This window comes from Felis catus, chromosome A2, assembly GCF_018350175.1.
Source record: "Felis catus isolate Fca126 chromosome A2, F.catus_Fca126_mat1.0, whole genome shotgun sequence".
Lineage (NCBI taxonomy): Eukaryota > Metazoa > Chordata > Mammalia > Carnivora > Felidae > Felis > Felis catus.
In genome coordinates this window covers 71,980,216-72,052,304 of record NC_058369.1, presented here as the reverse complement: position 1 = coordinate 72,052,304, position 72,089 = coordinate 71,980,216, and the positions used below count along the sequence as shown (strand labels likewise).

Genomic DNA, 72,089 nt, shown 5'->3' with positions numbered 1-72,089 from the left:
TCTAGGAGGGTTAAGACTTGAAGAGAGAAAATCAATCAACTGTATTTTATGTAATTCCTCCAACCCTTAGAAAATACACTTTGTTTTTTATCACTAGAAAATGGTGAGTGGGAGTATTAGGAACCAAGGTGACCTTCCAATCACTTTTACAGGTTAAATATATTTGAGAGAAAGGTGTTGGCATTTTCATAACAACTAGAGGCTCAGTGTTTTTCTTTTTTATGCTAACCTTTGGCTTTAAAAAATAGCTAGAAGTTTCTCCATATTTACTACTTAGATGACAAAATGCCCTTTGCCCTGAAATGAGGCTGAAATCTGGCTAACATGCTTTGAACAGGAAGGTTTCTTGGACTTTCAGGAAGATGAAAAGCAAACATAGGAACAAAAAGAGAAGACAGTGGTTGGAGCTGTGGCCACTTGACAAAGGAAACGTGTTGCATGGTTTAGCTTCATATGTTTTTATTTTTAAATTAGCATTGAATTCATCAGGTGTTGGGTTTCTAACATCAACCCTGAGATCCTGGGCCTGTCATCGTTAGTGTTCACCTCACTGAGACCAGACGTAAGAATAGATGAATAGGTGGCCGATATCATATAAGGACAACATCAGAAAAATGGTACGTGAAAAATAACTACAAAATTAAAAAAAAAGTGAAGGGATCTTCATTGTAAGGAAGTGATGAATCGCTGAATTCTACCCCTGAAAACAATACTGCACTGTGTGCTAATCAACATTTAAATAAGTAAATAGATAGATAAAATAAAGGCAAAGAAAAAAACAAAGCGAGAGGATCCTCAGAATGCAAATTTGATGAGCACCAAAACACTGATTTTGTGGAGTCTGGGAAGAATAGCTGGGGATTTGAACAGTTCCATTTACTGGCTTTGCTTTTAATTAAGATCTAACTTCATAGCTTTTGAATGCTGAGGGTGGGGGGATGGGAATCTGAGATATAAAGTTTCCTAAAGAAAATGAGAACAATGGTAAAGAAGAGGGAATGCGGCTGCGTCACAAACATGGCGTACAGGAAATGCCTTGAATGGAGATAAAGTGGAAGTAACTTCTGCTTCTTATGTGCTATTTACTTGAAGCATGTTTTATCTTAAACATATCCTTCTGTGTGCTGTTTTCATTATCCTCATTAGGAGATTATGAGAACACTTACTTAGTCTAAAATTCTTGTCTTTCATTCCCTCAAGACTCATCAAGGGCTGGATTAATGTAGAAGGGGAAAGACTATTGGAAAAGAATCTGTTCTTTACTGAATCACAAGGCACATTACTTTTAAAAAATATTCGTAAGAGAGAAAAGGTCTTTTCACAGTGGTAACGCTTCCTATTTTAGTTGAAAATGTGCATCTAATTAAAATTCCATATGACAATCAGAGTATATTATTTAGATACCAAATGATTATTAAAATCATATTTAATTGTGGCCTAATAAATATAACAGATATGTACCCTGGAAACAGCTGTTAAGCATCACCAAACTTTCCTTGATCAGCTTTGTTTTCCTCAAGCATTCCCCAGTTACAATCAGCCCGGTTTGAACAACTGTTTCTTGCACACACGCGTGCCTGTGCAGGCACACACACAGAGGCACCACTGATGTGAAGACAAGAGATTTTGTGTAAGTGAATGCCAATTTTGTGAGGGTTCTGAATGATTCAAAAATAACAACCACCACCAACCAAGCCTGGATTTTCCATTTTTACTATGGTGCACCATGTAGAACCAAAGACCATCTAGAGGAGATCAGGTTTGGGTTCCGTTGCAGATGGAAAAGAGGAGAGGTCTGCAGAGTTGGGATGGCTGTCCAAAGACAAGGGAACTACAGCTGCATGGTTTAGCGTGCCCGGCAGTGCTTGGAGGCCCTAGCTTTTCCTCTACATAACTATGGCTGTACTCGGTCAAATCTCTGTGTTACTTTGAAAGCCATCCACTGCTCATTTTCCAAATAGCCAACTAAATTAAACGCTCTATGAGGAAATGGGTTCTGTGTAGCCAAACATCTCAACGCAATTCATTACGGTGAACCTGTGATTCAGAGATTGTAGATGAGGCCATCGCTATGACCAGATGGGTGGGCAGCATTGCAAAAGGGGAAGGGTTCGAGTCTTCTGCTTTTTGGGGGCACTTCACTCACTTTGTGACTTCCCAGGATGCCAGTTCTCTTGACTCCAGACCCTTAAAGTCTTCAGTGACAGACCAGTTGAGCCCCCATCAAGGCAGTATCACACCTGATTCTCTTCTTCCCCTGCCCTCTGCCATTCTGCAGTTACTTTTACTTTTCTTTCTGTTCCTAGTCCCTTCCCCACCAAATCCCTGTTCCTTAACATCTAGACAAGTGGCAAACTGTTTAAAATAACTCGCATGAGTCAACAAACTTGCCGCGAGTTATCTCAAATTATGAAGAGGGCCACGTAAATGGATCTTCCCCTGCCTCCCTCCCCCTCCCCCTCCCCCTCCCCACTCGCCCTCCCCCCCACCTCCCTCCTGCCTCCCTCTGCCTCTGATTTTCTTTTGTTTTAGAAAAGCAACCCAGGACTTCTGGGTAAGAATGTGATGTCAGCACAAGTGTCTAATTCCTCTCCTTCCAGTTCCCCATTAAAATGACCGATAGGTGTAAAAATAAGCGAAAAAAACTGCCGCGGGTGCTGACGCTTGGGAAGGCTGAAATGTGCACACCGAATCTCCAAGAATTTCTGCTGGATGAGAATGAATTGAACGGAAAGACAAACTCGTGACTCACCCTCAGGGAGAGGGGCAGTGTGCAGAGTTAAGTGGCAGAGACACGGGCAGAAACCTGCTGGCAACCCATAGGTTAAAGGAGCCAGGGCCGACATGAGGTTAGACCGTTGGGAGGTCAGGAGCACATCTGGATTCTTTCAGTGTGTTTGAAAAGTGTAAGCTGCTCCCTCGGGGGAGCTGGGGCATGAGGCTTCCTGGCAGCCCCGCCTGGGCCGAGGGAGGCAGCCCCTGCTGGGGACCACGGGGTGTGATGAACGGTTTTTGTGCTCAGAGCTTCAGATGCATCTCGGTTTATTTCCTAAGGATACGTTCTTGGAAGGAGGATTACCAGGCCCAAGGCTATGAACATTTTTACGATTACCGATCAGAAATCGCGCCATAAAACGATTGTGTCGGCTTACACTTCCGCTAAGCAGCACCCTGCTGTATCCTTTTTCGCCAACCCTCACTGGCTGTGGACCCTAACGATAGATGGGAAATGCCAACTCATGGTTATTTAATCTGTGCTTATGAACGAAATGGAATTCGTTTCTCTTTTAACACGCATGCGTTTCTTCGTTTTGCATTGCTTTGCCCATTTTTGCCCATGTTGGGGCTCATCTATTTCATGTTGATGAATTGCTACCTATGAGGGAAGGCACCACCTTCGAGAGAACTATGGGATTCGGGTTCTTTATTTCCATATTTTAAGGCAGAGAAAAACCCGGTTCCTAGGGATGGCACACTAGAAATGCAGACAGGTAAGCAAACTGGGTGATACAAACTCACTCTTATAATTTATGGCCTTGCCTCCCGCCCTTTTCTTGGGCCTGATGGTTTTAGAAGATGCTCTGATTTCACGCTGCTTTTATTTTTATTTTATTAGTGTGGGGATCTGGGTGTATGTGTTCCAGGTCTGACTTTGTGAGCTTTCAAATTAGATCACTTTGTCGGAGAAGTGAGGAGAGCAGGACACTTTTCTTTCTGGGAATGCTTCGGAAGGAATGGGCTGGGTGTCCATCTTGTCTTGTCATATGTCCATCTCTCTTTTCTTAAACAATATTGACAGATCCGGGGAGACAAAGACTGATTTGCTTATCTTTTTATCCACCCCTCCCCACCCCCAGTAGCCTCGCAAGGTGCCACAGGATGGGTGCCTGATGCATAAATGATTGATAGGAAGGTTTTAAGAGACTGAGGAGCGCGACCCTAAGCAGCGAGGACAAATGAGCTGGGAGCAGAGGGCCCCCAAAAGGAGAAGATTCTGGCAGTCAGAAACCAAAGATAAACATTGCCTGTTTTATAGCTTTGCTTTCGGAGACTTAGGTTCCAGGGCGGGTAGAGCTAATTCCACACTTAAACAAATATATTCTACATGGCTCACAAGGAGCTCACACAGTCATCCAAGGCAGTCTAGCAGGGCTCAATTCCCTATTAATAGCCACACTCAAACTGGTCACACAACTCCGCCTGCCCCCCTCCCCGTGCCCAAAGAAATTCTTACGATCCTTAAGTTTGACGGGCTTTTTTTTTTTTTTTTTAAGTAAGTGATTTCAATTCTGAGAAATGGGAAAAAGTAGCTGGTGCGAGATACCTGGATATCTTATCCTTCGCTTACTTCTCTCTTGATTCCTGCAAATGCTTTACAGATGCTCCCCCCACCCCCCTACTCATGCCCTGGAGGCACTGCTCTCTTCCCATTTGAAGACCCTAATGAAATGGGCTGGTTCAGAGCAGCAGCAGCCTGCAGTTCCCTGCAATTGAATTCCACTCTCTAATGAGTTCCCCTAAATCTGCCATCAGATGACTTTATTGACTTTCAGATCATAATTAACCAACACTCACTTTTTCTGCAGTTATTTTGACTTTTTTTTTCTCCCCATTCTGTGATTGAATGTCTGGACCCAACCTCAGTCATGGATTCCGACAGATATTTAATGACCAGACACCAACAAGGGACGCTGTCTCTCCTTGTCACTTCTGAAAGAAATATTACTGGCGTGGGGGAGGGTGGGGGAAAAAAGCAGCCTAAAGTATTTTCCAGAACCACTGGATGTCTTAAAAGGTAAATAGGAGGAAAGCAACCCATCAGTGGGTAATTGACACTGTTGGTGACGTTTTTATTACTTTTCAATTAGAGGAGGTGATAGAACATTCGGTTACCTTCTAGCCCAGTAAATTCTCCAGCTCAGAAAGTCTTGGCTTCATTAGAAGCACATGCTGGTTAAAGTTGTAGATGAACAAGGCTAAATCAGTTGCCACCTTTTCCTTTTTGCTTGTTGGCAGACTGAGATAAAATCCTGTGATGAATGAGCAATTAGGCAAAGACCTCATTATTTTTGCTAAAGGGACATGTTCTGTTCAGCATCCCCCATCATTTAAATTTGATTTCCAGAGTGTCCAATACATTGCCTAAGTTGGTGACCGCTCATTAAATAGATACTGCATTTCAACTCACGGGTGCATGGGCTCGCGCCCGCCACCCGGTCCGCACGCCTTTTGTAAAGTGTTCTTTGAAATAGCGAGCAGATAGATTTAAGTGCTTCACAATAAAGAGTCAGGACCTGGCACCTAGGGGATACAGATGAGTCAATTAATTAGTGAGGTGGTCCTTAACGGGCTGAGCCATGAGTCCCATTTTCCTGATGGGAGTTTTGTGGCCCAGAGGAAATTAAGATCAGTTGGACACAGAGCTAATTGCGCAGATGTCACTTAAAGGCAATTACCGTCCTTTCCTCTAAAGCCAGGTTTCTGCCTTCCAGCCCTGATTTCCTCCTGATAATCACAACATGCTTTTGTAACCCTGTCCCACCACGCACAACTGTGTATTCCGGGACGGTTTATTCAACTTTGCTGAACCTGGTTTCCTCATTTGTAGAGTGGGGACGATGCTACCTTCTGCGCAAGGTTTTCGTGAAGTTCAAATGAGGTGCTGCTGCTAAGGTGCTTGGCCCAATGTTCGCTGGCTTAGAGCAGTTGTTTAGCGTGGGAATGCAAGTAATAAACATCAATATTAAGAATGGCAATCTGGATTTTATGCCTGCAGATGGGAAAGCCGCTGAGGTCCAGAAATATGTTGGGCCCAGAAATACGTTGGTCCCGGTAGGGACCCAGCAGAGGTGACCTCTTACTCCCCAGCCGCACCCTAGCAGGCTCACAGGGTGAACCTCAGAACGGGCAGAGCTCCTGGAACCCATGAACGATGTCCATGTCTGCACGACGGGGCTGGGGAGGCCTGGCTGATGGGCACGAGCAGACCTGGCTTCTGCCGCTCTGGTTTGAACGATCTCAGACTGCTTCTCTTGGCAGCTCCTACTCTAAATTTGAAGCACAATTTGAGGGGACTCATGTTGAAGTTCAAAGGAGTCTGGTAACTAATTAAAAATGTCTTTCCCAGGGGCACCTGGGTGGCTCAGTTAGTTGAGCTTCCGACTCTTGGTTTCAGCTCAGGTCGTGATCCAAGGGTTGTGGGATCGAGCCCCGAGTGGGGGTCTGTGCTGAGCATGAAGCCTGCTGGAAATTCTCTCTGTCTCTCTCTCTTTCTCTCTCTGTAAAAGAAAGTTACAGAATTCTTTTCTCTAATGCTGATTATAAAGAGCATAGAAGTTCTTAGTAATCTAGGGTATATTAGTCTCTCTCTCTCTCTCTCCCTCTCTCTCTCTCTCTCTCCCTCTGTCCCCCTCCTCCCATTTGTGCTCTCTCTCTCTCTCTTTCTAGAATAGAAAAACAAATCTTAAAAAGAAAATGTCTTTCCCAGTTTGTGGCTGTCTGTTCTCTCTTGAAATATGAAACCCAGATGAAGATGGTTGGAGATCTTGTGGGCCCAGAGCCTGTCAGCTCCTTGGTGTGGCCGACACCTGGCCTGTGTCAGAGCCTGAGGCTGGGCATTGGGGGCTTGAAGATGTGCCTATGTTGGCTTCATTCAAATGGAGAAGCCGCTTGTAGTTATCATTTAAATATTATTTAAATTATTCCTTGATCAGAATTTGAGCGGCTGGAGTCTAGGGTCTAGAGTGCAGCCTAGTGTCCACCTTGCAGCCACGCAGAGCCCCTGGAGGCTGGACCGGAAGACCGCCCAGGCTTGCTAGAGCACAGCTGTCCAGGGCCAATGTCTAAATCAGGCTGCCTTTTGGACTTTGGAAAAAATTGACTCATGCAGGCAGAGTATCCTGAGAGAAACTTTGTACTGTCTTAAAACAGAGTCCTGTGTGCCGTCCTTCAGGAAACTCACAGGAGACTGTGAGTGATAACTCTTGGTTGTTTGAACTGTTTCCAAAACCCCTTCTGCAAAGTGGACCCACAGCTACACCCGAATGACGCATGGCTGCTCCATCTGGAGAAGCACAGAGTACTGGTTACTGGACAGACCTTGGTGCAAATCCCGGGGCTTCCATTTGGGCAGAGGAGTTTGGGCAAGTTGCCTTACCTCTCCAAGCTTCAGCCTTCCCTGCTAGAATGTGGGGGAAATGCTGCTTATTTCGGGGTTTGTGAGGAGGATGGAGACAGGCACTGCGATTGTGGGTAGCACAGGAAAAATGAGGACAGTGAGTGTCCAGTACAAGGCAACAATTGACGCTGTTGACGTTATTATCTCTAGTCTACCTCTTCGATGCATCCCAGGAGGGAAACGCTTTATTATACGGTACAACTGGGATAATAGAGGAAAGCGATAGAGCATTGCCGGGCATCAGGGCCAGCAGGACCTCACCTCATGCTCACCCCATCCTGCCTGTTGGGTATCATTGGGCATTTTGCTCAAGGAGAAAGCAGGCCTGTAGAGTGAGGCGGCTCACATAGTTAATTAGCCAGAAAGCAGAAGGGCCAGGATTCAGATCCAGGCTTGCTGGACACGACAGCTCATGCTGTTTCCACTAAGAGTACGGTGTCCACACCTTCCAGAGTCGTGTAGGACATAAGCCTTTTAGCTGAAGGGTGAGGTGTCCCGCTGGGGCCACCCTGCCTGCGGACTGCACGATCTCCTTCCTGTTCTAAGCTCCTTCCTTTCTTTGTGCATGTTTTCCAAGCATGGAGTTCTTCTCTTTTCCTAAATCCCTCCTTTTCCTCCTTAATGTGTACTGATCCTTTTCTAAGGTAGTTGCATTCTGATTCTTCTGATCTTCAGAGCTGGGCTAATGATCCTTCTTGGATTCCTAAAGCACTTGCTGCACATAGGTTCATCATCGCCCCTGCTGCTCTGACTTGGAAAGATCTATCTATCGGCCTGTCTTCCCACTAGGCTGAAGCTGCTTGGGACCACATTCATCCTCACTGTGATATATCGAGCCTGACCACAGTAGAAGCTCTATGTGAAATTACACCCAACTCAACTTAGAATTTTGCTTCCAAGCCCCTGTTCCTTCATTCCTTTATCTATAAAATAGAAATGGAATAAAAACAGCAAGTGTGATTCTGTTCTGGATCTGGAAGACTGCTCAGGTGGGTAAACTCCATACCTACTTAATTAGAGCTTTGCTACTAAACGCACACAGGAAACAGGACACATTGACCAAACATGGCTCCAAAGCACATTTAATTAATCGTTAGATTCTTAGCTGACATTTCAGGGTTTCCAAGGTTTTCATGTTAAAAATAAATTATATATTTTTTGAACTGACATAAATGAGCATATGAGAAAACACAATTTTATACTCTAGAAACACAACACTACTCTTCAATCTCAATTTACAGAGATAATAATCCCAGATTATTAGTGGCAGTTACCATCCATTCTTCATCCTATTAGACCAACGTTGTCCAATAAAACTTTCTTGTGATGGTGGAAATGTTCTCTGTCAGCACTGTCTAATATGGCCTACATACTGAGCACTTGAAATGTGGCTAGTGTGATTGGGAATTGAACTTTTAACGTAATTAAATTTTCATTAATTTAGATGTATATAGAAATAGCCTACATGGCTGTTGGATGCCATATTGGTCAGTACAGGTCTATATCTTTTCTTAGAATATGCAAGCTTTTATGTTCTTTATAGACATAGATTAAAGAAAAACACATTTCATTTATATTGATCAAAAGAGAATGCCTGGAAACTGTTAGTACTGGGAACTTAGTGGTTTTGCTCCTCAGGGGTTGTTTGTTTCTGACACTGAGTAGGGGTTTTGTCATTCTGTTCTAGGCCCTTAAGGGAATACGCTAAAAAAGATGTGCACGAACAAGTGTGATGTTGGAAGTGGACTCGTGATAGTTGGGTTGCGATCTTTTTTTCTTTTTTCTTTTTTTAAACTTTCAGTACAAAGAAATACACTCAGGTGGGAGAAGAATATCTTTACTGTATAACTGTAAGTGACATTCTTTAAGAAAGTTACAGAATTCTTTTCTCTAATGCTGATTATAAAGAGCATAGAAGTTCTTAGTAATCTAGGGTATATTAGTCATTCTTATAGACAGGTGATAGACCACATGGTAGGTTCTATGAGCTTGATTCTGATAAATTCCATATTCCACTCATAGATCTTAGCAAGAAAAAATTCATTTTTTCTCTTTCTGACTACGCTGAAAAGTTCTTAAAGAAATATATATTAAATTTTGACTGATAGAAATGCCATGGTAAGGAGGATAACGCCACATGAGATGTCAGAGCAGGAGGGGCGGGGGGGGGGGGAAGGCTTAGATGGGCATGTGAAACCACAGCCATGGTTCCACCCTTTAGGGAATGGGTTGGGCGATTGCATGTCATATTTGGGGATTTGAGGCCCCACCTTAACCGAACTGGCTTTCCCTGTTAGTCACATTCATTGGCCAATTGCACAGTTGCTTTACCATGGCTGTTCTAATGAGTTCCAGTCATGAATTCAATCCCTACGTGGACCTGTGAGTGCAGTCAGCATCTGAAACTCAGCCAGCCGCCATTTGTCACAAGGAGATGGGGGTGGGGAGGTGGGACAGAACGTGGCAGAGGCACTGAGCGAATACTTACCCAGGAACTACTAAAATCCAACTCTTCATTCACATATATAAAGGGTGGAAGTGATGATGTTTTTGAATTAAAACTTCCTCCACCAAACAAACAAATAAAAAAAATAAAATCAGTGGGATCTTGAATTAAACATTGCCAAAGAAACAGACTCAAATTTTATCCCAAATTTGAGATCATCTTAATCACCTTTACTTACAATTGCAAAACATCTGTCTACGTGACAGATCCTCTAGGACTCTCGTTAGAAAGAGAGGTAGGAGAGGAAACAAAATTACCTTGCCTCTCAATGGATAAGAAAGTCATTGTCTTCTGGATGACTTCGGGAAAGTCAAATTTCTCCTTGGCCTTAAAGTCACTGTGGCCTTTGGCTGAGAATTCACCAAAGCTGATAATTTGTCTGTTGAACTTGACTCAGAGGCCTGTGGCTGCGGGATCAAAATGTGGCCTTTGGATCTGTAGCATCAACATTATCTGGGACACTTAAAAATGCAGGGTCTCAGGACCCACTACTGAACCTGAATCTGCATCTTAATAAGACTTCAGGTGGTTTATATGCACATTAAAATCCGAGGGACACTATCTCAGAGTGTCTGTGCTTTATCTCCTTAGGGGATCCTGATGCTCAAATCCCGCTTGGCCACCAAGGTCCTTGATTGTAGAATGTATCTTGCAATCTTTCTGATCTAAATCAGTTTTTCTTTCTGCACACCTACGATGCCCGGCATTTACAATGCATTCCATTTCTCTGCTTTTCTCAAAGTTTTCTGCCTGGAGATTTGCTGAAATGCTGCCGGTTTCGCTCTGGGAAGCCAGGTGGCTGTTTTTGAGACAAAGATTTGCTGTGAGTTGATTGCCATCTATGGCTCTGAAAAATTAAGTGGAAACATCTGTTCTAAGGTCAAGATGAATTTAGTTGACACTTAGGACAGATCCCTGAAATCCGCACACAACACAGGGCCAGAGGCTTCTTGTTTAGGTTGCTGTTAAGGAGCGCCTCTGCCAAGCCCGCAATGGACATCAATCACATCCTGGTTGCTGGCTTTTCAAGTGAAGGAGAAAAGCACAGAAAACATGCAGCAGCGAAGGGCAGAGCTGTACAATTTTGCGTATAGAACAGAATACAGTGGGAAAGATCTGTGTTTCCTGGATTCAAATTCTCTTCATTGCTTCCTAGGGAAGAATACGTTGTCTTAGAACCTTAGAAATATTTTTCATTCCAAAATGGCTGTCGTCTGGAATTTGACTGCATTCCGGCCTTTGGTTACAGTGCCTGGAGACTACCCCAAATGTAGAGAATTGGATCTCTGCGGGTGGGGCCAGACACCTCTATGTATTGCCACACGTAATCCTGATGCCTGGGCTCAGCCCAGGTTTGGGGCTATATTGGGGTATCTTACTGATCTCAGTAAAATTCTGTTGAAGATGATGCCGATGTCATGGTTACAAGGAACCAGTTCTATAATGGGAGCTTTGGCTTTCTAACTTGAGGCTCACCTTCTGGATTATCAGCCCAAAACTCTTGCCCATGAAAACTGACCCAACCTGTGAAGAAAGAGGCTGAGGTCAAAAAGGTTTGCCTCTGTGCTCTGGGGCCAGAAACCCCTGGACTGAATGGGGCTCAAAACCCACCTGCATGCCAAAAGGGCATTTTAGGCATTGATTACTGGGGTCGGGGGAGAGAGAAAGGGCGATGGCTGATGGGATATATTGGATGTGAGTGCAGAGTCTTGAATACATCATTTTGCTCAAGTATCTAATTTCAGATATTTATTGATCGCTTACTATATGTATGGCTCTGTGCCTCAGGGAATGCTGCAAAGATGATAATTCTACAAGACTTTTATTTGTATTGTACATGCTGATGAAAAGGGCCATCAGGGGCGAAAATCAGAAACACAGAGAGTGTATTAGGATGGGCCTTTTAGGCACCACCTGGCACTTGGCAGAGTTGACTGAGTTGAGATACTCACCATAATAGTGCTGTCTGCTTGTCTGCTCTAATTTTAGACTTCAATTCTGATGGCTAGTTTTGGGCTAGTAGAAGTGTAGCCTGTGAGTGTGTATGTGAATTGAGTATAAGTAGTCTGAAACTACTGAAGGGGTTTAGCCCCCTTTCCTCTGTAATTACTATATTCTGTGATATGGAAAACTGTTATTTTATCAAGTTGATATAAAGTTATATATAAACACAGTCCCAAATCTCCTCTTCCAACAAGACTGCCTTCCCCAAATACACTCTATATAGGAATTCTGGATCGTGACAAGTCTGAGCCTGTTCCCTGCACCTCGTCGTCTTTCTTCATGGACTTCCTGCCTCATCCCAGCCCCTGGCTTAAAATTGCTAGTCTTCCTTCTGTAGAGTAAAAATCTGAGCTTGAGCCCCATGTTGATGGCCACTGTCCTTGCTGAGGGGCATCCACAGTGGCTCTTGCCTGGCTGAAAACATCCATGGGTCTGTCATTCATGGTTGTTGTGTTCTACTCAGTTAGACCCTCTGAAATTGACTGTTGGCCTGGTCTCTTGCCTCCCTCTTGGACACTAAACTCTGCCTGCTGGGCTGGACTTCCTCCAAGCATCAGCAGCTGGGTCAAGCTGCCTACCACCTGTCTCACCCCAGGAGGGAAGGACTAGTTTTAAGGTTCCAAGCCCTCCTCAGTCTCACTGTCTTCAGCCTCCTCAGTCCACTCAATTAACTGAGTCATGCTTGGCTGTTTTCCAAGATATAACCCAGATGGAGAGAGAAGTTGTATTTTGTTTTCAGGAGGATGGCTCTGTAAGGGTCTTTGGAATGATCTAGTCACTTTCCAAGAACATTATCTGACACCTTGAAAGAACTCCTCATAAGTTAATTCATACATTTTATTGCCATTACACCCTCCCCAAGTCTTGATGATGTGACAATCATTAGCCTTCCCATCTTGTAGGAAAATGATCTCAACTTTTCCTGCCACTAATCACTGCCTAAAATTTTATTTATTTATTTATTTTGCATTTCAGTTCTCTGATTAATCTTGTCTAAGCAAAGAAGTAGATATGTTTATTAGCAGGAGACACCCATGCAAAGATCTTTTTCAAACCTTGGGCATATATTGTGTAATTAATAACAAACTTTTTGGGTATGCATGGATATTTTCATTCCAAAGATTCCCAAAGCACTTTTACAAGCTTAACTTGGGCTAAATATCCCTATTACCTCATCCAGCTCTGAAATGTAGCAACCTCTAGGGGAAATTGTGGCAGCTGCTTAACAATGCACAGACATACTGTACCGCAGCATGAACACAGGAGGCTGCTGGATTCACAGCTCTCTTTTATTTTGCATGGCAAGAGATGCAGATCAGGAGAACAGAATCAGGAAATTGCCTGGGAACACTACCACCGTCTGTATGAACATGCTCTTCATAGAATCTTAGAGGAACAAAGCACATTCACCCAAGGCAAACATCCCAGCCAAGCAACACTTCTGGAACTAGTAGGTTAAGGAGGGAAAAGATTGGGCAAAAAGATGTTTCTGGAAGGTAGCCTAGGAGGGTAGCATTTTATACAATTTCCTCATTGTTGAGAATCTGAATTCATGCAATTGCTTTATGTGTTATGGGTGTGGTGTATTTCCATGTTCCTCTCTAGATTGATTCCACACCTCTCTACTCTGCTCTATTCCCTGAAAGACTGACCTTTATGCAGTGCTTGGGGTTTCCCTGCCCTTTAGTTTCTGGGCTCGGCCAATGGTGTTGGGTACTCATTTCATTGCACTGGGGTGTGATATTCTACCACTAAAGTCTACCAATGCTGTCAGGTGGCCATCTCTTCCAGCTACAGCTGCCTCTTCTGTATTACATAACCATTACCTCTCCTTCCCTTTTACATCTAAGGTGACAAGGACTCCCTGATGCTGCTAGTCCTAGGGGCATAACTTTCCCTTGTTAATTTTCCTGACAACTATCCCACCCCAGGTCACCTTTTCTAAAGAACCCATTCATGTATTTGTCTCTTCAAGTACGCTGTTTGAGTGTGCCATCTGCTGGGACCTGACACTTTATGATAGGAACATATATGAGAAAGTACAAAGAAGAATAAATATTTGTATCAATAATTAATTTTTTTGAGCATCTACTTTGGGCCATGTAAGTTTTACATGCTTTACATGTACAATGTCATTTAGTTACTCTTCATGCAACATATATTTTGATTATATCTGCATATCAAGTATGAATCTAGGCTTTGGGAACTAGTGTTCAAAGTAGAAGAAGACTTTGAACTTGTGGAGCTTAAATTCTGCTGGAGGAGCTCAGAAATATGAATTCATACTCCAATGGATATGGATAAAAGACTGGAAATAAGGGAGTGAGAGAAGGGCCATAATTTCATGGGTGGTCGGCGAAAGAGGCTTTGGTACAGTGGTGCCATGAGAGCAGAACTGTAAGAAGTCAGCCCCGTGGGGATCTAGGAAAAGATCAGTGTAATTACTGTTTCTGTTTGATGGATTTTTAAAAGTGAGGCTTTGAAGAGTTAAATGACCTCCTGAAGGTCATATAGCTAAAAATCAGGAGAGGCAGACATGTCTCATCAGAAAGCCAAGCACAGATCTTTCCTAAGCACCTAATTCAGGAGAACAGTAGGTCTCAACAAATACTCGTTGAAGGACTGAATGAAGGAAATTACTTGTGTAATAAATCATAACTAATAATAACTGATTCTATGTTCACTGGTAATCTAAATAATATCTTCCTGGGAACCAAGGGTAGGCTTTTTTAGATTAAGCAATGGGCTGAGAATCCCTGATATGCAAGATTCAGCATTAGAAAACCAAGTGATGAAATTCACAATATCAACAAACTGAAAGAGGAAAATCATCTGATTTTCTCAATAAATGCACAAAACACACTTAACAGAACTTAAGATCCCTTTTATGATAAGGAATAAACAGGAACTTTCCTAACCTGATGAAAGGCATATAGGAAAAACTTATAGTTGATATTTTTAATTATTGTGTCTTAATGGAAGATTGAATGCTTTCATCCTTGTAAACAATGCTTTCTTTGTAAACAAAGAAAGTCAGTCTGCTGTCACCACTCCTATTCCACCTTTTTAGTGGAGTTAGTAGCCAATGCAATAAAGGAAGAAAAGTAGGGGCGGGGGAGGCATACAGATTGGAAATACATAAATAAATCTGTTTTTATTTGCAGGTCAATGATGGTCTATGTAGATGCAATGGGCTGAATATTTGTGACCCCCACATATTCATATGTTAAAACTCTATTCCCATTGTGATGGTATTTAGAGGTGGGACCCTTGGGAGGTAATTGAGTCATGAAGATGGAGCCCACATGAATAGGATTATAAAACAAGGCCAGAGAATTAGCTCTCTCTCTTTTTACCTTGTGAGGATATAAGTCAGCATTCTGCAACCCCAGAAAATGACTCTTACCAGAACCTGAAAATGTTGGTACCCTGATCTTTGACTTACAGCCTCCAGAAATGTGGGTAATACATTTTTGTTCTTTATAAGCCACCCAATCTGTAGTGCTTTGTTATATCAGCTCAAATCCAAAAGGATTAGGGGATTAATTAAGGCCTGTTAAGGCAGCAGAAAATCTCAAAGTACCTACAAAAAAATGCTCCTATAACTGACAGATTAATTTAGCAAGATCATGGGATACAAAGTCAGTATTAAAAAAATGAAATTTAAAATTAAGAATTTTTTGAAGTACCATTTATAATAACAAAACATGAAATACTTGATACAGAAAAAGACAACACTATAAGTATGCATATATATATGCTAAAATATGTATGTTAAAATTGTAAAACATTCATGAGTGATATCAAAGTAGATTTAATAAAAGTGGGACTTTATCATGATCATGGATTGCAAATCTCTATGTTGAGATGTTGGTTTATACCAAATTGATGTATAGATACAATGTAATCCCAAGCAACATTTTTTTTTTTTTTTTGGTAGAAATTGGTAAGCTGATTTCACATGGAAAAACAAAGGACCTAATATGGCCAAAACCATACTGAAAGAGAACAAACTTAAACAATTCATACTAGCTGATTTCAAGATTTAATATAAAATCATAGTAATCAAGATAGCGTGGTATTGATGAAATAATAGACAACTGGATCGATGAAATAGAGTATAAATACCAGGCATAGGTCAGCACAGATGCAATCAATTGATTATTGACAATAGTTCCAAGGTAATTCAATGTAGGAGGAATAATCTTTCCAACAAATGGTTCTAGAATAGCGGATATGTACATAATATCTTTCACCAACATCTCATACCATACTAAAACATGAAAAGTTAATATAAAGAATGATTTTATATTCAGGGATTAAAATAACAATGGATTGGTTTGTAAAAAATAACAACTCTGAAGAATAGAGGCATAGCAGTTATTAAGAGAAACCATGATCTCCAGGGCTGAGATCTAGACTTTGTTAGACAGGGCACGGCTGTGGGTCTTTGAATGGCAAAGAATCACTGTGGTGCTGTGCTGGTGGAACATGCTGGAGAGCTGCCCTCTGGAACTTGTTCATAGCAAAGTGTCTTACCAGAAACACTGGCCTACACAGCTGCCCTCAGGGCTGCCAGGGGATGTCATTGCTTGGTCACCAGTCTGCTGACTCTGACGGAAGTGCCCTAGAGCAGCCAGCTCTGGAGAAGCTGTGGATATTACAGGAGCCTGTGGTATGAGCACTCTAAAACCAGAAAACAAAACTCCTTTCCTCCTGCAGTCTCTCTAGTGCCTTCTATTGACAAGGCTTCAATGACAGTAGGAAAGGAAAAAATATTTAATGGGCCCAGATCTGTTTTAAGTGAGCAGGCAAAAAGAATTAATTTGGAGGTGAAAGGTAATAAACTGATAAAGGCACACACCTAAAATTTTAACACTTCCAAGAGAAAACATAGAAGGAATTTGTGTGACTTTCGGTTAAGCAAATATTTCTTAGGAGGCAGAAAACATAAATCATAAAAGAAAAAGTGATACATTCAACATCATTGAAATTGGAATCCTTTGTTTTTTGAAAGACACTGTTAAGAAAATGAAAAAACAAGCTACAGATTGGGAGAGATTATTTGCAAAGCATGTAGTTGAAAAAGGGCTTGCATTATAAATATATAATGTTCATATATTGCTTGCTAGAAATCAACCAACCCAATAAATAATGAGCAGAAGACCTGAACAGTCACTTCAGGAGAAAAGGTTTACAGATGGCAACTAAACAGATGCATGATGTTCAATATCATTAGTTTTAGGTAAAGAAAAATTGAGATCAAAATGATACTACACATCATTTGGGATGGCTACAATTAAACTGACAATACCAAGTGCTGCATGGAGATGTAGAGCAACTAGAATGCTCATTCATTGCTGGTGGCAATAAAAAATACTATAGCCACTTTGGAAAACAGTTTGGAAGTTTCTTACAAAGTTCAATGCCTTCTTGACTTATGACCCAGTAATCTTATTCCTAAGTACTTATCCAAGAGAAATAAAAATACATGTCCACATGACCCTTATAGGTAATGTTTATAGCGGTTTTATTCAAAATTGACCCAACAAGTCTAATATCTATCAGTTGGTGAGCAAATAAACAAAGTGTGCTAACTCCACGCAGTGGAATACTACTCAACAAGAAAAAGGAATGAATTACTGGTATGTGCATAATTAATGGATCTGAAAAGCATTATGCTGAGTGACAAAAGCTCAACACAAAAGTCTACATGATTCCATTTATATGACATCCTTGAAAACCAAAAACCATGGGAACAGAAATCAGATCAGTGGATGTAGGGGTATGGAAGGAGGAAATTGATTACAAAAAGCCACAAGGAACCTTTTTGGAGTGATGGAGAAATATCATATCTTGATTATAGCATCGTATACATTTGTCAAAACTCATGGAACTGAACTGAACAAAAAAAATTTACTGTATGTAAACTATTCTTCAACAAACCTCACTTTAAAAAGTTCAGATTTAAAAACATTTACATACAATTAAAAGGTGCCTGTGGGGCTCAGTCAGTTAAGCGCCCAACTCTTAATTTCAGCTCAGGTCATGATCTCATGGTTCATGAGTTTGAGCCCCACATCGGGCTCTGCCCTGACAGCACAGAGCCTGCTTGGAATCCTCTCTCTCTCTCTCTCTCTCTCTCTCTCTCTGCACCTCCCCCACTCATGTATGTGCATGTATACACACACTCTCTCTCAAAATAAATGAATAAACTTAAAATACATTTATATGCAATTGAAACACCAAATCTTTAGTGTAGGTACTGAAGACCGCATTTAGTTATTTTTCCCTTACTCATGGACATTTAAAATAATCCCAATTTTTTGCTGTTATAAATATAGTCTATGAAAACCAGATACAAGACTCTTGGTGGATACATATCCTTGATTCTTTTGGAATTGGAATCCACTAAATTCCTAAGCTAGAAATCGCTGGGTTACAGTTTACATATATGTTTGGTGGAAATTGCCAAAAAGTTTCCTAAAATGGTTGTAATGCTTTATGATCCTGCCAATACGTCTGACAGTTCCAATCACTGCACTTTCTCTCCAAAGTTGGAATTTCCAGTTTTTGAAAAATAAGAATTCAAAATTTAACTTTAGCCATTCTGATGGCTCTATAGTAGATCTCATTTTGGTTTTAAATTTTTTTTTCAACGTTTTTATTTATTTTTGGGACAGAGAGAGACAGAGCATGAATGGGGGAGGGGCAGAGAGAGAGGGAGACACAGAATCGGAAACAGGCTCCAGGCTCCGAGCCATCAGCCCAGAGCCTGACGCGGGGCTCGAACTCATGGAGCGCGAGATTGTGACCTGGCTGAAGTCGGACGCTTAACCGACTGCGCCACCCAGGCACCCCTCATTTTGGTTTTAATTTGGATTTTCCTGATAACAAATGATGTTGGGCACCTTTTCATATGTGTGTTAACTATTGTGATATCTTCTTCTATGAAGAAGAAATCTTCTATGAAGAAGAAATGCCTTTTCCAATCTTTTGAACATTAAAATGAATGAATTGTTTTTCTTTTTTTTCTTATTGATTTTAGGAGTTATTAATATATTCATGATGAGGGTCCTTATCAGATATATGAGCTTCAAGTATTTTCTCAGGGGAAATTTTGACTAATTATAGTTTAGATGAGAGTATGCTGAAAAACACAACCAGTGGCTAAAGCACATTAACCTTTTTTTATTTTTTATTTCAGAGAGAAAGAGAGTGTGAGCAGGGAGAGGGGCAGAGGGAGAGAGAGAATCCCAAGCAGGCTCCGTGCCCACCATGGAGGAGTCCACCCCTAGAGCTGAAATCAAGAATAGAATGCTTAACCAGCTGAGCCACCCAGGTGCCCCTGAACCACATTATTCTTTTAAAACAAAATAGCTAATGTAAGAAGAAGAAAAGACTTTGGTCAGCTCCTGCTGTCCCTATCTTGGTAGACTGGAAATTGGCTAGATGTTCACCAAACCCATTCTTTATCTTCTCACCTACTTCGAGACTATATTCCCCAGCCTTCCTTTCAGTTGCCTGGGATCATATTACCAAGTTCTAACTAAAGGAGTGTGGTTGGAAGTGATGCATCCTGCTTCCCAGCCTGGCTCATAAAAACCACTCATTCTTTTCCTGCAGTCTCCTGACTGAGTGGAGAGGGCTCTGAGTCTCTAGAGGATGGTGGAATCAGAAGATGGAGGGGTCCTAGCTCCATGAATGACAGCATGGAGCAAAACTTCCCTCCCACTCCCTTCCTAACTTGATTGCCAAATGGACTTGATGTGAGTGAATAACAGACTTCTCATGTGTTATTCTGATATTTTGTGTTATCTCCTGAAGAAGCTGGTATTACTCTACTTAGTATCCTTGGATATTTACATCTGCATTCCTGTAAAATCAGTACTGTGAAAATTCTGCTTTCTGAAACAATGGGAGTCATTTAATCCCTTCACTCCTGAGCCATGGCTATCATCAGCACCTCTATTTCTATGGTTATTCAATGAAAAGATCCGACTTTTCATTGAATCATTTGGGGGAGGAATGAAGCCAATAAAGAAATAGTACATGGTTTGAATCAGTTGATACTGAAGGATGTTGAAGAGACTACCCATTTGTATTTAGTTCTTTTTTGCTCCTGCAAAGGAGGCTCATTTCCAGTTGAGAATCATCCAGGTACTATGGCAAGGGAGGTGCTTTGATTACTTCCACTTGAGGACATCACTTGCCAGCCTGGGTGACGCTGCATCTGTCAGAAGAGCACCTTACTCTGAAGCTTCCCATGGCAAGAAAATTTTAATTATAGAATTAAAATTGGCAAGTCTCTGCCATTAGAGAAGGGCTTTGATTAACTCAGAAACTTGCTCTAGAAGGCATCATAACCATATTAGTCTGGGCAGACTGAGTTGGAGGTGTCCATTGGCTACACATGGGAGGGGATCCAGGACCTCTAATGGGCCAGAAGGATGGCAGAGTGATGGCCGTGTATGTGTTCCTGGGTTACATGAGATCCAAGCTGGAGAGCTTGGTTATTATCCTGAAGCCCCCTCCTTCAGCTTATCCCACCAACAGCTGCCCTCCTCTATTCTGTGAGGCATAGCATAGGCACCTTACAAACTCCAGCCCGAAGTGGAGATTCAGCAAGCCTGCCATTCCTACCTTTTAATTCCTACTGTGAGAACAGTTAGAGCAGTAGCACTGAAAATCACCTGTCTGAGGAGGACCAGGAATTAGGACAAAAGCCAGTAGCACAGCCAAATGCCTGTCAGTCTACTACCTGGCATGGAGAGAAAGACCACTCTGGCTAGCCCACAAGCCTGGCCCTCCTCTACCCATACTAGCAACCGTTGGTGGAGCCCCCAGTGAACCACCTTGCCCCAGGGTGTATCCTCCAAAGGAAATTCCCTTCATCCTGGGCAACTTGGACAAGTGGGAGGTTAGCAGAATTTGCCTTGCAGTGTGATCATGGGAGCAGCCATGGTGGCAGGGACCACGGGGCGGTCCTTCATCTGCAGACACGTGCGATTCAGGTCAGCTAGAAAGAACTGGCATGAGGCTGAGAGCAGAGTGTAAGAGGCAACCTCAGGTAATGGGAAGCCAAGGTAGTGATACAAACAAGAAAGCAAGTCAGGAAGTCAAGCGCACTCTCTATGCTTTACATGGAGCATGAAGTTCATGAGCTCCATGGAGCCCAATGAGATGGCATAGGTCAGCCAGGTGTTGGATACACACAGCTGCAGGTATGAGCTGAGCAAGAAGCACACAGCCCACCTGAGAGAGGACTTCATTCAGTGGAGGATGAGGGTGTGAAACTGGCCCTGCCTTTGCTCACAGGGTTCAGAAAACAGGACATACGGCACTTCTATGACTTTCCAAAGCAGTCTCCAAGATACCTGCTGAGCTTAAAGGACTTCCAGGAGTCACTTGGAAGACAGGCTGGCTCCTGGGTGAACATCAGAGATTAGACTGTTTCCCCAGGGCATTTCTCCCCTCTTCTGCTCTTCTCCATTTTGTCTACTGTGTTTATGCGGGTGGGTGGGTGGGTGGGAAATGGCTCTGTAGAAATAAACACAGGCTCTCTCTCTTTTTATACATAATATGCCAATTCATTGTCTAAATAAGTATTTTAAAAATGCCACCCTGCTTTATCACTGTACTTGTCACAAGACACTCATCTACCACTTGACAAGAGGAGGGTTCTGAATCCTTCAAAGTTCTCTTCTGAGAATGAAACAAAACACTTCTCTTGAGGGAAATTGAAGCCCAGAGAGACCATCCTATGAACAGAACAAATGTTACTACACTGTAGAAGCGTCTGTGTTTGGAGTGGTTGCTGGGAGAAAAAGGCCTGAGGCTCACATCTATATGATAAATGTTGCTGTGAGGCAAGCACTTCAATATTTTTAAGTCTAAAACAATTACAATGTATTCTCTCTCATGGTCCCGTGAGTTTGGCTGGGCTCAGTGAGGTGGTTTCTCTGCTCCTTGTTGGTATCTGCTGGGCCCACTCCTGGGGGTTCATCCAGCTGGTGATTGGGCTGGGGTAGAAGGTTCCGAAAGGCTTTGGTGCTAATTGTGGGCTGACATGCCTTAGTTCTTCTTCACGTGGCTTCTCTCTCACAGCAGGAGAGCCAGAACTTCCCTACAGAATGGTGGGTTCCAAGAAGGATCATTCTGGAAGGACAAGACCCATTGGGCAAATGCTTATCAACCCCTGCTTGCTCACTCTGGCTAAAGTCACATGGCCAAGCTCAGGATCAATGTGGGAATGGGTCATTCAGGGGCGAGAGTACGGGGATGCATAACCAATGGGGAGCCCGTGTCACAGTCTACCACAAACTGCTGTGTGGCAGAACAGTAGACTCATTCAGAGAACCAGACAAAAATGCTCCAGATGGTGGCATCCACAGCTGAATGTGGAGTAGAAGAGGCCACAGAATTCCATGAATAAGTGTGGAGGCTGATGGGATGCCCACTGTCACTATCCATGACCATCTGTGGTCTTTCTGTGCCATCCCATGTCATGATTCCCAGGGAGGCAGGGTCTAATTTAAAATGTTCCAGTGGACTGCCAATGCCTGGTATGTCACCACGTTGGGAACATAGGAACCTACTGTGGTAGAGAGTGACATGTCTACTGTGGAGGTCACACCAATAGGAGACATTGCTTTTTCACACCGATGTTCAGGACAGCATCCAGGTTGGCCAAAGCACAGAGTAGCTGTCAGCAGCCTGGCTGAACTTTGTTGACTGGGGAAATGGGGGAGGCTTGGTAAGGCCTGAAGGTTTGGGGGGGGGACATTATTCCCTGTTCATTTTCAAATCTTTCCCTAGCTTCACTTTCCAGGGAAGTCCTGTACGGTTCAGTTATTTTTAATTCTCATCAGAATTCCCTCCCCTCTTTATTTTAACATGCATCTCTCTTCCTGATTTCAAGTCTGCATTCCTACAGGCCTCTCAGCTCTGGGCATAGAGGAATCGGGTATCTTGCTCATCACCCGTGTCTCCATAGCCAATATCGAGGGTGTTGAAATTGAAAATTGAAAACTGCATTCCCTTCTTACCTTCCACCACCTCTCCCTTCCCCAGAATCATTTACCTTTGAAACTGCTGACTAAGAAGCAGGCCGATGACCTTGGGTCTCTGACCATGGCCTCCAGTGATAACTGTTTTGAGGAGCCATGGCCCCAGAATGTGGCGCTCAGCTGGGCTGATGTAACTGCTGCCCTTTGACACGGTCATGTAACTCAGCCGTCAGTGGGTGGTAGCATCCTTGGAGAGTTACATGACAGTATCTGCAATCCCCCATTCTCTGCAGAATGGGGCCTTGAGCCAAGTTTCAAATCCCAGTGGGGATTCTTGAAAGTCAGACATTTCACCGGGTCATCCCAGACTGGTTTTCTGCTTTCAGTGAATCCTTGATCTTTCTCCCATCTTGCATAGTTCAGCTGTCCCTTCTTATTATCCTAGATCCACCCAGAAAGGTTCAGCTCCTTTATTTCCTCTATGTAGCGCTCATCCAAAGCTATGTACCGTCCTTATTCAAGATTCAGGATGTAAGTGTGGGGGTTACATCAGAGGGTAGCACAGCAGATAGAGTAGGCTGTCAGACTTCATTCATCTAAAGGCCTGCTGGTCCCCTTCTCCTGGGGCCCCAACACTAATGGGGAATGTGCACTGAGGGGTCTCCTGTTGGCCCCAAACTCCACTTCTTCTTGACTTTCACCACTCCTGTCAATCTCCTTTCATCCTACTATTCCAAACCCCCCTTCAAAAAAACTTATTTTTATTTTTAAGTTTTCCAACGTTTTTGAGTTATACTTGAAATGCACAAAACTGCAAATATTTAGTTTTTATTTTAAAATTTTTTTTCAACTTTATTTTTTTAATTTATTTATTTTGAGGGGGGGACAGTATGAGTGGGGGAGGGGCAGAGAGAGAGAGAGAGAGAGAGAGAGAGAATCCCAAGGAGGCTCTGTACTGTCAGTGCAGAGCCCGATGTGGGGCTCAAACTCATGAACCATGAGATCATAATCTGGGCCGAAGCCAAGAGTTGGATGCGTAACTGACTGAACCACCCGCGTGCCCCCAAACTACAATATATAAAGTGTATAATATCTAAAGTGTATAATTTCATCAGGTTTGACATATATACCCCCATGAAACCATCATCTCTCAAACATTTTCGTCACCCACTAAAACTTCCTTGTGGCCTGTTTAATCCATTTCTTCTCCATCCCATCCCCAGGCAATGGCTGATCTGCTTTCTTTCTATGTAAATTAGCTTCTACTTTCTAGATGTTACTTAAGTAGAATCTTTTTTTTTAATTTTTTTAACATTTATTTATTTTTGAGACAGAGAGAGAGCATGAACAGGGGAGGGTCAGAGAAAGAGGGAGACACAGAATCTGAAACAAGCTTCAGGCTCTGAGCTGCCAGCACAGAGCCTGACGTGGGGCTCGAAACCACGGGCCGCGAGATCATAACCTGAGCCGAAGTCGGATGCTTAACCGACTGAGCCACCCAGGCGCCCCAACGTAAGTAGAATCTTATAACGTTCTCTCTCTCTCTCTCTTTTTTTTTTTTTTGCCTGTCTCTTTCACTCAGTGTGATAATTTTGAGACTTACCCACATTGTTGTGTACACCGATCATGATTTGTCTTTATTGCTGACCAGTGTCCCATTGTATTCCACTTTACAGTCTATCCATTTATCTGCTGATGGATTTGGGTTGCTTCTCAGTTTTGGTATTACAGATTAAGCCCCTATGAACGTCATGTACAAGTCTTTGGGTTTCATGCTTTCTGGTAAATACGCGTCAGTACCATCTCATACTTCCTCCAGCCATGGATGAGAATTTCAGTCGTCCCACGTCTTCACCAACATTTGCTATGGTCAGTCATTTACAATTCGGCCCTCATTTTGTGTGTGTGTGTGTGTGTGTGTGTGCGCGCGCGCGCGTGTGTGTGCATGTGTTTTAAAACACAACAGTGTAGCTGTCTCTTGGCTTCATTTCTTCAGAAGGGGAGCGTGTGCTTAGGTTTACAGGGAACAATGCCAGGTTATGCGTGTTGCCCCAGGGAAATTATTAATAGTATCTGCTCTTCTCCTCCAAAGTGTCCTGGAGTGCATGATAAAATATCTGATTCCTCTACTTGTAGCCCAGGCGGACATGGCCCTGGGTTGTCCTTCCACATTCACAAAGGCCCATCAGGGTGTTCTGTCCAACAGATTTTTCTCTAAAAGGAATGTTCCTGCTTTCCTTAAGCGTTGTTTTTCCTTACCATAATGCCACCCAGTGAGAAGAGCTTGCCTCAAGATGAAGCCGATACTGAGGAAGGAGGGAGAGGATTGGGAGGGGTGGGTTCGGATCACGTCCAGGTGACATCCCTCGAGTCACTGGGTCTCTACTTTCTGCTCAGTTTTGCTGTGCCCTGGAAAATCTCTGAAAAATACTCCGAAAAATAAGGTCTATTAAAGCAAACAAACATTTTAATTTTCACTTATTTTTTTATATATTTCCCTTTGGCCACAGAAGTTATTTAGAAGGCCATTATAAAGTTCTAATTGGAACAATTCTTTACCTAAATCTTTACCATTATCTCTAATTTTATTTTACTGATGACAATGTGTTTTTCCAAATATGTTGACACTTGATAGGTGGCTTAAAATGAAATAATTTTCTAAAAACTATTCATGGGCACTGGAAACAAAATGATACTTTCTGTTTAAAAGGTAAAAAGTTAGAAATATATCTTTCAAATAATTGTAATTCTTTGCATGAATAATATTTCTTATAATCTTAAAACATTTGTCTACTTGCTTAAACAAAGGCTGAGTGAACTTTCATTTCTTCTGCTATTATGGTTTCGTCATATTTTCTACCTCTATTTTTAACTTAAATATCCAGACAGATAATAGCATTTGTCACATAAATTGATTGATTGATATATCCTTTTGTGAATGGTACTCTCACAACTTAAAATGACGCCTGTCTCGTCACTTACCTGCACCATGAATTATTTTGACCTCAGACTTTTCTATTGCTGTTTATATTTGTCTTGCATATGTGCTTAACATTTTCCATTGGCTTATTTTATTTACTTGTTTTAGGATATCCATGATTTTGATGCTGAAATGATCCTACCTCCAGCGAGGGAAGCCTCTTCAAATGCTCTGTGTCCTTTGACACAATTTCAAGATGATCCAGTCTTACCCTGTAAGTGTATGGGTATAGGAATCAGATCTTGCACTGGGATTTCTCCAAGAATTTCTGATTCCCTTACATGGGAAAGAGTATTTAGAGAAAACAATCAAGGCACATCATAATTCTATGGCTTCAGATAACTAACTTGTTGCAGTAAGAAATTATGCCTACTTTACCTAAGATTGCCTGGTAAGATGCAAATAAGTATGGTGGCTTTATAGAAACAGACTGTGAAACACTCTTGACATTTTTGTGGCGTGCTTTAAGTAAGTAGGTGAAACTTTCCAACATCTGACAATAGAAAACAGAAATCAGTAGATAGCTATATCACAGAGTGTGAAATAACTGTCTTGTTATAGAGACAAAAAAAAGAAACAAACGTGGTTGCCACATAGCCAGTAGGGTGCACTCACTGGAAGGGGTGTGTTTTCTCTCCCCGTGCATCGTATTTGTGTTATACACCCCTTATGCACAACAACGCTGCAGGGCCTTGACCAGGCGGCTATGTCCTATTTGTCATTCACTCACTTATCAGGCACATATCCTGTGATAAATACTTTATTAACAAATAAATTTAAAGATGCCACAAAAGATGCCCTTTTTTGGCAGGGGAGAGGACAAAGTAACTTACGGGAAATGTAGTTTGTTCTGTATGTTTTTTAAACATGCTCTTTTCAGTTTCATATAGTTACAGCTTGCCTGTTCAAAAACCACTTCCATGTGTGACTTAGGAAAAGCAAATATTAGAAAACAAAGCATCAGCTCAAATCATATTTCGCTGCCAGATTAAATGTGAAAATCATTAAAAGACAAATTATTTGAAACAATGATTGCTCCTCAGGAAATCCACAACAAATAAAAGGAATAGTTGGGAAAGTACTTTTAATATATTATCTTTTTTAGAAAAAATTCTCTGAGCCTTTGTTCTTAAGGAAGCAAACTGCTGTTTTAGTTCCCCGAAGCCACTGATAAAACCGTGCAAGAACATCAGAGAAAAAACGAATCCAAGATAGGTGCCATCCCCAAGGGAACAGAGCATTTCTTTGTTTTATATTTCCATTGGAAATCTGGAGATTTTGCATGCAAACATCTTATTTCATGGCACTGCTTCTCAAATTGAGAGATTAAATCTACTGCGCATAAAGGTTTTTCAATAAGGTAGGGTTGCACAGTCTTCTGTTTATGGAAAATTGATGCATCACCTGATATGGTTTCAATTGCTAACTTTTGTTTCACAAAAGCTGGAAGGAATTTCAACCAACCATTATCTAATCAAGAAAATATTTCCTACCTCTCTTGTCTTTAACATAACTTGCTGCCAAATGTAGTTTTGACTATTGTAAATCACTATGCATTTTAACAAGCAAAATGGACTCTCTCGTTTTGTTAGAAAAGGTACAAATTATTGAAACTATCCATCATTATCAGTGGGATGCCCCCAAATTTTGTGTGCATTGCAGAATGATTATGACATAATTTAATGTTATGTTGGTTATACTACTTTAAGTAGAAATTTTACTATCCTGAAATACAGTTACATATTATAATACTTCGCCTAACCCTGACTCGGTAGTAAAGTCTGCACTTTGGGTGTTGATTTAACTATAAAAGTGACAGTGACTTATAATATCAAAATCCCACCTGGGTTCAACACGGTATAAAGAACAAGAAGAAGCAAATTCAATATGAATTGTGAGGGCTTTTTGGTGGTTTTCAAATAAAAAGGAAATTATCTCGGGGCACCTGGGTGGCTCAGTCGGTTGAGCGTCCGACTTGAGCTCAGGTCATGATCTCACAGTTCATGGGTTTGAGCCTGGCATCAGGTTCTGTGCTGACAACACGGAGCCTGGAGCCTGCTTTGGGTTCTGTGTCTCCCTCTCTCTGCCCCTCCCCCCTCAGGTTCTGTCTCTGCCTTTCTCAAAAATAATAAATAAACATTACAAATTTTAAAAAAATTAAAAGAAAGTTATCTCAATCTATCCAATTGGTGTTCCTCGTGGACGCAAAAAGTGCTTGAAGAAACATGCCATAGTGTGTAAGGTGGCTTCTGTCTCCAGAGACGTTCATCCCGGATCATCCAGTTTGACTTGAGGATGGTGATGCATGTTCAGGAAAGAGGGCCTGACTGAGGAGGACTATCGTTATCACCCCTGGAGCCTTCTGGAATGTATGCTCAGGGAGCCAAGGTGGATTCTGGAGCTGTCTGGGTTCAGCCCCTGCTTCCACGTCTGCCTCAGTGACTTTGGGCGAACGTCTTTAGGTCTTTGTGCCTGTGCTTCTGTCCAGTGGGAAATGTTTCAAAACCGGAGGTTTAGATGAGTAACGTATGTAAAGGTTTGGAAAAGGGCCTGGAGCGTGAGAAGCGCTACCTACACGACAACGATTTTTCATTATTATTGAAGCTTCGTTGCAGACGGTGACTTGCCACCTGTGTTGAAGGCATTCCTTCAACACACATTTGCGTGTGCTTACAGAAGAGATACGTAATGCGTGCTTTTGGCTTATGTGAACACAACCGCAGAGTCTCAGGCGGAGAAGGAACCAGTAAAACAGCACAGTCCCCTCGTTCGCTCCACCAGCGAGAACCAGGACACCTGAAAGGGAAGAACCCGGCTGTTCCCTCAGTGGGTCTCGGTCTCCCTGTGTCTCCCCTTGTAGAGTGACAGACTGTCACTCTAGTGTCTGAAGCATCACTGTCGCTTCCGGTGAGCATAAAACAAAAGCAGGGGTCTCTTCCAAAGGTGGAGAATTCATAGTGTTGGCAGGATGGGTGCGCGCGCACGCACACACACACGTGCCCTCACACACATCTGTATACACACATGCACACATACACCTGCACACACACACACACACGCTCGCATGCACACACACCTGCACATACAACTGTACACACACACACACACACATGCACACACCCATCTGTATACACACATGCACACATATACCTGCACACACACACGCTCTCATGCACACACACTTGCACACACAACTGTACACACACACACACACACATGCACACAGACGCAATTTGCAAACACCCTGTCACCATACCTATGATCATCCCCTCCCCACCCCTACTCTGGAATCCAGCCCTCTGCGTGGTGACTCTGTGTGTTCTGTGCCAGAGGATGAAGATACACTTGTCTACGACACACAGCTTCTGTCCTCAGAAGCTAGTCACCCAGTTCAGACATCCTAACGTTTAGCGTACGGAAGAACCATCTGGGGTGCCCATAAACATGCAGGCTCTTCCAACCCATCCCTAGAGCGTCTGGGTCAGTAGGTCTGGGGTATCGCCTGACAGCCCGTTGCTCAACGCACAGCCCAGCTGATTTTGGCGCATGCGCCCCTCAGACCACTCACTGGGCTGATGGTCAGGCAAGAGGCACTTGCCAGAGATGATGCAGGAATATGTTACAGAACCTGGGAGTCAGAAGTAGAGCCAATTCTAACGAGGGAGTTGGACCAGAAAAGACGGTAGAGCTGAGGCACAGCTGCCGTGGGTGATAACAGAGGTCATACTTGAGAGGGCCCCAGCTCCGGCTTCTGTGGGCCGTCCATCTGAGAGCCCCGGTGCCTCAGTCTAGTCTAGCGGTTCTTTATGACCCGGGCGTGTTCTTCCCCCTCCCCTCCAGGACTCAAAGCTTGTGGGGACCTTGATGCACAGGGGCCTTGCCCCCCCTCCCTTTTGTGGCAGAGCTAAAAGAGCAGAGCAACAAGGTCAGGCAAAGAGAGGCTCTGACCTTGCGTTCCTCGCCCTCTGTGGGCTGGCCGTGGGACCAGTCTGGTGGGGTCCAAGCGATACTCCACAAGCAGAAGCAGAGTCCGGTCTAGTAGGGCTTGTAGGGGTCGGGAGAGCTGAAGGACCACCGGGCTCCGAGTGAGCGCAGGATAGATCCCAAGTCAACCAACACCTGTAGACATAAGCCTCCGATGCCAGCAGTCTGCGAGGACTCGATGGAGGGGGAATCCCTCCCCCAACCCACAGATGGTGAAATTCCATCTTTCACAGAAAAGAGGAATCCAAAAGACCAGTTTCCCCCCACTGGGTGAATGAAATCTCAAAGGCAGCTTTAACTACCGACTCCGTTTCTAAATAGCTCCATCAGTGGTTTTCAAAGTGTGGTCCATGGACCAGTAGCATCAGCATCGCTTGAGAACTTGGTAAAAATTCAAATTCTCAGGCTCCATCCCCTGCCCTGGAGAATCAGAAATCCTGGGGAGGGGCCCGGGGGTTGTGTTTTAAGCCCTCCAGGGAGAGGATTTTGATGATGCCGAATCCAGAACCACCAGTCTACCCGAGGTTCTCAAATGCGTCCACACGTCTTTTAGTGTTACTGCTCCGGGTTCCGGTTCCAGGGACGGTGCTTTAACCAGCAGGGGTGAGGTCTGGGCTTTGGGAGTTTTTATGATCACAGGTGATCTAATGTGCAGACTGGTTTGGGAATCACTGGGTCAGACTGAGATTAGTTTTTTCTTCTGCATTAGCGGCAGGGGCCTCATAAAGGATTCTGGAGAGAAAGGCAGTGCATTTCCTCCTCACAACAGGCCGGGCGGGTTATTTCATAACCTGATAACACTTCTTTCCTTTCCTGCTCCCTCCAATTTGGCGCTTCCCCTTCCACCTGACAAGCTCGGGTATCCTGGTTGTGACTTCCCCCCACCCACGCCCATCACCTTCGGCTATTTCTTGAGCAGGGGGTGCACGTCCAGGGAGGCTGCCGTGGAGAAGGCTGCTGTGAGCAAAGAGAAGATGGGCTGTGCTTTCCCCAGGCCGCCAGTCATCAGGGGATGGTCTTCAGACAGGACATCCAAGCTTGGACGGAGGACCTCTGGCCAGCAGACAGGCAGGCTCGGGTCATTCTCGGGGCTTCTCCCTCTCAAGCCTGAATGGGGATTTAAGCCTGCATAAGCCTCAGCGTGTCCAGGCAGTGATCTACCCCTTACAGCTGAGCAGTGGGGGCAGCAACAATCAGGGACACCTTTAAGGACGCTTTGAAGCTCGAGACCAGGAGCTGGACACTGAGGGTTAGTTGGCTGCATGCTGTGCATCCTGCTGAGTGGCTCCTGAAGAGGAACTGGACTTAGTTCTGTTAGGAGAGTGTGGGGTTGTCTAGGGCGCCTGGGTGGCTCATTCGGTTAAGCATCTGGCTTCCACTCAGGTTATGATCTCTGGGTTCGTGAGTTCAAGCCCTGCATTGGGCTCTGTGCTGACAGCTCAGAGCCTGGAGCCTGCTTCGGATTCCGTGTCTCCCTCTCTCTGTGCCCCTCCCCTGCTGGCACTCTGTCTCTGTCTCTCAAAAATAAACATTAAAAAAAACTAAATAGCATGGGATTTGTTTTTTGCTTTATTTTTTAAAAGGTGTTTTGTTGGGGCGCCTCAGTGGCTCAGTCAGTTAAGCTCAGGTCATGATCTCACAGCTTGTGAGTTCGAGCCCCGCATCCGGCTCTGTGCTGACAGCTCAGCGCCTGGAGCCTGCTTCGTATTCCGTGTCTCCCTCTCGCTCTGCCCTTCCCCCACTCACACACTCTCTCTTCTCTCTCTCAAAAACAAAGAAACATTAAAAAAAATTAAATACTCCAAATGGGTGGCCATCTATAACAATGTGTCATGAGCAAAATGACTCAACGCACAATTACTTAATGGTCACTCTTGGCAACCACCGAATTCTGGGAATGCAGACACATGTGGGGGAGGCACTGGCCCTCCAGAGGCCTTCAGTTCTAGTGCATGAGGGGGCACAGATGGCCGAAGTTCACTTGGCGCTGTGTGTGTGTGTGTGTGTGTGTGTGTGTGTGTGTGTAATGTGAAGGGAATCTCCAATCGTGCTTCTGTGAATCCCAAATCCCTTTCAGGAATAGGGGTGGTAATGAGAGAAGCTGTTCTGGGCCTTCTGTGACATCAACGAACATATATTTCTGCATATGAAAACAGCCTTCAGGAACGCGGGACTCAGACTCAGTTCACAAGCCTTCAGGAAGGCGGGACTCAGACTCAGTTCATAAGCGTTGTCTGTGAAGCTCCTGAAACCCCGAAGGCAGAGGGGACAGGAAGCCATGGGCTTCGCCTTGTCCCTCAGGAGGCTGGGGAAGGAACTGACCCGGAAGGAGGTCCTAGCAGCACGCGGTGTTATCCACATGGGAAGAGCCAGTATGCGCACAGCCTAGGCCCAGAAGCCTAGGGCAAATGACCGGAGGAAAGGGTTGGGTCCTACCAGGAGTGAGCTTCGATTGCATCCGCCATCCAGGGAGGAAGTGACCACGTGTGGGGATGAGTGGCTGGGGCGGTCTCTCCCCCACGAGGATGTTTGGTCAGTAGACCATTTGGCCCCAGCCACCCGCCAGCTGGTCTCAGAGAAGGGACACCTGACTGAGCCCAGGACGGCTGAGGGGCAGTTCCAGGTCTGCACTCGGCACTCGACACCCAACGGGCTGCTGAGAGCCTGCCTAACTCTTCAGATGGCTCAGAACTTGGGTGGCAAACAGCCGTGTACTGTGTCAGGCCCTCCGAAACCCAAATACCGGGAATGGGAAATGAGGGTGGAACAGGGAAACACAGAGAAAATGTTCTGGAATTTGATGGCAGCGATGGTTGCACAACTCTGTGAATCTACTTTTTGGAAAAAAGCCCCAAACCATCCTCTTTAAGACGGTGAATTTTATGTTTTTTAATATTTACTTATTTATTTAACAAAAAAAACTTAAAAATTTTTATATTATTTTTAAAAAATTTTTTAACGTTTTTTTATTTTTGAGAGAGAGAGCGCTCCTGCAGGGGAGGGGCAGAGAGAGAGGAGGGGGGAGGGGAACAGAGGGTCTGAAGTGAGCTCCGGGCTGGCAGCCGTAAGCCCTATGGGGAGTTCGAACTCACAAACTGCAAGACCGGGACTCGAGCCAAAGTCAGATGCTCAACCAACTGAGCCACCCAGGCATCCCGAAGATGGTGAATTGTAAAGTATGTGAATTTTTTCTAAATAAAAATAAATAAATAAAAATTTAAATAGATTTACATGTAAATCGTAGATGGGATAAGAGGAGGCAGAGTCTCTCTCTAGGAGCTTTGTGGAGGCCTGGGCCCTGGATCTGAGGCCAGACGACCCAGCATTCAGCATGGGAGCAGTCCCCAGCCGGTGCAGCTGGGCCAGGGTGCAGGGGAGGAAGCTCCCCGAGGACGCCTCACCCAAGCCTTGGTAGGTGGGCTCTTTACATGTCCATATCCAGCAGCTCCTCTGTGTTCATCTTTGTGCTATTTCCTTTATTTAGCCATGAAATTTAATTGACATCTCATAGAAAATTCCAGTCTTATCCTTTCTGTTAATCTAGTCAGCGAAGTCACGTCTGTACTCGCAATGGAGACACGGTTGTGAGCAGGGAGCAGAGAGCATGAGCAATCAGTCTTGAGACTTCGAGAAGCCCTTGTAGGGGAGAAAGCCATGTCCCAGGGGATGGCAGGAACACCTTCGAAAACCAGACCACAGGAAGCCAACTACCGGAAGCCCTAGAAACACTGAACAAGGAGACCTTGGGAAGGGCGGAAATGTCTACTTTGCGTAGTCAAAGTAGTCACGGAGATTTGAGCCGCTGCTATGCTGTTAAATGGGCATGAAAGAAGTAACCTCTCAATTTTGAGTCACATGCCGGTAACTGATTTATAATTTAAATGTAAATTTAATTCACACGCATTTAATTTTTAAAAATTTTTTTCCCCATAACGATAGAGATGATATGGTAACTGCTTGTCTCTGTTATTAAATAGTATTCTGTAACATAATTTAAATGCCCATAGATTTTGCCATTATGTGGGATTACTACAATTTAGACAATGAATTTAGACATTGTATGACATATAATTTTCATAAGCAAATTTTTTTAGGTACATCTTTGCACAGTTCATGATTACTGCTTTAGTTTAGTATAAACCTTCCCAGTTCCCTTACATTCCTCCTCTCAGAGTTTGCTCTCAGGGCTCCTAGGTAAAGCAAGGGACAGACTGAGTGCTGTGTGTGTTCTCACTGAAGACTCCCATTGCGATGTCTGTCTCACATGACCTCACATATTTCTCTTAGTTTTGACTCTGTAGCAATAAGCTTCCTCTCCATTGGCTCAGGCAAGTTTCTGGATTATTTGTTTTTTGGTGTGTGTTTTGACAATGAAACGATACGACCTGGACTTATGATGTAGTCCCATAGGAGGAATTGTTGGATACAAGTGAATAAAATTTTTAATAGAGAATATATCCTTATGTACACACACACACACACACACACACACATAATCTTCACTTACACATACACAACACGTACACATATATTTGGAAGCTGACCCCCAAAAAGATTTTACCGTTTTCAGTTTCTGTATCCATTTTCTATGTCTATTAGCATTTTTCTAAACTTTTAGGTCAAATGTAGTATTCCAATGCTTTTTAATTTGGAATCTTTATGAGGTTGAATTTTTTCAACATATATAAGCTATTTGTTTCTCTTCTTTCATAAATGGCCTTTCTTGTACTTTATTTTCATATTTAGGTAATTGCACCTTTCTTATTGACTTCTAAATAATTTCCTCTCATTGGTTTGCAAATATTTTTTATTTGTGAGTGTTAATATGATAAAATGTGATGATGGTTTTAAAATTCCTGTGTTAGCATGATACTTAAAAAGTCATCTCTATCCAAGGCTATATTTGTATTGATCTATGTTTGCTTTCATATTTTGTATATTCATTTCACATTTATTTATTTAAATTTTTTTTTAAATTTATTCATTTTTGGGAGACTGAGAACAAACAACGGAGGTGCAGAGAGAGAGAGGGAGACATGGAATCCAAAGCAGCCTCCAGGATCTGAGCTGTCAGCACAGAGCCCAATGGGGCTCGAACCCACAAACCGCAAGATCGAGACCTGAGTTGAAGTCGGATGCTTAACTGACTGAGCCACCCAGGTGCCCCTCATTTTACATTTATATCTTTAATTTGTGGCTTATGGTCAGAATATAGAATTTATGTAGTTTATGGTCAGAATATAGAAAGTAAATTATTGTCTTTCAAAATGCTTCATTAGTTGTCCCAAAACCTTGTATTCATTAAATACATCCTTTCTTCACTTATTTGAAATTCTACACTTATTATACGTTAAATACTTAAATATATTTTGTTTTTTGGTTTTACAAATTCTTTGGTTTGATATTCTAGCATTGTGCTGTTACCTATCTCTGTATATATGTTATGGTCCTCGTATGACACATTTTCCTCTGTGCATTTATTACTTAATATTTACTTTTGATATTTATATGTATTTATTTTTCAAGGCTGACTTGAAAACCATGTAGTCAATGGGCCCTTCCACACACATAAAAGTCATTGGCTTCCTAATCATTATCATCCTCCTCCCCATCATCATCCTGGTGAGCATTTCACGTTTCACTGAATTTAGAATGATGAGAACGTAAGTAGCTGTATTAGGGTTCTCCAGAAAACAGAACCATAAGACGTGTGTGTGTGCGTGGAGAGAGACAGAGAACGAGATTTTTTTTTTTAAGTTTTTATTTATTTTGAGAGAGCATGCACGAGCCAGTGGGGGATGGACAGAGAGAGAAGGAGAGAGAGAATCTCAAGCAGGCTCCTCACTGTCAGCGCGGAGCCTGATGCAGGGCTCAAACTCACAAACTGTGAGATCACGACCTGAGCTGAAATCAAGAGTCAGACGCTCAACCCACTGAGTCACCCAGGTGCCCCAAGAGAAAGAGAGAGATTTCAAGGAACCGGCTTGTGTCACTGTGGGGCCGGAACACGTCTACACTCCTCAGGGCAAGCTGGTAGGTTAGGAAGCTAAGGGAGACCTGATGACACATTTCCAAATCCAAAGGTTTCTTGGAGCAGAATTCCTTCTCCCAGGGGGCTGGCGGGGGTGTCCTCAGTCTTTTCTTTCAGAGTCTTCAACTGTTTAGAAGAGGCACAACCCAGCCCACAGGCACGTATGGGGGACCTGTGCACTCGTGGCCTGTCCACGTGGTAGTTTTGTCCTCACTGTTTTACTCTGTTTTCTAATTTGAGGTAATTGACCATATATATTGTTCAAATAGGGGGATTGCAATAGAAATCCAGAGTTCCAGATTCTTTAAAAAATTTTTTTTAATGTTTATTTATTTTGAGAGGAGGGCAAGTGGGAGAGGGGCAGAGAGAGAGGGAGACAGAGAATTTCATGCAGGCTCTGCACTGTCAACTTAGAGCCTGATGCAGGGCTCGAATTCACGAGCCATGAGATCATGACCTGAGCCGAAATTAAGAGGTAGGCACTTAACCAACTGAACCATCCAGGGGACCCCAGATTCTTTTATAAGGCGGACGATCTTGATCTTGGAGCCCTGAGCCTGTTTCTGTGCATGTGGATGGAGCACAGGGCTCCCAGGGAGCACAGGCCTGTTCCCCCACCCTGGCTTCTTGCACATGGAGGTTGAATGCCAGTTACCACTTATAATGATACTTACAATACTGTTTTCCATATCTAAAGTTATGAAAAATAAACTATTTCTCCTATCTATGTTTCTATCAAAATCTGGGGGAATAACAGACTAAGAGACTAAGAGAATAGATGTTTGAAAAAAAACAAGAGAGACTAATTATGAAAGAGAAGCATGTCATTTCAAGTGTAAAATGCAAATTTTATTAAGATGTCATTTTATAACAAGCCAGAGCTCGTTAAATGTGTATGTATGTATATACGTGTGTGTATAAAAGTATACACACACACACACACACACACACACACACACACATAGATTATATGTATAGAAATACGTGCATATTCCTATACATGGAAAAAGTAAGTGATTTAAATCTGAATAAATTGAAATAAAAGGACCTGAATTTTAATTTCAGAACTTGAGTAAAATAGTCGTGCTGCAGTAACATAAAGACCTACGTTAAATGGAAAAAATCGCCTAGGTGTCAGAATATTTTCTAGATAATAAATTTATATGAATGTCTATTCAGTGCAGCAAAAATTGCGTGATTCTCACAAACATTTACAAATATTAATTTAATGGGAAATAGCAGTTGCTCTGTCTGGTGGAGGTTGATAGTTTTCTGCCAAATTCTATATGGATGCCGTGCTAGAGACTACGTTTCCCAGCCTCCTTTGTGGCAACGGTGGCCATGTGATTAAGTTAATGCCTGTGTAATGTGTCAACGTATGGACCATGAGCAAAAGGGATAGATATTCTTTCTGTGTCATTTGTTGAGAAAAATGCTTATCATGTTCTTCAGTACTTTCTCTTCCTGAGAGTGGGTCCTCAGAACCACATTTCAATCATGTGGACAAGATAAACACCTCAAGAAAGGCTGGAACAAGATGGAACCTGCAAATGATGCATGAAGCAGAGTAGCCCAGCCAACCAGGGCTCCACACACTTTGAAACTATTCAATGGGAGTCAAATACATTTCTCCTTTCTTTATGCCACTGTATTTTGTTATAGAAGCTTACATTTTTCCTGAATACCTTCAGCATATTGAAATATGGCTAAGAAGTTATAGAAAGACTGCCATGAAATTTTAAGTCACTCATGGCATTTTCTATCATAGCTGATATGAAGACAAAAATAATAACACTGCCTTGTAAGTTATGTTAACTTATGGTGGCAATGAGAAATCTTACACACCAAAAGAAAATTTGGACATAGTGTCCATGAAAATGCAAAGTCAAGGAATAACTTATTTTTGTGTGTTGAGTTATGTTAAGAATTTTAATACAATCTGTCAAAATTGGAAAATCTACAGATGATATTCCTTCCATGCTAAGGGTTACCACCCTATTTGTTGGGAAATCTACATCTAAGGTACTAACTTTTCATTTACTTGCTGCCTCAAATGAAGTAGATACTCACTTTGAGTTAAAGAATTAGAGACAGAATATAGCATGAATGTGGGTTAATTAACACCATGGCCTGGATACGCTCAAGTCACGGGATCTTGAGACAAAGTTTCAATGCCCTTGTCAATGACTTGGATGCACATGAATATGCTCTTCACAGAGGGTAGATGTGGATTAGAAATGAACTGACTTGTTAGATCATTCAAGGAAAATACCCCACCTCACCTCACACAGAAGAAACAAAGACTTGGCCTCCGCTTTGCCAAACATTCCTACCTATTCTGAAAATATTCTATAAGAGAGCCTATAGATAGATACTCAGTTATGATTTAACACCGTCAGATACGATGGAAATCAGCTTCGGCTCACTTTCTTTCATTGCAATCAGCTTCCAAAAATGAAAACATGTCAGCATGAACTGCATTCCCTAATAGTGGCATTAAAGGCTAAATTCAAAAACAGGCTCGTAATAATAACTAATACAATGTGCTTGTCATGCACTGGGCATTGTTCTAAGAGCCTTGCATGTATTTGATAATATAATCTTCCCTCTGATACAGGTACTATAATTGTTATCCCTTTATTGATGATGCACTGAGGCCCAAAAAGTTTGGAAAATTAGCCCCAGGTCATAGTTCCTGAGTGTTAGAGCCAGGATAGGATTCACACAGTCTGGCTGCAGAATCAGTGCTCTTAACCTGTGAACCATATAGTCTACACAGCCTACTGTATGCCAGCCTCTCATTTTGAGAGAAGTAACCAGTAATGCTCACTTCATCTTTATCAGAAGAAGGCTGAATGAAGAGCTACACATGGAAGTTTCTGAGCTCAGGACATACAGTGACACGTGTTTACATCATTCCATGAGAATTGTGTGGATATCCGGGGTGTGACTGCACTCAATAGAAAAATCATCAGACGAAGATTATGTTAGGTTAGGAATTTCCTAAATTTGTGAGCAGCTGTTTTCTCTTATGAAATATGAAACCGTACGAAAAGAAATATTACTCTCAGTTAAAGGCTTCAAAGGTTGAATCCTGTTCTGCACATTACAATGGAAACATAAAATTTGGTATTGCTATCTTACTACAAAATGTGTCCTATTTGTCAGGCTGAAATCAGCATCCCCAAGTGAGAAAAATTTGTGAAATAAAGTTGTTCTGATTGCTCAATTTATATTTTTTCTACTTGAAATTTAAAATGTAATCTTTAGTATAACAAATGTTTACATTGCTCGTTAAAACCAAAATTCAATACAATAAAAAATTTGTACTGCATTCCTCACAATTTATTTCCTTTCATCCATTTTCATTAGGTGAAAACGCTGTATGCATTTGAACTGTGACCCCAGTTATAGATCAACGTGGGTTTATTGATTAACTGGCAATCTTACTAAACTCTCTATAGTTCTAATATTTTTTTTTCAATAAGTTTTTGGGGATTCCAGAGGAAATATGGTAAGAGCTAACAAATACAATATTACTTCTTTCCTTCTAATATTTATAATCCTGATTTCATTTACAACTTATTTTAATACTAGTATTTCCAGATCAATGTTCAGTAACAGTATAATAAAAGATGATGGTAATGGATGTCCTGTCATTCCCAGGTATTCTGTTTACACAGTGGGATGCGCAGATCTCATGTATACAGGTCAACAATTTTGACAAATATATATATCCCATGTGAACCACATTTCAATCAAGATATAGGACATCAAGAGCATTTTATGTTCTTCTGCGGCCTGTCCCATTCAACTGGAGGAAATTGGCAAGTCCTATCTCTGTAGGGTACCCCACATGGGTAGGGAAGTATCAACTTCATAAAAGCTCTGCAGAGATGAGGCAACTAGATGAGGCAACGAGTCCAGGCCTTTGACATCCGGCCCTCCCCGTTCCCTTCCCAAATCCTAGAGCTGGTGGATTTCTGTTTCTTTGGATGAATTTGTAGATGGCTTTGCGGTCCGAGAGTTGACTGGTGGAGTAGCAGCGAAGAGATGAACAGTGGAGCTCTTAGGTTCATCCCCTTGCCTCCCCTAAACTGTTTAGTAGGATGAGAACTGGAGTGTGTGTTTTGACCTTTCCTGTATGCACGTTACAGGATAAGGTAGCTGCTGTTCCCAGGGAGACTTAAAGTCGCAGGCCAAAAGGACACATGAGAGAACATAACTATTTAAAAATATATCAATGAGTACAAAGAAAACATACTGCAAAAAGAAGAATCTTTAGATCAGATGAACAGTGAATTGAAAGGAAGCATAACAATACCTCCAGGGCATCTGGGAAGGGGGATATTATTAATCTGAAGCAGGAAAAAGTCATCAAAAAGAACCAGATGAAATGTAAAATATAAAAAATATAGGAGTTGAAATAACACGATTCAATTCAATCCCGGTCAAAATTCTGGTTTGGCGGTTTTATAACGAACCTGATTTGTTCTAAATGTCTGTTGAAGGATAAGGTCTATGAATAACTAAGTTAACTTTGAGAAGGGGAAATTGCTCTCCCTCAATGAATGCCTACCACCAGGCCACAGTAATGGCAACAGTATAAGATTGACCTGAAAACAAATAGAATAGAACTGGGAATTTAGATCCATGCATAAATGTAAATTAATGCATAATGAAGATGAAAATTATTTCAAGGAGCAAGGAAGGGGGTCAGTAGCCCAAGAAAAATAAAACTGGATCCTTACCTAAAATGGTATGCATGTGTAGGCTCCAGATAGGTGACAGACCTATAGGTAAAAGATAAAGCTAAACTGTTAATAGAAGTTGTTATAAGAAAATATCTTCAGGGCGCCTGGGTGGCTCAGTCGGTTAAGCCTGCGACTTCAGCTCAGGTCACGATCTCACGGTCCGTGAGTTCGAGCCCTGCGTCGGGCTCTGGGCTGATGGCTCAGAGCCTGGAGCCTGCTTCCGATTCTGTGTCTCCCTCTCTCTCTGCCCCTCCCCCGTTCATGCTCTGTCTCTCTCTGTCTCAAAAATAAATAAACGTTAAAAAAATTTTTAAAAAAATTACATGTGTTCTAAAAAAAAAAGAAAAAAAAAGAAAATATCTTCATGATCTAGGGGAAAAAAAGAGTTTTCCTTTCATACCATGAATTAGCACTTTACTTAAACTTATCATCAGTAGCCACAATTTTGGGATAGGATCAAGTTTTTTTTTTCTTTTTCTTTCATTGTGTATGCTTCTGCTGAATGGAATTCTATGTGCTTTCCTGATTGTCGTGACTAGGACTTCCAGCACTGTGTTGAATAAAAGTTTTGAGAGTGACATCTTGACATCTTTGTTCTGTTCCTGATCTTAAGGGATATGTCTCAGTTTTTCACCTGCTTATTCACATTCTTAATGACATCTTTTAATAAACAAAAGTTCATGATTACAGTAAAGTCAGAACGATTGTCTTTTCTTTTATGTTCAGTTTTTGTGGGATTCTGTTTATGATATCTTTGTTACTCCCAAAGTCATGAAGATACTATTCTATATTTTCTTTGAGAAGATGTCGATCTACGAGCCACCATGAATTAAGTTTTTAGTATGGTGTGAGGTAGGGAATTAAGGATCATTGTCTTTCTTTTTTTTATGTCTGATCTTATTTATCTGTTACTCTTAGAAAATCTCATTTTTGACTGGACTCAGACTTAAAGGCAGAAGCTTTCAGAGAGGACAGCCTCTGTCTCCTGGCAATCTTTTCCTTGCATGTTATTTTGACCTCTCTCATTCTCTTGGCCAAAACTTTAGCATATTCTGGAGCCTCTTCCTTATTTTCGTTAGTACACTGTTTCTTCACAGCCACACCCCAATGTTTGTGTTGCAGGACACGTGCAGTAACCAGATGTTGAATCTTGGGGACTTTGGTTCTAGGTTTCTTACCATCTTTGTTTAGGGGCTTTCTCACAACATACTGCTGGACATCATCTTCTCTAGAGAGATCGAAAAGTTTGCACAGATTCTCCTAGCTCTTTTGGGTCCCAGGTGATGAGGCACAGTAGTATCAATGAGTCCAGGAATTTCCTTCTCTTCTTTTTTTTTTTTTTTTTTTTACAATGACCAAGTTGAGAACACTGAGATTGGCATGCAAAATGCAACTCCGAACAGATTTACGCTTTCTTTCTCCAGTCCTCCTTGGTCGGTAGCAGGAATGTCCCTTACTCAGCAGCAGGCAGACACTTCCATGGTCAAAACCCCCTGCTTCATGAGGAAGCCTTGTTTGTCATTGCCACCACTGATTGAGGCCATGTAACCTTTCCACTCTTTACCCACAGCATCGGCAGCAACTTCTGGGGCCATACACTTCCCATAAAAGGTGAAAAGTTTGCATTTATTGTCCATTTCAATGAGTTTCTGGCAGCCAGCAGCTGGGAAAGAGATTTCAGCTTCATCCTAAAGCAGCCTACTGCCTCTGAAGCACCATTGAAAGAACAGGATCATTTTCTTCTTTATGTGGACCTGCAGTTTCTCCAGCACTAATTTTTGAGAACAGAGTCCTTTTCCTAGAGAATTGTGGTGGTGCCTTTATTATAAATCAAATGATAGTGTATGTGTGAGTCCATTTCTGGACTAATTTATTCTGTTCCATCGGCATATTTGTCTATCTTTGTGCTAATATCATTTTATCTAAATTACTGTAGGTTTACAGTAAATCCTGCAATCTGGTAGTGAAAATCTCCTAACATTTTTCCTTCAAGATTGCCTTGACTCTGCTAGAAACTGCATTTCTCTATTATTTTAGAATTTTAGGGGTGCCTGGGGGGGCTCAGTCAGTTGAGCGCCAACTTCAGCTCAGGTCATGATCTTGCAGTCTGTGAGTTAAAGCCCCACACTGGGCTCTGTGCTGACAGTTCAGAGCCTGGAGCCTGCTTCGGATCCTGTCTCTCTCTCTCTCTCTCTCTCTCTCTCTCTCAATCTCTCTCTCTCTCTGGCCCTCTCCCACTCGCGTTCTGTTTCTCTCTCTCAAAAATAAAATAAACATAAAAAATAAAAAAAAAAAGAATTTTAAGATCAGAAATCTGTCAACGTACAAGAAAAACTTTCTGCTGGGATTTTGATTGTTATGATCTGAATGTATAGGTCAATTTTAGCACAATTGCCTATATTAACACTATTGAGTCTTTCAATCCATGGACATAATATATCACCATCGTGATTCTCATGATCCCACATCCTGGGCTTTATTCTTTTCTATAATCTCCTTGTTTTGAGTGTGGTTTGGGACCTAGAATTTGCTTCTAACCAAGAGAATATGACACTGGTGACGGGATGTCACTGCTGTGATTACATTATGTTATACAAGAGTCCACCTTGCTATCAAATTTACTATTGTTCTGCTGCACTTAAAGAAGCAAACTACCACCTTCTAAACTTCCTGCAAAGGGTCACATGGCAAGGACCTGCAGGCAGCTTCTAGGAACTGAGCATCTAGCAGACGGCCAACAAAGAAGCTCACACTTCTACAGCCACAAGGAAATGAATGCTGCCAACAAAATGAGTTAGTCTGGGAGTAGATTCTTCTCCAGTCAAAATCTCCAGGTGAGCATCCTGTCCATCAGAACCTTGACTGCAATGTGGTGAGATCTGGAGCTAGAGAACCTAGCTAAGTGTGTCTGAACTTCTGATCCACAGAAACTGAAAGAAGAAATGTTTTAAGTAAAAATGTGTGGTAATATTGGACACAGAAATAGCTAACTATTACACCATTTGTTTAGGTTTTCTTTACCTTTTCAACACTGGTCTGTAGTGATCAGTGTAGAGGTCTTACATACCTTTCAGTAAATTTGTTTCTGGATATTTTATATTTTTCATACTCTTAGACATGCCATTTATTTTCTAATTGCTTGTTACTATTGTTCATAACATATAGAATTAATATCGTTTTCTGCTGATCTTGGATTCAGAAATTCTGAATAAATTCTGAAAATTTCTGAATAAATTCAGAAATTCTGTTAAATTCGCTTATTGATTGTAATAGTCAGTTTGTGACTACTTTGGGTTTTCTATGCAGTCAAGTTATCCAAGACCAAAGGCTGTTGTAGTACTTCCCAATTTTTATATATTTTGTTTTTTCTTTATTTATTGAACGGAGTAGAATTTCTAATACAATGTTGAATGTGGGAGGTTATATTGGACATCCTTGTTCCATTCCTGAAATCAAGGAGAAAGTGTTCAATCTTTCACCATTGACTATATCATTATCTTTAACTTTTATATATTTTCTGTATCAAAATTAGGAAATTACTTTTTTTAATGTTTATCTATCTAGTTTTTAAAAGTGAGGGGAAGGGCAGAGAGAGAGAGGGAGACAGAGAATCGCAAGCAGGCTCCACACTGTCAGCACAGACCCTGATGTAGGGCTTGATCAAAGGAACTGTGAGATCACGACCTGAGCAGAAATCACGAGTCAGACGCTTAACCCATTGAGCCACCCAGGCAACCCTAGAGAGTTATTGTCTGTTCCTAGTTTGCTGAGAGTTTTATGATGTTGAATTTTATGAACTGCTTGAGCTCCATTTTCCTGTGCCATGGTTTGGAAAATGTACTGGAAGAGAAAGCTGAGTTTGGGTGAAGCTCATCTCATGTGCTCTCATTTCTCGAGGATTATAGTCCTGTGATGGTTGTTGTCCAACCCTTGTGAATAGTTGTTTTATTTTTTACAGCTTCTGCAGTGTTTGATAGCAGTTCACTCAAGATTTCTGGACTAGGCCTTCTTAGAATGCCAGAAGACTAAACAATAGGGAAAATGCAATATATTTTATCTAAAATTTAAGGATTTATACTTTAGAAAAAGGATGCCTAGAGAGTAAGAATGGTGGCGGGGAAGGAAAGGGGCACAGATACATAAAGGAGTAAAACAAGAGAGGACAGCCAGGTGAGTGTGCCACGAACTCACCCCTCCACATCCACTGTCCGACAACATGTGGAGGGCGATCTCTGCTGCAATGCGGAAAGATGACTGTAAGAGACGGGGTGGCAGTAATAGTGGCCTTTGGCTTCCTTCACAAAGTGGTTCCTGAGCGTTAACAAGGAATGGTTGCCTGTGGTTTGGTTGAATCTTTCCCTACGTCTTCAAATAAGTAAATAAAGACAAGAGAGATGGAGAAAGAAACAGTAGAGGAGACAGAATGCTGGTCAACTCCCAAATCACCATCTTGGAGGTGGAAGAATGATGATACCATTTCCTTTTTCAGACAAAGCCCTGAGGGTTTGCTTCCTGGGATACTTGGTGAAGGAGATACAAAACGTCCCCTCTCTTTGCTTAGGTGGTTTGGTTTCCATCAATAAAACCAAGATATTCCATAAGATAAACCTTGTCTTTTTTTTTTTTTTTTTCAATCCTGTGTCGTCTGCCATATAATTGGTTGCTGTCAGGATCTAACATTAGGTCAACTGCCCATGTCAGTTTTCAGTTTCATTTTGTTTTTAACCTTTCCTGTGTCTTTCTGGATGTTTTGGGGAGACATCAAGGGAGAATACACTGGAAGCTGCTTGTCAGTTGCCCTGTTCTAACAGATGCCTCATTGAAATCATTTATTACGTTTTCAAAGGATTACATTTTTGACATCTTTCCAAACTCTTGAGTCATGTTTCCTTCCAAGCCTCATGGCACAGAATTATGTATAACTTTTTCTTTAAAATTTCTCTGAAATGTAAAGCATAATTAAGCAAACTTTTAAAAACGGGTGGATTTGAGTCACTAACCAATAAATATAAAATATGTAAAAATAGCTCTAGTAAGAGGTATAAAGAAAACTAAATAAGAACATGAGGCTTGAATACAGACTTGTCTAAATAAATTGGCCTTTTCCCTAAAATCAAAAGATGTTGATGATCTGTATATTAGTGTAAATGATCTGAATGATACCGTTCTAAAATGTTATTTTAAAATTCATCTGAATTAGCACAGTAGAATTTCCTCTATCTTTCTTTTTAAAAAGATGAAATGGGAGAGGAAAAACTTACCTTACCAAATTTGAAATAATCAAAATTTTTATAAAAATAGCTGGCTCGCCAGATTACAATGGGTCATGGATAGGCTTTAAATATACTTAAGGATTTTGAATATAATTAAAATGTTATTACAAATTAGTGGGGACAGGAAAAAAATGATTCAATTTAAAAATAGACAATCACTATGAATAGACACTTCATAGAAGACCAAAACCCAAATAATACATCCAATAGACGTGAAAATATTCTCCACCTCCCTCACAGTCAGAGAAATGACAAAGGTAGGTAACAACCAGGTATCATTTATAACCATCAGATTGATAACAATCAATAAGTGATAACATGTACAGCTGCAAATGTACATTGTTTCAGCACATTTTCAAAAAAGCAATTTATTGAAATCACTTAAAGTTGAAAATAGACATACTCTTGATTCAGATTTGACTGCTGGAAATATATCCCATAGAAATGTAAGCATAAGTATTGAAAACAATAGGAGACAAATATGCTGATTACAGATCTGTTTATAATGACAAAAATCTTGCAAATAGTATGAACTAATAAAGGGAAGGGCTGAATAAACTTTGGAATGCCACTAAAACAGAATGTTATACAACCAACCAAAGAATAAGTTAGAGCTTCATTAGTTTGCTGGAAGGAGCTGGATGGGGGTGGGAATGGGCAGATAATTCTCTCTCCAAACAGAGAGGCACTGAAAAGTTGCAAATAGAAAAAGTATAGCAAAAAAGGATGGGAATCTATTCCATAATAAACTGTTTATGTATTTACCATGCCTTGAGATTGGAGTGGTAATTTAGAACAAGGGAGAAAACAAAGAAGAGATGATTTCAATTTCAATACATTGATTAATATTAACTCAAAACAGGGTTTGGGTGGGAAACTACAGCAGGAGCTGACTCATTTGGTGTTGTAAACATGTTCATTTCTGTGGGGCCAAAGTTGGATCTGGCTGGGAATCTGCTGCTCAAGCAAGTGGTGGGGGGAGAGGGTGTGTAGGGAGAAGCACAGGTGTGAAATGCAGGGAAATCAACGTGTTGATATTTTGCATTTTCTTTACATAGCTTCGAGCTGAGTCTGGTCTTGAAAACTTCACAAGCCTACAGAGCACTGGGGATCAGATATCTTTACAACATAGAGATGCTTTGGGGGCACCTGGGTGGCTCAGCGTGTTGAGGATCTGACTTCAGCTCAGGTCATGATCTAGGGTTCATGAATTCCATCCCCCCCACCTTGGGCTCAATGAGCGCAGAGCCCACTTAGAATCCTTTGTCTCCCCACCCCTCCCGCCCCTCCCCTGCTCAGTTCTCTCAAAAATAAATAAACATTAAAAAAACAACAACATAGAGATGCTTTTGTTTTGGGGTCTCAAGAAAGAAAATTTTTAAATACTTCCCACTCCCACTCCAACCTCACCAGAAAACCTGAGCCATTGCCACAAAGAGGGTCATTTAATCCATTCAGCTCCCGGCCTCACTGTTGACTGCCATCACCCACAGCACTTGGGCTCAGATACAAATGTGACTAGTAATTAAAATATCTGTCTCAGGGGCACCTGGGTGGCTCAGTTGGTTAAGTGTCTGACTTCAGCTCATGTCACCATCTCGCAGTCCACGAGTTCAAGTCCCACGTAGGGCTCTGTGCTGACAGCTCAGAGCCTAGAGCCTGCTTTGGATTCTGTGTCTCCCTCTCTCTCTCCCCCTCCCTTGCTTGAGCTCTGTCTTTCTCTCTCTCAAAAATAAATAAAGATAAAAAAAATGTAAATATCTTTTTCAGGCAAGGGTCTCCATGTCATTGTTGTTGTTACTGTATCTGTGTATTTATTTCAGCAGCAACAGCACCATAAAACAAGGAGCATATGGGTCTGTGTGATAGGTCAATGTCTTTTACTCTGTGTAAGGAGGTTAACCCTAAGGGATTGGTCTAAAGATAAAATAAAATGAAATCATTCATCTGAAACCATGCAAAGACCAATCAAATAGAAGGTGTTGGTATTAAACATTATTCGTTTCAACCTTAAAGAAATGTCAGGTCAGTGAGAGGAAAAAGAAAATCAAAGAATGAATCCATCTTTAAATACCAGATTATTACGAGTTTTGGGAGATTTCCAACTGAACCTATTCACTAAGTATATTTTGGATAAATAATGACCCTTAGTTCAAAGTGAGCAGAAGACACTTAGAAAATACTACACATATGTGAATATTACACTTGTGGAAGTGAACATTTGCTCATTTAATCTGCAGCCCCTGGGCAGGTGTTGCCTTCTTCCCCCTACATTCCAAAGCAAAGGGCTGATCATCTAAGCATAACCTTAGGGAAGGGAGGTGGCCAGTGACTAATTTTGTGATGCTTAGCTCAACGTCGTTCTGATGTTTGTATAAAGTTTGAGGTTGGAAATTCCAGAGTAGGTTTCTGTACAGAGAGTCCCTTAAGGATGCTGTGATTTCTGGTCCCTCCATGGAGAGAGGTGCTTCCCTTAACCTCATGCCTCGTGAGAGAAGCTGCAAGAAACCCCTCTGGGGAGAATGCAGGGCTGCCTCCAGCAGCACAGGACAGTCGAGGGCTGTGGTTGGGAAATAACTGAGCCATATCTACCAAAAGCACAAGTTTCCTGTAACTAGATGCAGGCCAACCCTGCAAGGGAAAGAGCCAAGCTGGTGCCTGTTTAAATGGCTGACCCCATCTCTGGAGAGTGACGGGACTTCAAAAGAGAAGGTTGAGTGGGTATGGGCAGTGGAGAGCCTAGAGCCCAAGAGCAGGAGCGGTAGGCCATCGCCACATCAGTGACCTGCAGCCCTGAAGAGTACTCATGGAAGTTGCCATGTGTCATCTCTGAGAGACAAGAGCCGATTTCAACGTGTAGCGTGGCCAGAAGCCAACACCAAGATGGTGCCACTGAAATACAGCTGAGACATCTCATAGGATCTTGGGTAGGAGGTGCAGAAGGGCCATGGAGGATTACATTCAGGGGCCAAAGAGCCACAGGTAACCTAGGAGCTCAGGCAAGCCTCTCCCTCTCCCCACTCCCTTGCCCTCTGTTTGTCCCTTGCCCCCTTTCTACCTTCTAAGATACTTTCAAATATACTTGAATCTCTGCTTCGTCTTTTCTTCTCTCCAATTTCCACTGGGAATGGTGCAAAGATTCAAATAGCTCTGGCTTATAGGTTTTCTTACATCTAGAAAGAACCCCAAACTGACAGTACAAATAAGGTGCAAATTCCAAGTCCTGGGGAGAGAGATTTTGATCAGCCCAGACTTTGATTTCTACCCTTAATTCCCTCAACTAGGTTCGGTGCTGTACGGTCGTATTGTACAAGTATGGCGGCCAAGGGCTTACCCATCTGGAAGTAGGAGCATTCTCAGGTTAGTAATCATGGCCTGAGAAGATATCCCAATAGTTGTCTGTCAAGTATACCCTCAAAACACTGAACACATAAATGCAAACAAAATATAATCCATATAGAAAAATACTGAAAAAGGAAACCAAAATTCAAAGAGAGAGAAAAAAAGACAACACTTATCAACTGGGTCACTCAATATACATGGTCTGTATTACCCACTAAAAGGCAAAATCTCTTTAATGAATTTACGGAGAAATAAGAGAAAATCTAACTATGCTGTTTACAGATGTCATTAATGGCTTGAACCATGTTAAGTAGGTGAAACTATGTGATTTCAAATGATATTAACAAAGTCACTTTGGAAGTTTCTAGAGCACCACTCATTATTCTGAATAACTGGTAAATAAAGGATTAACTATCAATCTTTTTTTGAGGGTGCACATTACGTTTCAGAGAGACATTTTAGTAGAATATCAGCTGGTAAAAGAAGAAGTATTGGTAGAATTAGGTAATCATTTTTCAGCCCCTCATGAGAAATTGCCCTTTGGCAACCATTAAAAACTACATGCTAAAACCCTTAGGTGAAGGTGGGTAGGGAACTCTGTAATGGCTGGATGATGCTGGCCACCTGGAACCCAAGACCCAGCCCTGTCATCTAATGTCACTTACAATAGGACACCTAGGATGTATTCTTAGGCAAAAAATTGAACTGGCATCCAATCGAACCTCTTCATCAACTTATCAGCTTAAAGGAAATACAGGGAGTAGAGGAACATGCTAAATGACACCACACAGAAGCAACGAACCGAATCTAGAATATAGGAATGGCAACAGGAGAAATGACCTGTTTATTTTAACAAGCACATTGCATAGAAAGAAAATGGGGAGACTGCAGACTGTTAGAGATGAAGATAAGCCTAAGGACTCACCAGCCAACTGCTGTACATGGAAGTTATTTGGATCCAGATTTAAATAAACTAACCATATGATGTTATTTTTCAGACAATCAGGGGAATGTAAACCCAAACTGAGCATTAGATGATTAGAAGAAGAATTGTTCGGTTTGTTAAGTGAATCATTGTAATATGGTTATCTTTTTAAAAACCTTAAATGACACAAAACATTTATGGTCAAAATGATATGAAATATGAGATTTGCTTTAACACCCCAAATTATCTTTCCAAAAAAGCATGTGGGTGGAAGATAAAACAAGATTGTTAAAATACCGGTGATTGTTTAACCTAGTCGATTATGGTTTGTGTGTTTATGTGTTTATTCTTTCTACTTTTGAATATGTTTTGAAAATCTCTAAAATACGTCCAAAATTTTTAAGGCATTGTGTAAGCAAAAGTAAACACTAACTGTATTAAATCCATTCATTTAATTTCCCTTCCAGTAGGGGAGGTATCTTGACTCCCCCTTTTCTCTCTGAGAACAGCTTTAGATTTCTGGACTTCTCCTTTTGGATGCTTTGACTTCTCCCCCAGTGAATATATAAGACACTTTAGTTTTAAACCACCCTCCGAACACCCAACCAGAACATCTACAGTCACATCCTTAAAGCTGGCTCACGGATAAAGCCAACAGGAAAATTAGGGATGAAGTCCAATAACAATGAAAGCATTTCTCTGTTCACTGCAATGGCTTCAATGACTCTGAATTCCATTTCTGGAAATGACATCAGTAAGAGCACTAGAGCCAAGGACATAAAAGCAGGGGCACTAGATCCAGAGAGACCGTCTCTCGCCCTGGCTCTGTCACTGACAAAGAAATTACTGAAGTTTCTGACTCACTGTATAAAGGGTAGAAAATCATAGTGCCTGAGGCACAGGGTGATTGTGAAAGCATATTTAGCTTAGATATTGACACAGAATAAGAGAGCAATGCATTACAACACATGCTAATATAATATAAGTAACATAATATTTATATTTTATTAGTGGTGTAATATTTACTAATTTATAGTGTTTCTCAATTCATTTTTTACACTGCTTCCAGACTCATATCTTCCTTTGTGATCAAATGATTTTGCTGTTTGGAAGTCAAGTTTCTAAATAAAGTTAATTTCTTTGTAACAGAAAACTACCAGCTTAAACTAATTCATCCCCCAATACTTCCAACTCAAGAAGACATAATGGAAGCACACTCATTAATGAATTTAAAATCAAACTTGTATTTTTCATAATGTTAGATTTACAGAAAAATTGCAAAGACAGTATGAAGAATTCCCACATACCTCTCAGCAACTTGTGTTTTTCTATTTTTAATTTATTTTTAGCAGTGAGTTTAAAAATTTTTTTAAATATGAAATTTATTGCCAAATTGGTTTCCATACAACACCCAGTGCTCATCCAACAGATGCCCTCCTCTATGCCCATCACCCACCCCCCCTCCCTCCCACCCCCCATCAACCCTCAGTTTATTCTCAGTTTTTAAGAGTCTCTTATGGTTTGCCTCCTTCCCTCTCTGTAACTTTTTCTTCCCCTTCCCCTCCCCCATGGTCTTCTGTTAAGTTTCTCAGGATCCACATAAGAGTGAAACCATATGGTATCTGTCTTTCTCTGTATGGCTTATTTCACTTAGCATAACACTCTCCAGTTCCATCCACGTTGCTACAAAAGGCCATATTTCATTCTTTCTCATTGCCACGTAGTATTCCATTGTGTATATGAACCACAATTTCTTTATCCATTCATCAGTTGATGGACACCTAGGCTCTTTCCATAATGTGGCTATTGTTGAGAGTGTTGCTATAAACATTGGGGTAAAAGTACCCCTATGCATCAGCACTCCTGTATCCCTTGGGTAAATTCCTAGCAGTGCTACTGCTGGGTCATAGGGTAGGTCTATTTTTAATTTTTTGAGGAACCTCCACACTGTTTTCCAGAGTGGCTGCACCAGTTTGCATTCCCACCAACAGTGCAAGAGGGTTCCAAGTGAACTGAAACCTTAAATAAAATCATGCATGCAAGATACAACCCAGTCATGAGATAGACTTTATGTCCTTTACTATTACAGACTATAGGAAATAACCCAGTGAAGAAATGGGCAGAAAACATGAATAGACACTTCTCTAAAGAAGACATCCAGATGGCCAACAGGCACATGAAAAGATGCTCAACGTTGCTCCTCATCAGGGAAATACAAATCAAAACCACACTCAGATATCACCTCATGCCAGTCATTTTGGCCAAAATGAACAAATCAGGAGACTATAGATGCTAGAGAGGATGTGGACAAATGGGAACCCTCTTGCACTGTTGGTGGGAATGCAAACTGGTGCAGCCGCTCTGGAAAGCAGTGTGGAGGTTCCTCAAACAATTAAAAATAGACCTACCCTATGACCCAGCAGTAGCACTGCTAGGAATTTACCCAAGGGATGCAGGAGTGCTGATGCATAGGGGCACTTGTACCCCAATGTTTATAGCAACACTCTCAACAATAGCCACATTATGGAAAGAGCCTAGGTGTCCATCAACTGATGAATGGATAAAAAAATTGTGGTTTATATACACAGTGGAGTACTATGTGGCAATGAGAAAGAATGAAATATGGCCTTTTGTAGCAACGTGGCTGGAACTGGAGAGTGTTATGCTAAGTGAAATAAGCCATACAGAGAAAGACAGATACCATATGGTTTCACTCTTATGTGGATCCTGAGAAACTTAATAGAAGACCATGGGGGAGGGGAAGGAAAAAAAAAAGAGGTTACAGTGGGAGAGAGCCAAAGCATAAGAGACTCTTAAAAACTGAGAACACACTGAGGGTTGATGGGGGGTGGGAGGGAGGGGAGGGTGGGTGATGGGTATTGAGGAGGGCACCTTTTGGGATGAGCACTGGGTGTTGTATGGAAACCAATTTGACAATAAATTTCATATATTGAAAAAAAATAAACTATTACAAACTATAGGAACCAAGTTCACTCATGGTTCTGGATTCCACGCTTCAACCAATCTTTAAGAAACTACCACTTGAATTTAGGGATAGTATCAAAGAAGAATATCCACAGTTATCTGCAAAAGTTACTAAAATACGCCTCTCTTGTCCAACTGCTTATCTGTGTGAGGCTGAATTTTCTTCATATGCCTCAACAAAAACAACATATCACAATGGATTAAACGTAGAAACAGAAAGGAGAATCCTGCTGTTTTTCATTAAGCCAGACATTAAAGGGATTTGAAAAAACATAAAGCAATGTCACTCTTTTCACAAGTATGTTTCTTTTGGAAAGCATTAAAACAGACATTATTTGCCTTCACATTTAGTGGAATGATTATTGGTATTTTTAAATGAATTATTAAATAAGCATTTACACTTTTTATGTTTATTCATTTATTTTGAGAGAGAAAAAGCACGAGTGGGGGAGTGGCAGAGAGAGAGAGAGGGAGAGAGAGAATCCCAAGCAAGCTCCACACTATCAGCACAGAGCCCCATGTGGGGCTCCATCTCAGGAACCGCGAGATCATGACCTGAACCGAAATCAGGAGTCAGATGTTTAACCGACTGAGCCACCCAGGCATCCCTAACTTCTTGTTTTAATCTTCAATCAGTAACTATTAGTAACATAATCCACCTAAATAAAATTCTTTGGAGTTGTCAATAAACTTTACAAGTAAAAACGTTTCCTGAAACCAAAAAGTTTGAGAACCATCTTAAGTGTGTCTGAAGTGGAGAAAGGCTGACCAGCAGGGCAATGAAGACAGGAGCAGCAAAGTAGCCCTGGGGAGCTAGTGATATAGTAGGACTATGGGTTTGGGCTTAATGCCCCTGTAGAGTTCCTGTTCCTTGTTCCTGTATACAAGGGAGTTGGATGGGCAGTCCTTGCATAAAGCTAAGACTTTAAAAGTTCTGCAGTCTTGGAGAAAGGAGAATAATAAACTCCCTTTATAGGATTGGGAAATGGCAAGGAAGCTCACTTATGTCATGAATTTGATGTGGCAAAACAAATTCTGATGAGAAATTGAATCCCTGGGCCTGCACCTGAATTGGAATCCTGATTCCAAGAGGTGAAAAAGCATAAGCAAGTCATTATTGTAAGAATTGGTTCAGAGTGGTTGATACTTATGGGGCACCTAGAAGAAGCAAAAATGCAGAACCTCTTCAGTGAAGTTTTTTAGTAACTGTTTCCATGACATTCAAAATGGCTTTGGGCAAATCAAGTTTTGTTAAACTGAATGTTTATAGGAGATTCCCCTTCTTTTCCAACAACTGTGATGGGGAGGAAATTTCCTTATTTGATGGAAGTTAAGAAAAAACAAACAAACCACAAACACCTGCAACAAATACACATAAAGGTGCAACCATAAAAGCATTTCCTTAAGGGCGTGTGGGTGGTTCAGTCCGGTTAAGGGTTCAATTTCGGCTCAGGTCATGATCTCACAGTTCGTGAGTTCGAGCCCCAGGTCGGACTCTGTGCTGACAGCTCAGAGCCTGGAGCCTGCTTCGGATTCTGTGTATCTTTCTCTTTCTGCCCTTCCCCCCCTTGTGCTCTGTCTCTCTCTCTCTCTCAAAAATAAACATTAAAAATTTTTTTTAAAAAAGAAGCAATTCCTTAAATGTCCGGAAAAGGACAAGGACAACTAGTATCTCTGCTTCTTCTTCATCAAGTTAGGGTTCTAGGCAGTGCACAAGGACCAATTAAAAAAAGGAGGAAAGAAATAAAGTTGCCTTTTCTCACAGATTATTTGAAATAATAAGACAGTTCAGCAATTGTTTTAGATACAAGGTGTACACACAAAAACAACCATAGGCTTGTATGTCAGCAACAAATAATTAAAAGTGCAAATAAAAATATAATTAATATGGCAACAAAAACTATAAGGTAATAGGAACAAAAAAATCCAAAAAATTCTAAGTAAGTGGAACTTATTCATGTTTATTGAATATGTAAATTCAATAAATTGATATAGAGAGCTGTATCATTTTTTATTCTCAGAGAAGGAAAGGCTCAATGGAAATTCTCCCAAAATAAACATATAAATTTAATGCAATTCCAAATAATGTTCTAACATGATTTTTTACAAGGTGATGTTGAAATTTTTATAAATATCACATGGTCAAGTATATTTACTCTCAGTTTTGAACAAAAATAAAAATTAAAAGGGACACATCTTACTAGATATGAAAACTTATTATAAAGAAATGGTAATTATGACAGTTGTATGTATCAGGTGACAAACTAACAGGCCAACAGCATAAGATAAAGAGCCTAGAAAAAAAATCCACGTATGCATTTTTGAGAAGTATATGCAGGAGGCGGTGTTATAAACCGGCAAGGAAAAAAAAATCGACTAACCCATAAAATATTGGGCTTTCTACTGAAATAAAAATAAACCTAGATTCTTCCTCATTCCATAAGCAAATGTAAATTCTAGATTGAGTAAAACAGTAAAACTTTAAAAATAAAGTGTAGGAGAATATTTGAATGATATTAGAATGATTTATTAATGATGTACAAAGAATAAAAATACAAAGGAAAGATGGAACCATTTTTACTATGTATCAAATAATTCCCAAAACTCAGGGTTTAGAAGACCGAAATATATTTTTGGATCATGCTATGCTTCCCTCAAGTCTTGGCAGAGAGCTCTGCTCACGTGAGGCTGAAAGACTGGGTTTCCAGAACAGTCACCACGTTGAGTTGTCAATGACTAGTGAGCGACAGTGAGCGTAAATTCTGCATGGCTCAAGCAAACAGTCCATTTGCACTGGTGATGGGTTCCACAGAACCCATAAAGTGTATGAAGACACAGAAATTCTGGTTTGCCTCTTTGAAATTTTCAGTAATGAAAGCCACCTCCGCAAACTATAGCACATTAATGACGATTATGCTTTAAAACTTGTTGTGAATATATTCAAATAAGTGTAAGATTATTCTTTCTCCACACTTCATTCGATTAGGATATGGAACTTTAATCACTAACAGCTTCAAAGGATCTCAGAGGGATCAAAGTTTTAGTTTAATTCTGTTCTGAGACTTTGGGCAAGTGATTTTAATCTCCAGACTTCAGTGTTTCATTTTTGTAAGCTGAGAAGTTTGGGTGGATCGCATATGACATTCCTTCTAGGTTGTTGATATCCCCAACTCCATATTTCTCCAACTCAGCCAAGGAAGCGCAATGTTCAAGATTCATTTTAGAATTCTGAGCTGCGGATTCACTGGCTCTCAAGTCTGACAGCCTGATTTCTTTATCTTAAATTCGTTTTCTCTCTTGTCATTCATCAATGAAAATGGTTTTGATTAGCTTAACTTTTCTTCTAGCCAGGCAATGATATCATTCTTTTGAAGGCTGTAATTAGTTGATGGAAGAAACCACCAAGGGAAACCATTGGCTAATTATTGAGTGGAAAACTTGGTTTATGCAATTTTGGCCTACTGATGAGTTAACAATAGCTGGTAATAAGGATTGCCAGCCAAGAATTCTCTGAGCTAATTTAGCCATCCTGTAAGTACCACACAAAAGCCCAAACAGAGCGTTTTCTGAGATTGCCAATTTTTCTTTGATTTCCAAGTTGAAGGGTTAATGAGGAGGTGGGAGTGGACGATGATGGGAAAGAATCCTCTTTCTGAACCTAAGAGGCGAACCATTCAAGGAAACCAAAGTGTAGGCTTTAGCAGAGGTAATGGAAGTGTTCTGTGGGACCAAGAATGAAGTCACCGCTGAGGCCATCTCGATATTATCTGGATCTCTCAAGGTCACCTGCTGCTCTTGTTAAGGTACAGCTATGTATGAATGGTGTCTTGGAACAACCCATCTCTCTGGAATCCACTTTCAATGTCGAGAATTGTTTGGGGAAGGGCATGGAGCCCATACTAACAAAATCTCACTGAACTAGGTTATTCCTGTTCATTACAAATACTCACGTCTCTGTGAAAGATACCTTCAATATTGTACCTCATTTGGAAGGAGGTGTAAGTAGACCCAACGTTGGAGAATGGCACCTTTTCATGATTTTTCCCTGTTTTTAAAAAAGCCCAGATGGAAGAATGTGAACATTTTAATATAAAATATACCAAACCCCCAGACCTCCCAGCCATTAAACCCGAGGCGTGATTACCCTTGTGTTAATGAAGCCTTTATTAGACATAAGATTCCCAGCAGTTACAGGACAGGAGCAGCAGGTCCCCATCTTCAGGGGGTGAATCAAGTCCATATGGTGGCCGGAGAAAGCCAACGGGTATGACTTATTAACATCCCACCCCCACCCCCGCACCCCCTACTTGTTTTGCTCTGCTGGTGTCAGTGTCCTCTTAGATCTCTGGGATAGATTAGAATGGCCTGAAGCAGGCATCTCACAGGAAAGCAGAGCAGCCTCTGGGGAGATCCCAGGGTCCACTGGCAAAAGTTTCCCTTGCACAGGTCTTAAATGGTGATAGTACTTTTTGCTCTAAGTGTAGGTTGAATGGAATCAAATGCAGCTTTGCTTTCTCCAGTGTTAAAAAGATGAAAGCCTGAGCAATACTTTTTAATAGACTTAATTTTATTAAGCACTTTTAGGTTCTCAGCAAAATTGAGTGGGAGGTACAAAGATTTCCCATAGACCCCGTGACCCACACATGCACAGCCTTCCCCGTTATCAACATCCCCAACCAGAGGGTGCATTTGTTACAAGGGATGGACCTACGCAGACATATCATTACCATCCAGGGTCCATAGTCGATGTTAGGGTTCACTTCTGGTATTATACATTCTGTGGCATTGGACAGATGCATAATGACGATATGCACCCACCATTATAGAATCATACAGAGTCATTGGCCACCTTAAAAAATCATCTTTAAAAATCCACTTATTTGTAATATTTTTTTTTCCAAAAAAGATCAAACATGAAACTAACTTCTTTTTTTTTACGAAGCTGAATATAATTGAAAAGTTGAGGGAAGAAAAGGGCTGAATTCCCCCTTTTCTCAATGGTCAGGTGAAGCATGCTATCTGCATTGGTTTCTGCTTATTTGCACACCCAGCCAGGGAAAGATCACAAACTCCCTCCCTCTTCCTAGGTGGCAGTTCCCCTTGGTATCAAAAGTCTTCTAAAGCCAGTCTGAATTCGAAGTGCAGTTTGAATCTTGTGTGTCTGACTCTACAGATCTCTTCTTGGAAGGCTGCCCCTGGAGCAACCTGGCTTTCCTATCCACCTCTTGCCCCACAGGTGTTGATTTTCTACTGGAAGTTCTCTCCCACCCCCGTCCTAGTGTAACTGTGGGAACACCTGACAAGTTCATGTGCATACACATGCATTTAGTAGATAGTGCATAACTGGGACTGACTCGCATTGCATTTCTGCAATGGCTGATTTCAGGAGTAGAATAAGCATGCAGAATTCTAAGAAAGTTCCCCCTGAAAAGGAATACTCTGTTTCCCTCTGTCCAAGAGCCTGATTTTAAGTTTCAAATCAAGTGTGAAATAAGAAGCTTTGAAAGATGGCTATCAGCTATGTAGATAGGACTTACTTTTCCCTAAGATAAGCAGAATGAACAGCCATTAAATGCAACCTAGAGCACTTGCCATGAAGGGATTAGAGAAGCAAAGACGAGTTTTCCAGGGGAGCGGGTTTTGTTTTGTTTTGTTTTAAATCTCTAGTAGTCCCTTGTCACTTGCTAAGGCAAAAGAACACAAAACAATAGAACCAACCCAGTCCAACCCAAAGGAAACAAAAATATATCAGAGCACGTTAAGCGGGATCTTCCCTCTTGGTGGGAACTGCAGTTACAGCCCCAAATTATGGGCAAATAGTGCTGAGTGACCGAAATGCTACGTCCAAAGTGCCGCCAGCATTTCGGGCGAGCCATCCCACCAGAGGGCTTCCAGATGCTTGGCAGGAGGGAGGCCAGGCATCAACTCCAGCTATTAGGGTTGAGTCTGCCTGGTGCAAAAGGAGGTCCTTCCACAAGATTTGCATGGGAATCCCGGCTCACAATAAAGACAGCCAGAAGGAAAATAGCAAGCACAAAGCAGTTTATTAAAGCAAAAGTACAGTCTCAAGGTGGGAGAGTGGGCAGGCTCTCAAGGTGAAAGGCCCCTAGGTTGTTTGGGATTGGGTATTTGTTGTGTCTCTCTGGGCTGGTGGAACTGGGACAAGCAGTGGGGTGGTCTTTCATGGAGGCTGCTTCCAATCTTTTGGGAAACTCCTCCCACAAGTTGGGAGGGGGAGTTTTTGACCCCATAAGGTCTGTACCCAGTCAAGGCAGCCTTTCTCCACGGAATGGGTTCTACCCATTCTATAATAATGCAGATACATTATAAAGAGTCTAGGGGTTACCCTGAGTCAGAGGTGGTAGAAAAGAGCTCCTGTTCCGCACCTATGGCTCTTTGGTCTGTCAGCCCCAAAGAGCTTAGAAGCCATAAGGTCAGGATATTGAGCTCCTGGGCTTTTAATGTATAAATATATCACCGTCCTTGCCTCCAGCTCCTGTTCTCTGTCACTCCCCTTCAGGGACTTGGGAACTCTGCTTTGGGGTATTCCTTCCACTGCTCAAGTGTAGCTCCTACCTAACAAAACCATCCCTCTAAGAGGAGGCCTTGGAGAAGGGGCTGCTGGGGGGATGCTGAGCCTGTGAGGGGAGATGGTTTTTTGCTCTCAACCTTGCCTTGGAAATGGCGTTTGAATTGCTGCTAATTCCTTTCCTGTAAGCTTGGGAAGATTAAGGTTGGGAATTGCTCAGAAAGAGTTCCTGCAAGATAAGGAGAAAGGACATGTACCCCCCTGGTCGGATCACTTAGCTAGTTCTGACCCTGGGCTACTAAGCCTGTGAGAACCTCCAATAAATTGAGGAGAGATGTTCTTTTGATAGACTTCCAGGTGCAGAGAATGCCAGAACTATGTGAGGCCTCAAGAATTACAGAAGCTGGATCTAGTGGAAATAAGCAGTGGGTAGTAGAGTAGTCTGGGATTCGGGGATCTGTCCCAGGCATGGTGTGATGCCTCCACTGAGATGCAACCCAGTCACCAGGATGCTCACTGCAATGAGTGGGCCCTTTGTCAGTGGGGCCTGTTGGGGCCATGGCCATGTCCTCCAGCACAAATGAGGGACAGATGCCCTCTTTTCTCTCCTTCTTCTGCTGCCTACAATGAGGGGCTTGTGCCCAGAAAGGACCGAGGGAGATCCTGGTGCCCTGCCCACGCCAACCACAGCTCCAGCTCTCATTAAGGCAAGAAGAGAGGAACATTGAATTCCCAAACTGAGCATCGTTCCAGCAACTGACAGTGGCCGGGAGACATAGAGCTGGGCCAAGCTGTCATTAAAAGTGTCAAGAAATGAGGATTTGGTGGGAGAAATAGGAAAGCATGTAGAAGAAATTAGACTTGCAGGCTTTGATTTCTCAATAGACTTGTTGCAAGGCCTAGACTTCAAATCCAGTCTATGTCCTCAGAATACGTACAGACCCTGGCAGCACTCCTGGCTCAGAGTGAGCAACTCGAGTTAATGAGGTTGAATTTGAGGGGAACGCTAACTTCTCAGTGGCACCCCCTCCTAACTTGAGTTGAGACTTGAGAGGGTGGCAGCCCCAAAGAACAGATTTCATTTTTTAGGGTGTGATAGAGAATTGGGCTTCGTTTGCATGTAACTTCACTTGCTGGAAAGAGCGATAGCATGTTCTTGAAATCAAAGTGTGGATAACCATGGAATCCACTATAATGGGACTAGTTTGGTCATTGGAATACCTGGTCTGTGCCCCTCTAGGACTGAGATGTTCATTACTCCATTGCTGAGAACAGATGACAGCTCTCAGTTGTGTCCCTGTCTGGGACTGGTCCTGGTGCTAAAGACGGGCACCTCCTTCAATGTCATTCCCCTTCCCAGGAATATCCAGCCACCAAAGTCACACTGTAGGGCAACTTTCCGCTGATTCGGGGTAACTCTGCAGAGCCATCCCAGCTGCCGGACCCTACAAAAAGGACAGGCAGACACCCTGTTGTGACCTCATCTCATTTCAACTTCTGCCTCTGAACCAGGGTCAACGATGACAGCTCACCAGCCAGATGTAGCCTGCTGCTTGTTTCTGTAGGGCCCATGAGCTAAGAATGGTTTTTACATTTTTAGATGGTTGGAAAAAATGAAAAGGAGAAGATATTCTGTGATATGTAAAAATTACATGCAATTGAAATTCTGGTAAATTTAAATTTACTAGTGTCTGTAAGTGAAATTTTAGTGGGCCACCTCCAAGCTCATCTCTTTATATATTTTGTGTGGCTGCTTTTATGCCACAACAGTCAAACTGTATGGCCCACAAAGCCAAGAGCATTTACTATCTGACCCTTTATACCAAAGTTTGCTGACCCTTGCTGTAAACCAGTCCTGCTCCCCTCACTCACTACCGGTGTTGAGCCTGAGCTCATGTCCTAAGCAGCTTCCAACATGCAAGTCTGCATCTCCAGGTTTCCTTCCTCGGGTCCCCGACTAGCGATGGGCTATCATTCCTGGTTCTCAAAGTCCTCAAAGACAAGACTGCGCTCTAGGGCGTTGGACATCTCGCCACAAGGAATGTCCTACCACAATTACACACATTTTCAATAACAGTGATTTTCTAACTTCTATCAGCTTCCTGGAATCTGTGGTTTAAAATTGATAAAAACAATACTGGGGTGCCTGGGTGGCTCAGTCAGTTGAGCATTCGACTTTGGCTCAGGTCATGATCTCACAGCTCGTGGGTTCGAGCCCCACATTGGGCTGTGCACTGACAGCATCCTAACCAATGCAGAGATTTCCTTCTGTCCCCAGAGACATCACACACGGTGCTCCTTGACCTTCATGCGACTCTGACAAATGTGTGTTCACACGTGAGGGCGTCGAGGCTCAGGGAGAAGGAACATGCCATGCTGATGAATCAAAAACCCGACTCCTGTCCTGCTCCTCCTAAACCCCGTTCCTTTGGCTGCATGATGTACAGGATTACTCACTTCTCAACTGTACATTATAAAACAACAGAAAATGCTGAAATTCACAATGAAAAAGAAAAAATCTTTATGTTATAGTTGACAATGTATGGTGCTCAAGTTCTTTTACCTCCATTTGTTAATGGAAATGAAAATCCATTTTAAGAAAAATGTTCGGAGGCCCCCGGGGTGGCTCAGTTGGTTAAGCGTCCGACTTCGGCTCAGGTCACGATCTCATGGTTCATGGGTTTCAACCCTGTGTCAGGCTCTGTGCTGACAGCTCAGAGCCTGGAGCCTGCTTCAGATTCTGTGTCTCCCTCTCTCTCTGCCCCTCCTCCACTTGTGCTCTGTTTCTGTCTCTCAAAAATGAATAAGTGTTAAGAAAAATAAAAAAAAAGAAGGGGACACCTGGGTGGCTAAGTCAGCTAAGCATCCGACTCTAGGCATCCAACTCTTGATCTCGGCTCAGGTCATGATCTCATGGTTTGTGGGGTTGAGCCCCACATTGGGCTCGATGCTGTCAGTGCAGAGCCTGGTTGGGATTCTGTCTCTCCCTCTCTCTCTACCCCTCTCCCGCTCATGCCCATGTTCTCTCACTCTCTCTCTCTCAAAAATAAAATAAACCTAAAAAACATATGACTGTTACTGATACTAATGCATCTATTTAATAAAATAGGTGATGTTGTTTTACACACAAAACTCATTATCCATGCTGCATATTTTATTGGATTTAAAAAGAGCCAATATGATGCTTGTATGATGTGGATTGGGGTCTCAATTCACTACCTCCCAGATTTCTCAATGGTCCAAGTCCCTGAGGTGGAGAATTACCATTCTGAAGGAATTTTTTGTCAAAATCTCAGCCCTCCCCTTCCACAGTTAGTAACTGAGTTGGGGGAAGGGGGCTACATAAGTGCTATTTAACAGCTAAGTCAGTGACATGACACAAGCTTAGAATTCTCAAATTTTCATGAAATTCTTTGGACATGGCAAACTCTTCATCCTGAGTAGACACTACACCATGTGGAAGGAATGATCCACTTTCCTTTTTTTCTTTTTAAAAATTTTTTGGTGTTTCACGTTTCTTAAACTTTCATACCGTCGTTTTCTCCCCCCCACCCTCCGTAGCAATTAACGAGAAAAACATTCAAACAAATGACTAAAAGGCTCTGTGTGTTTATCTTTGGGAACTGGCGCTCAGTAGGTAATGATCTCAAGTAGAGCTTCTCGCTGTTTGTTCACATGGCACTTGGTTTTTCCTTCACTGTTTGTCATACTGTGTTTTCTCAATTCTCATGTGTCTCTCTCGCGTAAATTCCGTAAGGGCAGCGGACATATCTGTTTTTTCTTTTCTTCTCTTTAGAGTTTTAATTTTTTTTTTTTTTTTTAGAGACAGAGAGAGAATACAAGTGGGGAGAGGGGCAGAGAGAGAAAGAGAGAGAGAGACAGAGAGAGAGAGAGAGAGAATCTCTGGGCGGAGCCCAACACAAGGTTCAATCCCACGATCGATCCCACGATCCTTCCGTCTGTCACCATATGACATTGTTATAGGACCACTGACTACATTCCCCAGGCTATACCTTTCATCCTCATGACTTGGTCATCTGGTTTCCTTGTTTGTGATGTGGTGACAACACAGTTACTCTGGTAAGTCTATGCAACTTTTCAATATCAATTTGGAGTCAAAAGTTAAAAAGTAGTAGAACCTAAACCAGATACGCTGTTGCCTTCCTGCCGGTGGGGATGGTCGTCTTGGCCACCCGCGCTCTGCTCTGAGACGCCTGGCGTTCTCCAGCACAGGCACTACCATCCTAGAGGTCAAGGCCATCTTGCCCTAGCATGGGGCCTCAGGTTCCCAGCTTCTTGCTCCTGAATCAGCTCATTGTGTGAATCCTATAAAGTAGTTCATACTCGAGTTATAATAATTTTATTGAACAGCCCAAAACTTTGTGGGGCTTTGACTATTATTAAATGGTTTTGTGGTATTTAAACCTTCCGCCACAGTCTATGGAAATTTCCTTTTCTATTCTCTATGTGTATATGCTTCAGGCAAATCCCACGGAATCCAGTCCAGTGCAGACCAATAAAAATGTTTAGTCTAGATTCCTTATCTTTTAGTGATATATACTGAACTATTTATGGCAAAATGAAAGTATGTCTGGGTTTTGGTTAAAATTAATGCTGGGGAGTAATGATGGGGAGATGGGGAGGGTATTGGGTGGGATTCTAAATGAAGCAAGACTGGCATTAGCTGAAAATAGTTGAAGCTGTGTGATGGGTATATGGTTGCTATTTTGCATATGTTTGGAAATGTCTTTAGTAAAAAGTTTTTAAAATGTTCTCTAATTATTACCCTAGTTATGTATGCACACTAAATTACCATAAATAAAAAATCTATAATAAAGGAAACCACTAGAGAGGGAAAAAGTTCTTCAGGATCTTATTTGACCAGACACATATGCCCCGGCCTCTGAGCATGGGCTTCTGTGAGTGTTGGGAACAGAGAGGGATGTGTTTTGCTATTATTTCTTCTTCCTCCTCCCTTCCAGATCTTTCTATGTCATTTCCAGATCTTCTGGTGGCTGTGTAGGGAAGACACTTTAGGGTCATATCCTTTCTTGGATGTTTCTGCGTCCAGGTCCCTGTGGGCAGCAGGTGTCCAGCCGCTGGCTCTCCCGGGTACAGCTGTCGGTTCCTGGGGGGCTTGCTGCTGGAGCATTTGTACTGCGCATCTGCTTTGCACAGGAGGTCCCCTCTGGCTCCATGCCCACTGTCACCTGTTCAGTCTCTGCCCCTGTGGTGAACCCCACAGTATCTACCTGACACTCACGGTCCTGGTGGAGCCATATATGGGATGGAGGCTCCCAATACCCTTCCTCCCTCTAAGGCTCTCTCTTCACTCTTCCCTGCAGAGTCTGGACGGATCTGCTGCGCAGTGAGGCCTTCCTTAGGGTGCCCTATGCGTTTTATTGCTGGTTGTTATTATTAGCATCACGCCCAGCGGGGACCAGCCTGGACTTCGCACAGAGGGAGGCAAAGGAAGGCGGCCCTGCCCTCCGCTAGGCGGATTCTGACTTCGGGCTGGCAGCACAGACCTTTCTCACACATTTTCTGTGTCTTCGAGCCTCGCCTCTGCTGCTCCCGTCTCCCCTGCAGTTTTGTTCTTGGGACTGCATTTCATTCACCCCTAGGGCGTGCTACCACCCACCGCTAGAAGTATGCCTGCCCTCCCTGCTCAGCACACCCTTTCATTCAGCTACATCCTGGGCAGGGAATGAGGCCTTCCTGTCCACATCCACCTCGCCAAGCAATTGTCCAAAGCCCTCAGCCTCTCTTCGGAATCTTATCCGAAGCTAAAGCGTGGCTGGGCTCCGACTCCTTCTCCTGGCTTCCTGAGCTTTTTGAAATCAGGGTCTCCGTTCCCCCAAACTTCAAGGACTCTGCCCCTTCCCCATCTTCTGCTCTCACCCCTGTGTTTCCTGGTTCCTTCCTGCAGACACAGGCTACTGTAGTTCACAGAGCAAGCATGCATCTGAGAATCTGGAGGTCCTACCCTCAGGTGAGCTGTTCCTTTGAGTTTGTGTCCTGTTTCCCTGCAGAACGGGAGACAGAGGAGGAGAAGGGAAATGCACAGACAACAAACAGAGAGGCAACTCTGCCATTTCTCTTTCCCCGGTAAAACCATGAACGAATTCATACTCAAATGATAATGGTTGCTATCTAACACACCTTTTAAGTACTTACCCCCAATCTGCTGATTGGCCACAGAGTGGCCACCTGGGGGCTTGAAAAACAGCCCTAGACTGGGTCACAAGAACTTGTGACTGGGTCACAAGAACTAGACTGGGCATGGTTTCATGCCCACAGGCATGAAAATAAAAGAAAGACCACGAGCTGAAGGGCACCGTGCTGGGTTTGGGAGGCTGAATGCTCTCGGTTGAGTCTGCAGAAGGGTTTACCGAGTACCAACATGTCCATGAACATCAGTTTCCTTATCTGTGGAAGGAACAAGTACCCTTCTCCTGGGCTTGCTGTGGGGGGATTAAATTCAGATGATTGATATATTTTAAAGAGCCTTAGAAACCAAAATGCACCTATGCAAATAGCAGTTATCAAAACCCCTTGGGGCCTCTGAGAACATAAGATATTCTGACCATAGAGCTGATTTTGCTTAGCTGAACCAAGAGAAGTCTTGAAAATCAGCAAGATAGGTAATTTATGGGCTGTCTTCTATGGCCTGGACCCAACTATTTTATACCTCTCCTAACTCAGACAGCACATTGAAAAGGAATCTATTCCCAGAGGTGGAATGTGGATGGGAGAGGAGTTGGTGAGCTATTATCCCTTCCACATCTGGCTTCTTTCTGCCCAGGGAAGCACAGGAGTGTGGTGAGCTGGCTCCTCCTATGACTCCCCCAAAGCCAGGCCGGCGCTCTTCCTGGGGAGGGCCAGGAAGCCGAATTCGACCTGGTGCTTGCATAGGACGTACCAAAGGCAGACCGTGTTCTCTTAGCTATGGCAGACTCCAGACCGTTGCCTTACAGTTGACTATCACCTAGTACCTGGGGTCCAGATGGTGCAGAGTCCCTTCCCCTCCTAGTAGACCGCGACCGCTTGCTCCTGTCCTCACATGCCACTTGCACTTGTGTGGAAGGACAGACACACACAGCGTCACTTTCCTTTATATTTAATACAGAGGCCGCGTAACTATTTCAAATGTACCTCAGCACCCTGTATATGTAATTGCTAAATCTGGTGACCACAGCCATGAAGGGCACAGGATGCTGTAGACATACAGTTACTGCAGGTTAGGACCTCGTCTGATGGCAGTGGTGACATTGACGGCTCAGGGATTAGGGCACAAAAGAGCCACGATCAGCTAACTTCGGTCTAGCGTTTCAGAAAGAGAAGTAACCTTCAGAAACTGCCAAAGCAAGGCCGCGGACAAGCGTCGTCTGACCAGCGCTCCTCGGTGGCAAGCCGATTTTTGAAGTTTAATATTGCGACGCAGGGTGATTTATAGATTGCCCTATGGAAAGACTTGACGCGAAGTTTCCATGCAGGGCTACAGAGCTCAGAGCAGGTGCAGGAAGGGCCATGTTCCAAGAAAGTCAGGAAGTGCCCTCCCTGACCAAACACCGCAAATCCTCTGCACACAGAGCCGTGCTTGAGCGAGGCAGAAACGCAGGTGGAAGCATGCCATTTTCTCCAGGCAAGACGGGCAACTTACAAAAATAAAGCCAAACGCGCCCACGGGTCAGCTTGCGTGTAGGAATTTCTGTTTCACGGTGCATTTACTTTTCGGTGTGGAGCCAGGTGCCCCTGAATGCAACCCCCTCGGAGGCAGATCTGGAACGCGGGGGAGGTAACGGTACAGGTAGGCTCCGCTTTTTTTCTACGTGATCCCCAGACCATTCTCCACTCTTGTCTTGAAGAGCCTGGAACTCTCTCCCTCAAGCCCCCTGTTGGCCTGGCCTTTCTGCTTCTCCACACCTCTCTCCCTGTCTCCAGTGATCTTTGTCTGCTTTTGTGTTTGACGCTCCTGCTTCCTAGGCTTTCCCCATCCCCTCTACCGTGAACATGACATTGAAGTATTTAACACAATAAAGCAGCGTTATCCATTCTTACCCCTAAAAAGAAAAAAAAAATTGAAATTGTTCTAAATAAAATCCCCAAATGAAATTATTTGGTGTTTTGATATAGCCCTTTATTAGCTGTATTAGCTGTAGTTTAATTATTTCCCTGTGAGTGGTCTTCAGAAGAAAAATGTTCCTTCTTCCCTACTACAGATAACGTCTAAGACCTAATAGAGTCCAAATCACAGGGACTAAAAAGAAGTTGTTCAGATGATATCTCCCAAATTTCGCTTTAACTTTTGGCCCCACCTACACTTTTATTACTTCTTTTTATTCTTAGTATGGCTGTGATCCTGCAGATGAGGAAAGAACCGTATTGACGCAATATTCGACATACATTTCTTTAACAATACCCAAAGGACTTAGGTTAATTTGGATTTCCATAAACACCAGAAAAGGAGTTGGGAAATAGTAAATCTATTCTGTGGGTAGTTTCCTGAGACCTTTACTTTTGCAATATATATGTCTTTTCCAGCTACAAATAATCAACTCATAAAACAAAGAACAATTCTAGTGTTAATAAGGAGTCAGTTCTCACTAAAGCACGGGTGAAATCATTAGCCTGTTGGGGCTTGGGAAATGCCTCTGTCCCCTGAATCTTCTCTTTCTGTCATTATCAGACTCAGTGTCATTTGATAATCCTCTTCCACTTTCCATATCTGACTATGTCCCATATTGTTCCATTCAAGGGAACAATCCTTTCCTTGTATCATGGTGTCCTGGCCAATTTTTTTTTTTTTTGTTTCCAAAAGGATGATTGCATTTTCTACCTCTGGATCTGCTCATTTCCCAATCCAAGCTCTTAAGCTTTTGTCAGTTCTATCATAGCAAATGTGCCCCCATGTCTTTCTTTTTAAACAAATGTTTACTTATTTGTTTTAGGGGAGCGAGGGTGCAAGCAGGGGAGGGGCAGAGAGAGAAGAAGACAGAGAACCCTAAGCAGACTCCACGCTGTCAACGCAGAGCCTCGTGCAGGGCTCCATCTCATGAACTGTGAGATTATGACCTGAGCCAAAATCAAGTGTTGGATGTTTAACTGACTAAGCCACCCTAGTGTCCCCCCACCCCCCGCCCATTTCTTTAAGATGGACAGAGTTTATTTCTGTTGCTTGCAGTAAGAACACAGACTGATTCACCTGCTTTGAATGAAACCTGATTTGTTCTGAATGTCTTCAAAAGAAGCACACTTAGGAGATGAGCCGTCGGTAGCATTTCTCCATTTTCTCTTTACTGATGATTTTATTTTATTTTATTTTATTTTATTTTATTTTATTTTATTTTTAATTTTTTTTAACGTTTATTTATTTTTGAGACAGAGACAGAGCATGAACGGGGGAGGGTCAGAGAGAGAGGGAGACACAGAATCCGAAACAGGCTCCAGGCTCTGAGCTGTCAGCACAGAGCCCGACGCGGGGCTCGAACTCATGGACTGCGAGATCATGACCTGAGCTGAAGTCGGACGCTTAGCCGACTGAGCCACCCAGGCACCCCATGATGGTTTTATTTTTTATTTACTTGATAAAATGATCAGGTATAAAATCTTTAAATTTTTTTTTTTAATGTTCATTTATTTTGGAGGGGGGGGAGAGAGAGTGCGAGCAGGGGAGGGGCAGAGAGGAAGGGAGACACAGAATCCAAAGCAGGCTCCAGGCTCTGAGCTGTCAGCACAGAGCCCGACGCGGGGCTCGAACCCACAAACTGAGAGATCATAACCTAAGCCGAAGTCGGATACTCAACTGACTGAGCCACCCAGGTGGCCCTCAGGTATAAAATCTTGATCTCAGTTCACCCCAGAAATGCACTGGAACCCCTTCTCCCAGCTCCTGGGAGCCAGTGTTAAATTTTCAGGAATTTCTGTGAACCACTTGTTACATTCAGCTGCTGATGGTGGGAGCCTTTATTTTATTTTATTTTATTTTATTTTATTTTATTTTAGTCTCAAGGGCTGGGTGTGTATCAAACTGCCCCCAATGTTCCACACCTTCTCATTCTCAGTTCTCACTTCGCCGAAATGCACTGCACCACCTGCCACATTGACACACGGTGCCACTTCCTCTTCAGCTCTGTCACCTGGAACAGCAGTGTTCATCGTGGGGTCTGCAAACCCAGAGCAGCCGCGGAGCACCTGGGACCGCCTGTAAAGTCCTCACTTTTCCAAAGGCATGTCTGTGTGAGGCCACATTTTCTTCATATATGGCAGTTAAAACGATAGATCACAACAGACTGATGCAGAAGGATGCGTGAGAATCCAGCCGTCTGCTCTCCGTTCAGACCCAAAGAGATCAGCACATACGTAGAACAACATCAATCTTCTCACGAAAGATTGTATTTGAGTGGCAGTTTTTTTCCTAGGACTGTGTTATTTACATTAAAATGTAATGTGTTTATTATTGTTACTTATAGATGAATTAATAAATATTTAAAACTCTTCCAGCTTTAATTGTTAATACAGTAAGTAGTGACTCTGTAACCCACACAAAGGAAGCTGTTCGGAGTCTTGGATAATAACGGGGTCCCCAGGCCGAGAACTTTGAAAAGCGTTGCCATTCCCATTGGTGTGGTGGGGTTGTCAGAAACGGTACCAGGCTTCACGTTCCTGAGGGCAGTTCTCAGTGGAGAGTCCGGTCCCACAGACTGTAAGAGTCCACATCACATTGTGGTGACCTGGGATCCCCAAGAGTCTCACCGGAGTGGAAAGGACTTATTGAAGCTTTGCTCTCTGGCCGTTGGGGTGACTGTCTTGCATTAGGATGTGGCAGTCTCTTTGAGAAGGAGCAGCCCCTCGGGGATGTCTGCTGGCACAGCATGAGGGTCCCTGCGAATGCTGAGACCTGGAAAACAATGAGTCATGCCAAATATGAAAGAAAAAGACCAAATCAAAAGAAATATCATCTGAAAATTAAAATCATAAAAATGTGCTCACATTTGGGGCCTAATACATATATGGGAAGTGTGTATGTTTCTCTGTGTTCACCGTGATGAAACTCAGGGGTCCTAAGGGTTACCAAGGTTTTCTATTGGCCCAGTTGCAAATTCCAGGCAGAGGGAAATTCTGCAAGATTCTCTCTGTTTATGGTCCACTGCTGTGATTTTTTTTTTTTTTTTTTTGAAGAGAGAGAGCATGAACTGGGGAGGTGCAGAGAGAGGGGGACAGTAGATCCAAGCACTGAGATCACCAGAGATCCCGATGCAAGGCTCGAACCCACGAACTGTGAGATCATGACTCGAGCTGAAGTCGGACGTTCAACCGACTGAGCCACCTAGGCGCCCCTCACTACTGTGACTTTGGAATGAGGAGGGGTTACTAAACCTAGGTCTCCGTGACAAACACCTAGCCTTGCAGGATTGCCTAAAGGTCTTTTCTAAGACTTTCCCCAAAACACGTGTGAAACTTGGTCCGGAGGACAGGGATGTGTGAGTAGTTTTTAAAGTGATAGTGGAGAGTAGGCCCCTCCACACCTGCGTGGCCCAGGTGTGGATCACATGCAGGTCCTTCAGTCTCCAGACGTCATCTTCCAACACCAATCGTCTTGCTAGTTTCAAATGCCTCCTTGACCATTTCTGCACACCCCAGGCCCCTCCTGCTTGTGACCTTTCCACTTGCTGTTCACTCTGCCTGGGACGTTTTTCCCATCACTCTTTGAGATCTCCACTAAAACGTCTTCTTGTTGAGGCCTGCCTTGGCCACATCACCTAAAGCTGCTCCCTGGCCCCCCCCGCCCCATTATCTACTTATCCCCTCTTCCCACCATTTTCTTTTGGTGACTCATCACCTTGTGGGATGGTTTATATTTTTCTCATTTATCTTGCTTATCATCCTCTCCTCCACTAGAAGGTTCACACCAGGAGGGCAGAAATTTCTCCCTTCTTTGTTCAGTGTTGTGTCGCCAGTGTCTAAACGTTGCTTAGCACATAGATGTTGGACAGATGTGTTGAATAAATTAATAAGGTCAAACCTTACTCGCAGGATATTATTTCTTCTCGATGGTGTAGTTCTTCTTTTCTCATACAGTCTTAGAGGAAACGGAGACACTAGGGCTGGAGGTGTCTCCTGGAGCATCCTGGTCCCCATACCATGTTGAGATCTCAAGTTCCACAGGAAATAGGTGATGGAAGGGGATAAGGGCCCGAGGATGGGGAGGAGATAAAATCACCTCACCTTAGGGAACACTGGAAATGAGGGCAGAGAAAGTATGGTTCTGGAAAGTGCCTCTGGGGACAAATGCTCGGGAGCCCGGCAGGGCACTGATTTTAATGTCTTCATGTTCCTTGTAGGGAAGGATGGGGAGATACCTTCTACATGTCCTTATTTGAGGCAGCTCCAAATGATGTTTTAGAGAATTTTGACCCTTAAAAGTGCTTTCTAGGATTCAAAAAGATAGGGCATGGCATTCTTGTTAGAGATCTGTTGACCCTGTCCCAAGCTTAGTTGGCTGTTATAGTTGGCAAAATAGGTAAAGGGGGTTAAGAGGCACAAACTTGCAGTTACAAAATACGTGAGTCACAGAGCTGAAGAGTACA

The 72,089-nt window shown here is 42.5% G+C and overlaps 1 pseudogene; it reads right to left on the bottom strand.

Annotated features, from left to right (window-relative positions):
* Positions 1-41,369: 41,369 nt before the first annotated feature.
* On the bottom strand, positions 41,370-57,769 carry LOC101089756 (annotated as a pseudogene).
* Between the last annotated feature and the right edge of the window lie 14,320 nt (positions 57,770-72,089).